Raw genomic sequence first — 72,089 nt, 5'->3', positions numbered from 1 at the left:
AACTACCAGGTTATGGTAGTGGCAAACATGACTGGGTTATGTACTGACCTGGCCACACTCTCTGTACATATGTTCGATGTTCACATGTAGACATTGATGTGTTGCACAGTCAGTATTGGTCTGTGTGTTTCTTCTCCATGTTTTACAGCATTACTTGTAAGGTATATGTTGTCTCCTACATAGCTCCCCTTCTTTAGGCTGCTTGCACTTTGTATACATCTTCTACAGCAACATTGTCTGGTCATATATGGACAGGATGCAACATATGACTTGTGTAAATTGTATATGTACACATCTACTACTGGCTACATGATAGTTACCGTCCCATTGATGGTATTTGTGAGATGTAATGAGTGCCACGCACACATGACATTACACCTGCCACAGCACTTGTGTTGTCTTCAAGTAACCTCCCATGTTGTATTTGGAAGTATCTGTGGGTATCTCTCAGCTGTCCATCCACATCCTCCTTTGAACATGCGTATGCATTTCTTCCAGGATGCCACAACCTAGGTAACTCTTACCATGACTGATGTTGAGGTGTGAAATCATCTGAGTGTTGTTTTTTCATGAGCCAAATGCCATATCTTCTACTTCTACTCCCATTCATTAGTTGTTGCTTGCACATCTGTGTTACCCTACCCATGTGTATTTTGTGTGGTGTATGTCTTGATTGTCCTACATGGTTGGTGTATTGTGTGTGTAATGATTGGTATGGTGGCTTATCTACGAGTAGGCTATTGCCATTTTGCCCGTCCTGGAACCACTCATTGATAGTGGAATGGCGGAATATATAGGCATCATGAACGCTATTTTGCTAGGATGTTAGTGAATTGCTCACGGTGGTCCACAATAGCCTGTACATTGATCGAATGGGTGTGCCTGCGGTTCCTATATAGATGTTCAGTTGCTGCAGGAGGCATCAGTCGGACCATTACAGCCAGCACATGTGGGAACCCAGCAATTTGGTAAACTACTTTCATGTTGTCCTGGAGGTTGCAAATGCTCCTTCTGTGTGTTTTCCCTGAGTGGGTGTGTGTGGGCTTCTTTTTAATGCCTGGTCTGACCAGGCTTAGAATTTTGACACTAATCGTACTTAGCATAATTTTTACGGTCCACTTCCTTGGTGTGCGTTGTTTTTGCGGTGGGTGGTAAATGTGGAGCCAGAAGGCTAACATCATTTTTGGGATGGGAACACCTACCTTGCATCTCATTGTCACAATGAGACGCAAGGTGGGTTGGTGCTTCCTAAAAATGGCGCTAACTTCAATATTTTGACGCTAGATGGGTCTAGCGTCAAAATATAAATATGGAGTTAAGTTAACACTGCTTTAGCATAAAAAAATGACGCTAAGGCGATGCTAACTTTCCATAAATATGGGCTTTAGTATGTTTAAGACTGCAAATGTGCAATGGAAAATGATTATGTGCTTCTTTAACCTGCTGTGTTGTGAGGTGTTGCTCGACTAGGAAGAGTTGTTCTTGGAAGGCAGAGAAGAGTGAAGTACATTTATAAAGATTTCCAAAACTTTACCATGGGTAGACTCCACAGTCTGTGCAGAGATGAGCACATAATAAAATATGCACTATGCCTAGACATCTGGCTGACCAAGGGCACGTTTACACATGCAAACTGCTACCACATGCTTTGTAGTACAAATGCAGTGATCTGACGCTCATGGGATAATGGTGTTGGTGGCCATCATACACTCACTTTAGGTTTGATGTTGGAAGGGTTCTAGAACAATGCCTCTAGGTGCCAATAAAAGAAAAAAGCAGTGTCTGAGGATGAATAAGTCAGCATCTTGTTTCCAGTTGTGCTAACCACTCTGTGGTGGGAGAATTGACTTGGACACTGGAGACGTTGTCATCAAAGTAATAACTCCATTGACTTAAACATATGTCTCTACAAGTAGTCTATGCCCAGTCCTTCTCAGGTGTATTCTCCCTTTCATTTTTCAGATTCCAAAGATTTTATCGTGACTTTCTGCCTTCCACTGCTGTACATCATCTTTCTGGTTTGCTTCTGCCTGGCTTAACACAATGCATGTTCTGGGTAAGTTTGCTTCCTGGGGAGAGCGTTTCTTAGGTAAGTTTGCTTCCTGGGGAGAGCGTTTCAGTAAATCGCATGCCATGGGGTTGTTGTCGCCTGCAGCATCTCTGTAATGCTGCAGGCATGGAAGATTAGAGATTAATCATTTAATACCCATGCCAGATTTCTTCCTTTTGTTAAGGGCTCCTTATACAAGTGTTCAGTTTTTACATTATCCATGGTAAAATGGCAGCTTATCATTTTCTGTTTCTTTCCACAGATGTACTTCTTGTTTTGCACTAGATAAAGGAGAACAAACCAGTTCCAACTTGCATTGCAACTATGCTTGTTTGTCTGTTGCTCATTCTTTGAATTCACTGGTTTTCCTTTTGATTAGCCTGGCTTGGTGGAATTCTTTTTACTAAATTCAGGTTTTTTGTTCCATCATACTTCACTTCATGTCACATTTCTTTACTGCCTGTGACAAATCTAGAGTCTGAGATTGCTTCAAAAAGCAGTAACCCCTTTCTTCACTTCAAAGGTAAGGCTTCAGCTGTCACCTAACAAACCTGCCCTTGACAGTATTCTGCAGCTAGATGACACTGTAGATCCACCCACAAACTAAATTCACACCCAGATGAGGCTCTGCATCAACCCACAGTCCAACTCTGCACCCAGATATGGTTCCTCATCAGCCCATAATCGAAGTCAGCAGACATTGGAGACTCTGCAAACCACCCACAAACAAGCTCTGCACCTAGATGAGGCTCTGTATCATGTACACAGGTCAACTCTACAGAGGAGGGTCTGTATAAACCTCTTTCCCAACTCTCCACCCCAATGAATATCTACATCAACCCAAACCCATGACAATCCAACACTGCGGCTTGCATACAAATTGCACCAGTAGACCAGTCGAGGATCTGCATCAACCAATAATCGAACTCTGTCTCAGGCTCAAGCTCACATTGCAGCTTCAAGGTCAGCTAAAGTTCAGTTTCAAAAAATGTTCCGGAAATGCCTTGAGCTATAGCTCTACATCCAGCCACATGTCAACTGATTCCTTCATATAAGGCCCTTAATCATTTCAGATTTTAACTAATTGTGGTGATACATCAGCCGACAGCTCTGCCCCTGTTTATGATCTTCGGCACCATTCCAACTAATGTTCTGGATCAGCCCGTACTCCTACTCTCACCAACAGAGTATTTGCATTAGTTCTCATTTCTTCCATTTTTCTAGCTAGATCCTGCACCAGTTAATGCCAAGGATGGGGACTCTCTTACAAACTAAATTAAAATGTTGGAGAGGGGATTCTACATTCACATACCTCTATCCCCCATCTGTCACTTTTCTATTCAAAATATGCTTTTTATCAATCATGTAAGAAGAGGTGTCTGCAACAGTCCACAAATCAACTCAGCTTCTGTTGCCTGTTAACTTGTCACAAGGTAAAGTATGGGGAAAAAGAAAGTGTTTTTAACTCCCAAAAATATGAAAAATATTTGTATGTTGGATATTATTATGAATCCATTTATTTATTTCAAAAATAGAAGAAAATACACAAAATGCTACAGAGCTATTACATTAATGCTGAATAAAACATTAATTAACGAAAATATATTAAGTTTAAACTATTTTGAAGTTTAATGGAAAAATAAATTCCCACCTAAAGAAAAAATCATTTGCATTATTAATTATTAACAGTGATTTACAAACTGGATTACAATTAATTTGATCAATTTTAAATAAAACATTGTGTTACTTTTTTTTGTTCAAAATAGGCTATTAATTTTTTTTAAATAATGAAATAATAAATAACTACACTTTTTTATATTTTTAGTATCGATGTATATTTACATTTAGTTAGCTATTTAAACAATTTCATTTAATTTATTATTATTTCCTATGGGGTTTTATTTTAATTCAAGATTTCCAGTATTTTCTATGGGACTGTGTAGTTGGCTATGCATAGTACTAGATTTACTACTGTGATTTCTTTGTATTAAATTACATTTGAAGTTTGAAAAAGTAGTAAACTTATTCAAAAGTCTAAACTTAATAAACAAGCATTTGCAATACAATTGGTCTCGCATTGGCCTGAGTTAGAGATGTTGACATTGTAAATTCATAACTGGACTTTTATTGCCATATAAATTGGTCAACCCTACCTCATAATTTTGTCCGTTCCTGCCACATAATTCCGTATAACTAAAGCAGTTCCATTTACCTTTTTCCTCTCTCTGCAGCCAAAAATGAAAATGTTGCCATTTAGCATCCTAATTTAAATCTGCCATTCTAATTCCAATAGAATACCACTTTCACCACCCCTCCATCAGAATTACTGGCTGTGTAACACAGTTTCTTAAAGAAAAGACACAAGACAGCTATGGAGGAGTAACAAGAGAAATAAACTAGAAGGGCAACCCAAACATATCAAGAGTGTTCATTCACAGTGTAATAAGGATGTTAACTTGGCCTGAATCCTAGTCATAATTAAAATAGGGAGTGATTTATCAAACATATACAATTGTCATGTAAACCCAATAAAAACCTGTATCAGAAATAAACTTTTGGCATTAGAGAGTGCTCAGAATCGCCCCCAGAGGACACCACATTGAAAATAGCAATTGAAGGAAACACTGTCCTGGAACCATATAGTTAACCCTAGAGAGTATAACCACATGAAAAGAAAATGTCAGAAAGTAATGCACTGTAACCATATAGTTAGCCCCTAGAAGGCATACTGCATTACACATTTTAGAGTTAACAGGCCTACTGCAATAAATGTACAAACAAGTCCTTAAAAACACAACCTGCTCCCAACTATTAACCCCTTCCCCGCCTAGGACGTAATGGTTACGTCCATGGCAGCGCCCGTGTGGCGCCATGGACGTAACTATTATGTCCGCAATGCTGCCCTCGGGAGAAGCGCTAGCGCTCCTCCCGAGGGCCGCCCCCCCACCCCCCTAGGTCAGGGCTGACCGGGGAATCCCTTCCCCTTCAACCTCCGACCCCCCCTGTGACGTCAGCGCGCGAGCGCGCGCTGACAATCACACAACCTCCCCCATTGCGCTGGAAGCAGAGCTTCCAGCGTGATCGAAAGAGAAATGCTCAGCATTTCTCTTTCGATCACGTGGGGGAGGCCCGGAGGGGCTTCAAAGGGAAGGAAATGTATTTCCTTCCCTTTGAAGTCTCTCCGAGGGTTTCAAAAGCCGGATTGCTTGCAATCCGGCTTTTGAAACCCCACTAGACACCAGGGATTTTTTTTTTTTAGATGTAATTGACAGAAGGGAGCGACCCCTTGGGCAAGGGTCGCTCCCAGGGGGTCATTTTTTTTTAAGGCCTTTTCTGCCCCCAGGGGGGGCAGAAACCTCTAGACACCAGGGATACCTTTTTTTTATTTTATTTTTTATTTGTTTTCTTTTGTGTTTTAGGTGTGGGATGCGACCCCTTAGGCAAGGGTCGCTCCCATAGGGGGGAAATTATATTTAGGCCATTTCTGCCCCCTTTGGGGGCAGATTGGCTTATTTTTATGAGGCCAATCTGCCCCCAAGGGGGGAAGAAACCACTAGACACCAGGGAGTTTTTTTTGTTTGTTTGTTTTTCACGTAAGGGGAGCGACCCCTTAGGCAAGGGTCGTTCCCATGGGGGGCAAATTTATTTTAGGCCATTTCTGCCCCCCATGGGGGCAGATCAGCCTATTTTTATTAGGCCGATCTGCCCCCACGGGGGGCAGAAACCACTAGGCACCAGGGATTTTTGTTGTTGTTGTGTTTTACAGATGGGGAGCGTCCCCTTAGGCAAGGGTCGCTCCTCTGGAGGGGCAAATTGTATTTAGGCCATTTCTGCCCGCTTTGGGGGCAGATCGGCCGATTTTAGGTCAATCTGCCCCCAAGGGGGGCAGAAACCACTAGGCACCAGGGATCTTTTTTTTGCGCCGTCACGCAAGGGGAGCGACCTTGTAGGCAAGGGTCGCTCCCCGGGGGGGGGGTGAGGGGGGCAAATTTATTTTAGGCCATTTCTGCCCCCCCTGGGGGCAGATCGGCCTATTGGTATTAGGCCGATCTGCCCACAGGGGGGGCAGAAACCTCTAGGCGTCTGTGCAAATAGTTTTTTTGTGGTTTTTTTTTTGTTTGTTTGTTTTTTTAGAGATGGGGAGCGACGCATTAGGCAAGGGTCGCTCCCCTGGGGGGCAAATTGTATTTAGACCATTTCTGCCCCCTTTGGGGGCAGATTGGCCGATTGTAGGTCAATCTGCCCCCAATGGGGGCAGAAACCACTAGGCACCAGGGATCTTTTTTTTGCTCCGTCACGCAAGGGGAGCGACCTTGCAGGCAAGGGTCGCTCCCCGGGGGGGTGGGGGGGCAAATTTATTTTAGGCCATTTCTGCCCCCCTGGGGGCAGATCGGCCTATTGGTATTAGGCCGATCTGCCCCCGGGGGGGGCAGAAACCTTTAGGCGCCAGGGCAATTTTTTTTTTGTGTGGGTTTTGTTTTTGTTTGTTTGTTTTTTTAGAGATGGGGAGCGACGCATTAGGCAAGGGTCGCTCCCCTGGGGGGCAAATTGTATTTAGACCATTTCTGCCCCCCTTGGAGGCAGATTGGCCGATTGTAGGTCAATCTGCCCCCAAGGGGGGCAGAAACCACTAGGCACCAGGGATCTTTTTTTTGCGCCGTCACGCAAGGGGAGCGACCTTGCAGGCAAGGGTCGCTCCCCGGGGGGGTTGGGGGGGCAAATTTATTTTAGGCCATTTCTGCCCCCCCTGGGGGCAGATCGGCCTATTGGTATTAGGCCGATCTGCCCCCGGGGGGGCAGAAACCTCTAGGTGCCAGGGCAAATTGTTTTTTTTGTGTTTTTTTTTTGTTTGTTTGTTTGTTTTTGTAGAGATGGGGAGCGACCCATTAGGCAAGGGTCGCTCCCCTGGGGTGCAAATTGTATTTAGACCATTTCTGCCCCCCTTGGGGGCAGATTGGCCGATTGTAGGTCAATCTGCCCCCAAGGGGGGCAGAAACCACTAGGCACCGGGGATTTTTTTTTTGGCACCAATGTCACGCAAGGGGGGGCGACCCCATAGGCAAGGGTCGCTCCCGGGGGGGCAGGGGGGTTGGGGGGTGGGGGACAAATTTATTTTAGGCCATTTCTGCCCCCCCTGGGCCCGGCTGAGCTAGAGGCCAAAATCCACAGGTAGGCACTGTTTTCTATGAAAAAATGTGATGTGTCCACGTTGTGTTTTGGGCCATTTCCTGTTGCGGGCGCTAGGCCTACCCACACCAGTGAGGTATCATTTTTATCGGGAGACTTGGGGGAACGCTAGGTGGAAGGAAATTTGTGGCTCCTCTCAGATTCCAGAACTTTCTGTCACTGAAATGTGAGGAAAACATGTTTTTTTAGCCAAAATTTGAGGTTTGCAAAGGATTCTGGGTAACAGAACCTGGTCAGAGCCCCACAATTCACCCCATCTTGGATTCCCCTGGGTTTCTAGTTTTCAAAAATGCGCTGGTTTGCTAGGTTTCCCCAGGTGCCGGCTGAGCTAGAGGCCAAAATCCACAGGTAGGCCCTGTTTTCTATGAAAAAATGTGATGTGTCCAGGTTGTGTTTTGGGCTATTTCCTGTCGCGGGCGCTAGGCCTACCCACACAAGTGAGGTATCATTTTTATCGGGAGACTTGGGGGAACGCTGGGTGGAAGGAAATTTGTAGCTCCTCTCAGATTCCAGAACTTTCTGACACAGAAATGTGAGGAACATGTGTTTTTTTAGCCAAATTTTGAGGTTTGCAAAGGATTCTGGGTAACAGAACCTGGTCCGAGCCCCGCAAGTCACCCCTCCTTGGATTCCCCTAGGTCTCTAGTTTTCAGAAATGCACAGGTTCGGTAGGTTTCCCTAGGTGCCGGCTGAGCTAGAGGCCAAAATCTACAGGTAGGCACTTCGCAAAAAACACCTGTGTTTTTTTCCAAAATTTAGGATGTGTCCACGTTGCGCTTTGGGGTGTTTCCTGTCGCCGGCGCTAGGCCTACCCACGCAAGTGAGGTATCATTTTTATCGGGAGACTTGGGGGAACGCTGGGTGGAAGGAAATTTGTAGCTCCTCTCAGATTCCAGAACTTTCTGCCACAGAAATGTGAGGAACATGTGTTTTTTTAGCCAAATTTTGAGGTTTGCAAAGGATTCTGGGTAACAGAACCTGGTCCGAGCCCCGCAAGTCACCCCTCCTTGGATTCCCCTAGGTCTCTAGTTTTCAGAAATGCACAGGTTTGGTAGGTTTCCCTAGGTGCCGGCTGAGCTAGAGGCCAAAATCTACAGGTAGGCACTTCGCAAAAAACACCTGTGTTTTTTTCCAAAATTTAGGATGTGTCCACGTTGCGCTTTGGGGTGTTTCCTGTCGCCGGCGCTAGGCCTACCCACGCAAGTGAGGTATCATTTTTATCGGGAGACTTGGGGGAACGCTGGGTGGAAGGAAATTTGTAGCTCCTCTCAGATTCCAGAACTTTCTGCCACAGAAATGTGAGGAACATGTGTTTTTTTAGCCAAATTTTGAGGTTTGCAAAGGATTCTGGGTAACAGAACCTGGTCCGAGCCCCGCAAGTCACCCCTCCTTGGGTTCCCCTAGGTCTCTAGTTTTCAGAAATGCACAGGTTTGGTAGGTTTCCCTAGGTGCCGGCTGAGCTAGAGGCCAAAATCTACAGGTAGGCACTTCGCAAAAAACACCTCTGTTTTTTTCCAAAATTTAGGATGTGTCCACGTTGCGCTTTGGGGTGTTTCCTGTCGCCGGCACTAGGCCTACCCACACAAGTGAGGTATCATTTTTATCGGGAGACTTGGGGCAACGCTGGGTGGAAGGAAATTTGTGGCTCCTCTCAGATTCCAGAACTTTCAGACACAGAAATGTGAGGAACATGTGTTTTTTTAGCCAAATTTTGAGGTTTGCAAAGGATTCTGGGTAACAGAACCTGGTCCGAGCCCCGCAAGTCACCCCTCCTTGGATTCCCCTAGGTCTCTAGTTTTCAGAAATGCACAGGTTTGGTAGGTTTCCCTAGGTGCCGGCTGAGCTAGAGGCCAAAATCTACAGGTAGGCACTTCGCAAAAAACACCTCTGTTGTCTTCCAAAAATTTGGATGTGTCCACGTTGCGCTTTGGGGCGTTTTCTGTCGCGGGCCCTAGGCCTACCCACACAAGTGAGGTATCATTTTTTATCGGGAGACTTGGGGGAACATAGATTAGCAAAACAAGTGTTATTGCCCCTTGTCTTTCTCTACATTTTTTCCTTCCAAATATAGGAGAGTGTGTAAAAAAGACATCTTTTTCAGAAAAGCCCTGTAATTCACATGCTAGTATGGTCACCCCGGAATTCAGAGATGTGCAAATAACCACTGCTCCTCAACACCTTATCTTGTGCCCTTTTTGGAAATACAAAGGTTTTCTTGATAGCAATTTTTTACTCTTTATATTTCAGCAAATGAATGGCTGTATACCCGTTATAGAATGAAAACGCACGTCAGGGTGCAGCTCATTTATTGGCTCTGGGTTCCTCGGGTTCTTGATGAACCTACAAGCTCTATATATCCCCGCAACCAGAGGAGTCCAGCAGACGTAACGGTATATTGCTTTCGATAATCTGACATTGCAGGGAAAAGTTACAGAGTAAAACGTAGAGAAACATTTATGTTTTTTTCACCTAAATTTCAATATTTTTCTTTTTCAGTTGTTATTTTCTGTAGGAAACCCTTGTAGGATCTACACAAATGACCCCTTGCTGAATTCAGAATTTTGTCTAGGTTTCAGAAATGTTTAGGTTTCTGGGATCCAGCATTGGTTTCATGCCCATTTCTGTCACTGACTGGAAGGAGGCTGAAAGCACAAAAAATTGCAAAATGGGGTATGTCCCAGAAAAAGGCCAAAATTGTGTTGAAAAATTGGGTTTTCTGATTCAAGTCTGCCTGTTCCTGAAAGCTGGGAAGCTGCTGAGTTTAGCACCACAAACCCTTTGTTGATGCCATTTTCAGGGGAAAAACCACAAGCCTTCTTCTGCAGCCACTTTTTCCAATTTTTTTGAAAAAAACTAAATTTTCCCTGTATTTTGGCCAATTTCTTGGCCTCTTTCAGGGGAACCCACAAAGTCTGGGTACCTCCAGAATCCCTAGGATGTTGGAAAAAAAGGACGCAAATTTGGCTTGGTTAGCTTATGTGGACAAAAAGTTATGCGGGCCTAAGCGCGAACTGCCCAAATAGGCAAAAAAAAGGCCTGGCACAGGAGGGGGAAAAAGCCTGGCAGCGAAGTGGTTAAACAAATGTTACATCCATGAGAGTGCCTAAAAACACACTGAATGATGGAAGGGGTTAATATTTTGGAGTCCCAACAAACCTAGTGTGGGGACCCAGAGATGATGTAGAAAGAAAGAGCAAGTTGTTGTGAATGTTTTGAAGGTGGTCCCATTGGCCTGGGGCCAACAGATGCTGAGTTATGAGCAACAATGTTTTTTAAAAGTAATTCCCTTCAAAGCATTATGGGGTGAGTTCCCAGGTCATGAATATTGTACCATGTTGATATGACTGTAATGCTTAGAACAGCCCCTAGAGAACGCCACAATGAAAATAGCATTTGTAAGAACCTTGGTCATCTAACCATATAGTTAGCTCCGAGAAGGCATAACCACATGAAAAGAAAATGGCAGAAAATAATGCAGTGTAGCTATATATTTAGTCCATAGCGGGCATGGTGTCTTACACATTTTCTGAACTAACAAGCCTACAGCAATAATATTACAACAAATATTAAAACACAATTTACTCACAGCTGTAAAATAAAAGTTCCAGCCATGAGAGAACTCAAATAGGCACCGAATGGTTGGAGGGGTTTTTATTTTTAGGGTCCCTACTAACCTAGTGTGGGGGCCCAGATATGATGTAGACAGAAAAATCGTTGTTGTGAACCTTTTGGTTATGGTCCCATTGGCCTAGGACCACCACAGGCTGAGTGATGCGCAAAAATGTTTTCTAAAAGTTATGGCCTGCAAAGAATTATGGGGTGAGTTTCCTTAGTGCAGTGAATATTGTAGTATCGGCTCTCCCGCTGTGTCGGGAGAGCTTCTATGAGGATTTCTGTGTTTTTACTGAAAGCATTTATAAATTGCAAGTGTTTTTGTGAAAGCTATGGAATGTGAAGGGGACAGCCAAAAGAAATTACTCTGAGTAGGTAACAATGTGAACAATGTGACCAGCGCTTCAATACTGCTGATGGATTTTGTGCTGTTCTGCACCATTCTCAGTGTGAGCACCATGGCCTCCATGATGCACAAAGGAGAGAGACAAAAGAAAAAAATAGTTCGCCCATGCAGAAGTATATTGGCAATCGTGCAATAATCCATGTAATAGGGTCAATCTGTAAGGCGGTACCAAAACTGCCCCAAGGCAGGACAAATGTAAAGCGTTTGCCAGTGATATCAAGGGAATTTTGAAAGACAAGCCCACGAACAAGTGAAAATGATGGGCGTGAGATGGGTGTGGTCAAAAGCCCACAGAATACTTACAACAGGTCGAAAACGCTTGTACTCTCAACCTAAAAATGTACATTACTTTTGTGAATCAGATCCATAGTGTTGAAGTATGAATTGCTACTTTGATGGGAACCTACTTTCGCCATGTCCCTTACTGCAGCCGAACATTCTTGCAAGTGTGCGGTTCACAGATGGTGACAGCATAGTTTAGTAGCAAGGGCAGGTTATGATCCAAAGCAGTCATCTCCATCTCCTATACTTTCAATATATTAATGAGGTGAAGTGGAAATGTGTCTAACACCCATGCACTGTCCAGGGAGTCTCACACTGACTGTTCAGACACTGGACCAGCTGTTCCTCAATCTGATTTACAACAAAAGCCAAACATGTCTCTGGTCTATTGGGGTCCACGTCAGCTATGTCATACTAGTGTTAGAAAGCAGTTTGAGAAGGTACGGGGCACCTTCCTGCACAAAAACAATCCAGAGGTTTTTTCCTCTTTCTATGTGTGCTGCAGAATGCAAAGAGTCAAAACGAGGACAAACAAAGATATTTCTTCTCGTTACGCCTCATCTGAGAAAGCGTAGGTTTTTTGGGCATTCCTAGGTTTACTACTTCTGGTAAATGTGGAAATGTGTCAAAATCCATGGATTTTGCATGGGAACATGCACACAACACCCATGGAACACATCCATGGTGCAGAATAAGGGAACGCAGAAATTTGTGCAGCTCTGCTTTACTCGAGATTTATGAAGTCACTCAGGGCCACGCAAGATGGTCTTACGTAGTTTCATGAATCTCATTTATGAGTTCCATCACTCTTGCATCATAGCGTAAGAGCAATGTAAGAGCAACACAATGGGGCTTTTAGATATGCCCCTTAGTCTCTAGGTGCCTCTCACCTTATATGACTATTTTTGCAAACAGCATAAGAGGACCCAGTGGTCCAAGATAACCTGGCCTTGTAAGCAATGTTTACTATTGCTGGCATTCTTGCTCCTGGGATGAAGCTATAGTCAATCCTTAAATACCTCTAAAGTTCCCCGGAGTGCTGGAAATATTGTTCATCTTGCGGAAGAACCTACCTTCAACTGTTAATCAGGACATATCTATTGTAAAGGATCGGAGTCGTGTTGGTTATTGCTAGAGCTATCTAGTTGTGTGTCCATAACATCATTAAAGTTCTCTGCTATAATGTGCACTGAGTCTGGTGCCTCCAAGAACTTCTGACCTATCTTTGTGAGCACCTTATACTGCAGATTTGGAAGGGCACATAGGCCAATCAAAGTGATTTTCTGATGTCCCCAGGTCCCTGTCACAACAGTGTGACACTCATTTGGGTCTTCCGGTTTATCCAAGGTCTTAAAGGAGAGGCTCTTTTTATCATAAGCATCATCATCTTGAGCCTCTTATGAATCCTTCTGATGAAATCAGTTTGTACATCCCTCCCTCACCATATATTTCTTCTACAAGAGGATGATCTCTGGACTAAGTTGCCTGAGGTACTACCCTAATACCCCTCATCGAATATGATCTCCCAGAACATTGATAATACATGTCGGAACCGTGTAACTATCCTTCACCCTTGTTGTGGCTGGCATGTTATTCCTCATTATAGCTTTTGACGAAGGGAATGAGGAAGCCAGCATCTCGCCTGTTTTGAATGCAATTAACTCGTACTACTGAGTCTAGTTGTGTAAGTGCCCCTAAAGATATGTCAATCGTTTTCCAAGCTGTTAACATTCCCCAAAATACCCTCCATTCATCCTTTCAGCTGATGGATGTAGAACTAATCCATTCTGTCTCCGGAAGCACCTACACTCCACCCACCTATATAACTAACCTAAAAAACGTTGTTTTATTACCATCTTTACCTCAGTCCCCTTCATTCTCATATTGTGTCTGTGTCATTCATTTTATCCGTGTGTCTTTATGGGTCTGCAGTCTCTGTTTATCACCTCCTCTGGTTTTCCCCTGGCAAACCACCACCCCCAAGTCCAGCATTTTGTCCTTCATTTCAGACATACGTTCCCACTGTGTCTTTGTGGATTGTTGTCTTCTGCCTCAGGCCACTTGCCTTGATCATTCAATGTCCTCTGATCTGTCTGTGGCACTCGATAGGGCAGATTGGTCCACTCTACTGCCCTCTCCCAGGCCTCCTCCCAGGTTTCAAAAAAGGGAAATCTGGAACCATGGATCACTTTGAGTTTGGATGAGTAAAGAAGCTTATAGCATAGATTCATTGCCTCTAGTTTCTTTTTTACTTTGTCAAATGATTCTCGCTGTTTGAGGACTTTTCTTATGTAATCATGGAAGAACATGATGCAAGTGGAATTGTATGTCATGTTTCTCTTTTCTCTCGCCATCTTCAGTATGCTGTCTCAATCTCAATAGTTGAGTAGCTTCGCTATGCTTGGTCTTGGCGGGGCCCCAAGTAGAGGAGAGTGCATTGCATTAAGGGCTCTGCGAGCTCTCTCCACTACAACACATTGTAATAGCACCCTCATATTAACAGGGTCTTGAGCCATTGTTACAGGAAAAATTCACATTGTGCACCCTCTGTCCCTACCGGGAGTTCCACGACCTGCAGGTTGGATCATCTGGCCTTATCTTCTGTTTCTACTTTTCTGTCCCCCAAGTGTTTATTTGACATCATAAGTTGTGTAACTTTGTTTTTCACAGATCCCACTGCATCTTTAAGTTGAAATTCTCAGCTGTCTGAGGTCCTGCAGGATAAGACTCACGTCTAGGCCTACCTTTTCTATCTTGTTTTGTAAGGCTGCAAGTGTCTCTAATTGCCTGCAGAATGGTGCATGTCGATGAAACAAATTCATTTTGGTTCAGCGAGTCTTGAGTCCCTCCTTCTTGCTCCCATTCTACATCTCATGTTTGAGAAGAATTGTCAAGACTTTCATTTCATGAAGTGACCCACTTGCCCTTCATCATCTTCTCTTGGCTCCTCTGCATGTCCGCTGGACTCCCTGGTCCATTCCTGTGCTATCTTCAGGTGTCTTCCTTCTTCACCTCACCCCTCTCCGTCCATCCCGTGGTGTATCAGGGTGAGGGGTAGGACCTTCCGCACTGCCCCCACTTGTCAGACGGACAGGGCCTGTGTTGGCCATGTCTTTGTCTCCCTCGTGGGATGTGCCACAATTGTCTATCCTTGTCATCCTATGGAGGGGCAGCAGCCTAGGGAAGGAGTAAGCCTCTTTTTCTCCTTTCTGTAGAGGAAATGCTCCACTCCATCTCAGGTTCTTGCCCTCCTTCTAGGCGCCCAGTCCACCAACAGCTTCTGAGTTGTCATGTCTCTCTGCATCAAGAGGGCCCCAGACAGGAGCTCATCTGTATCTCAAGGGAAGGCAGCTCTATTTCCCCCAAGGGACTTCCCCTAAGCCTGGGTTCAACTCAATTGAGGGGCAATAGTGAGGTCAACAACTTTAGACCTGCACAACCCTAAAGGCCGTTGTGCAATCAAACCTTAGGCGGCCCCATCATTCACCCCTCCCACCCCAAGTGCTCACCTTTCATGCTCAAGTGTTCATGGGCCCATGTTGAACACTTCCTGTTGTCCTGGCATGTCATGCCCTGCTCTGCCAAAATCCTTCTTTATTTTACATAGCAGCATGTCAGCACTGTCTTTCCACTGTTGCACTGCCTGTATGTTATTTCATACTAAAGTAGAAGCTGTTGGATCAATGCCTGTAGGTAACATTCAGACTCTCCATGTGATAAGCCCAATGCTACTGTGTGTCTGAACCCTACTCTGATTTTGTTTTTGCCAGTAACCATAGACATGCATTTTCCCCACCTTGCTGGAACTCAGGGCCCATGTTAAAACTTGAAACATACTTTTATGGTCCACACCACCGTTTAAGACTCAGGTGAGACATCTCTAGGAATAATTGCACCCTCCCTACAACTGTACCTAGTAAGCATCCATGCACATCTCTGCCAACACGCCTGCATTCAATTAGCATCCATGGACAGATCCCTAATCAGAGCTCCCCCAATCAGCATCCAAGGACCGCATACTCATTGCAGCTCCACCCAATAAGCATCCATAGAGAGCTCCACCAACACAGCGGCACACAATGACTGCCCTCCTAACACAACCTCACCTACACAGCATTCATGAGAAGGGCAGCCAAAACCAGTGTAGACCACATTAGTGCATTACTAGGTGTTCATGCACACAGCACACTCATCAACCATCGTTTCTCTGGTGTCCTCGTGCCAATTTGACCACCCACTCTTTACAATCCTGTCAGGCCACTGTCTCTCCTGGCCCCCTGGCCCATTGGATTCGGTTTTTTCTTGCATGAGGGTGACCTTCTACGGGGAAGCTCATGATGTATTCAGGCTGCTCTGGTCCATGATGCTCTGGGGCTTCTCGGCTCTTTCTTCGCTTCTCTCGCTCTCTTCTATCCCCACCAAAGTGATTAAGTTTATATGGTAAATCCATTCCTAATTTATCTCTGACGACATCTAGTGTGCTATATTTCTCAGCGGATTGGGAGATACTTCTGCCTCTGCTTGGAATTAACATTTTTATTGCTCTAACTCACCTTTTGCAGCATGTGTACCAAACTTGAATAAAGCAGATTAGATGGGAAAACTGGCAGAGAAACGCCACCGGGTTGCCCAGGGGATTACGTCCTGTTGCAATCTACCGTCATTAACAGCCAAAACCTCTCCATCCGCTCGTGAAACGTTCTTTAATGTAAGTTGCCATTTAATGAACAGACAAGCGGAGTCTAAGGCTAAGGGTTTCGGCCTAGGAAAGAAGTAAAGGCACCCCAGACGCTTCTTCATTGCAAAGCCTCTAGCCCTTGTCTAATTCAATAATCCGCTCAGCCTGCAGATTCTAAGGGTAATTAGTTGGTAAAGCATAATTTTCATCCATTACGGGGGCATGCTTACTGCACAATGGGCTTGCCCCACCTCGAACCCCTTTCTTCTCAGGGCTTTAGCGAGACCGGGGTAGAAATGGAAGAGATCCCTGGCAAAGGTGTTCAAACCTGCCCCACGCTGCTGGAGGCCGTGACAAGAATGAAGCCATGGTTGCAGCCTCTAGGGAGAACGCCAGAGTGGCAGCACGACATGGACAATACAATCCGGGGCTTTGGACGTGAGAAGACTTGGAACGCTTCGGGCTCCTGCCCCCTCCTATTAAAAAGTTTGCAAGAGGAGCGGGGTCAGTGATACATTGCTGACCTGTCACTCATCCTAGCCCTGATTGCTTCCGTAGCAGTATGGTGCAGTATCAGTCTCTCATTCAGGTAGAAACATGAGACTCACAGGGCCTGCCCAGTACATAGGCCCTCATTCTGACCCTGGCGGATTGAATCCGCCAGGGCCGAGGGCAGCGAATGCACCGCCAACAGGCTGGCGGTGCATTCATGGGCATTCTGACCGCGGCGGTAACGCCGCGGTCAGATACGGGAAACCAGCGGTCTCCCGCCGGTTTCCCGCTGCCCATGGGAATCCTCCATGGCGGCGCAGCAAGCTGCGCCGCCATGGGGATTCCGACCCCCTTCCCGCCAGCCTGGTTCTGGCGGTTTACACCGCCAGAACCTGGCTGGCGGGAACGGGTGTCGTGGGGCCCCTGGGGGCCCCTGCAGTGCCCATGCCAATGGCATGGGCACTGCAGGGGCCCCCTAACAGGGCCCCACATTGCTTTTCAGTGTCTACTTAGCAGACACTGAAAAGCGCAACGGGTGCCACAGCACCCGTCGCACACCTTCCACTCCGCCGGCTCCATTCGGAGCCGGCATCCTCGTGGAAGGCGCTTTCCCGCTGGGCCGGCGGGCGATCTTTTGCAGATCGCCCGCCGGCCCAGCGGGAAAGTTGAAATGCCCCCCGCGGTCTTCTGACCGCGGGGCGGTGTTTGGGCGGTTTCCGCCCGGCGGGCGGCGTCCGCCGCCCGTCCGGGTCGGAATGAGGCCCATAATGCTTTTGAGGGTGATAAAATGAGGACCATTAAGCTCGTGTAAAAAAACTCAACTATTGTTTACAGTGATGAGAGAAACTTATCTTTGTGGTGTCCACTATAATAAAAGTCAACCCATTTCCCTGGGTCATAGGGCAGATGGCATATGCAGGGGCATAGATGAGTCAGTGAGATGCAGGGTGTGTGAATCTCAAATTTCCCAAATGAAAAAGCAGGATGCTGCAGAGTGAAGGGGTGAGCTGACCAAGGCTCAGGATGGGGTGTTTCCATGAGGAACAGGGTTAGTACTGATTTGGATTAGGTGGTCCTCTGTCTAGAGTGGCACATTGGGAATAGTTTGTAATACTAGCCAAGCAATTGCAGCTGATTAGAACATTTCCAAGCATTGGTTTCACCAACTTTTGGGTGTTTGATTGGTGGTAGTATGCCTGAAAACGTGAGACAGGCACAGCTTTCCAAGCCTACTACTGCCAATATTTGTGAATTCCAAAAAGTAGTACTCTTCCATACATTCAAGGAGTACTTATATAGGTGCAGAATCACGAATATGTTGGTAACCACGTTACTATATATATTTAAGATGTTGATTCAAAAAATGAAAATGTTAAAACCTCTAAGTGAAATCAGAATGATGCAAAAGAGCAACACAGACATAGCAGACATGACTCTGGGCCCCTAGACCCAACTTCCAAAGAAAGCATTAGAGGGGTGTCATAACCCAAACACCCTTGCTGAAGCTACGCCACTGCCCATCCCTCCTCATCCTGGTAGTTCTCCCTGGGAACTCATGACTACAGTCATGTACAACACAACGGCCTGGAGTCCTTGACCTGGGATCACTTATTTTAAATGTATTTTCACTGCATGCACTCTTCTTCGTCTTTGTTACAAATAGTCTTGATGGTAGAGTTATAAAATCAGTGCATGTGTTCAGGGCTCCATGTTTCTAGTCCTCACCTTCACAAATCATTTTATCAAGTGACTTTCGGCCTCATGTACTAAGTCTGAGTCACAAATAGAGGGAGTGCACACAAATAAATAGAGCAGGCCGAGCCAGAGCCAAATCATGAGTCTGGCATGCTTCTATGAGCCCGTGCAGGACCTGAGCCATACAACATTTGGCATGTATATTGTGTAACAACTTAATACCATCTCTTCTACATTTAAAAAATGTGTTTCTGCAACATGCGGTACATCAGATTATACCACTGGATAGACAGACACTTATTGAAGGTGATGGTTTCAGAAACATTCATAGCTCGCCACCCCCCATCCAACAGCAATGGCATCAATGAATTAGGAGGCATTCAGTAGTAAGGTAGACCCTTAGCGTTGCTTACATTCTTATAATAGAGGTAGCAACTTTACAGTTTATTGAATCAAATATAAAATGTGCTTGTACAGTGCACATTCTGAACTCAAGTGTTTAAAAGTGTGCTCAAATTTGATTATAATTTAAAGAAAGAAGGTTCTGTGAAATACAATATTTGCCTAGGATCACACAATTTGGATAAGCAGAGTAGCCAGTATTGATTCTAGATTGTCAGGTTTCACACTTTGAAATGGAACCACCAGATGGGTATGTGCTCTCTCTCTCTTTCTCTCATGTACATCAAAGATCACTATTTTGTTTTTCATTCTTATCTCACAGCAAGAAAAACCCACACTGAGATAGAAGACCCGACTCAGGGCCCCAGATCCAACTACTGAGCCAAGAATGCAAATTTTTGGGGTGTCAAGCACCAAACACCACCTGGATCTACGACCCTGTGAATATGTAGTTTTGCCTTCCAAAATCCCCTTTTAACAATTGTTTGAGCAAGCATAAAGTGTGGTGAAATAGTACCTTTGTAAAATATCCCAGTGACACTTGATTAAGTCAGAGTTTCACATCATGTTTAGTGGAACAGTGCATAATTCTAAAATAAGACATGTCTCTTGAAATTGTAGCCTTAATTGCCTGAGATTGGTAATCACAAATACATGCCATTCACAAATGGCATTCTCACTGTAACCGTGAACATTAAAGCATTGCTTGAAGGATTTTCGCCATTCCTCTGGGTGAAATATGATATTTTTCTTCCTAATTCTCTTTCCATGCATTGCTCCTTCTTCTTTGTATGTGGACACTTCTCTGACTAGACAATGGCATGTGACACTGTTGTATAGGAGACATGGGATCAATTGAGAGTAAAGGGAGAAGAGAGATAGAGATAGTGGTGAAATGAGCTAAAAGATAGATGAGGTAGGTAGAGCTGTAGGATAAAGAGAGGAAGATCAAGTCATCAGAATCAAAGATACAGATATGCAGCATCAGACAGCGATAAGTAGAAAAAGAGAGATACAGCGATATATGACGTTTTAGAGTGAGAGAGCTAGAGGTAGGAAGAAAGAAATGTAGACGTGAGAAGAATGCAACAAGGGGTTAGTTAGAGAGTGAGTTACAAAGCGGAGGGGCAGAAAGAAATAGAGGTGAGGTTATGAGAAACGTTTAGATCAATGCAGTGTATGGAAGGCTGTACGAGGCAGGGTAGAGAAGTCTACGAGATGGGCTACCTGAGGTCAGGATAGTAATGAGACAGAGAGAAAGGCTGAGGGAGGGGTTAACAAAAAGAGGGAAGAGGAGGGAGAAGAGGTGAAGTAGGGTCCAAGGTGTGAAGTTGAGAAACAAAGGTGAGATCGATAAAGAGGTAGGCAGAGAGAGAGAGAGAGATGAGATGGAGAGAGAGGCAGTGTCAGCGAGGTGAAGAAGAGAAATGTATCACGAAAGTGGGGTAGAGAGAGGTGAGGTAAAGAGAGGTGAGAGAGGGACAGAAAATGGGGTTAGAGAAAATAAAGCAGAGAAAGATGCAGCGAGAAAAGAGGAATCTAGTAAAAGAGTTAAGATGTGGGGCACAGGTAGGACAAGAACGAGAGAAGGTGAGGAAGTGGGGTAGCAAACAAAGAGGTAAATTAAAAGGTCCAATACTGAAAGAGATGTAGAGGTGGAGAAATGAAGTAGAGTGAGCAATGAGGTTGAGTAGTGGTGTAGTAGAGTGCTAAGAGAGAGAAAGTGTGGGGTATTGAGAGATGAGGGAGAAATAGAGAGGAACAGTAAAGAGAAATTAGTTAGTGAGGGGAGATGTGAGGTACAGAAATTAGGTAGAGCAGGATGTGAGGTAGAGTGGTGATTTAGCAGAGGACTGAGAGAGTAAGTAATCCGTAGAGAGATTAGGGTGAGGCAGGCCGGGATAAAAAAAGATGGATTTGTGAGAGAGATTAAGTAAATGGAGGCAATATACAGAGAGATGAGAATGAAGCAGCAGTAAGGTGCACAGAGTCATGATGTAGTAAGAGGGTGGAGGCACAGAGGGCTGGGGAGAGATGTATGAGCAAGGAAAGAGAGTCATAGTAAGGAGAGGTTGTGAGAAAAGTAGAGGGAGGTGGAGTATAGAGAGGTGTATTTAAAAATAAGTGAGGAAGAAATATGTGAGGTTAAAAGAGCTGAGATTGAAAGGAGGAGGTACTGTAACAAACTAGGCAATTAGTTGAAGGGGGCAATAACTCACTTTAAATAATAATTACAGTCCTTGTCAGGGTGACCCACTGAACTCACTAACGTAACACCCAGAGCACAGAGCAGTCAGGCTTAACTTAGAGGCAATATGTGAACTATTTATGCAGAACTCAAACAGTAGGAAAGAGAAAACATAACAAGAAAAATCCTAAACCAATTTAGAAACATGGAGAACGTTTTAATAAATAAAATGTCACCAAAATGCTAACAATGCAATAAGTTGAACAGGAAATATAACATTTTAAAGTTTCAATTAAAAAATAGGGCCAAAAGCACAAAGTGCCAACCATGAGGTTCTGGTCACACTTGACCAGGACAAAGTTAAAAGTTAAGGCTGTCTGCAATGGATCTCCAGCCAGTTACAGCAACCATAGTATACCTTTTAACTTACACATTTTTATAGAAAAAAGTGGTTTTGGATTCAAAGCTAGGCTTGATGAAAGTGGGCTTCTGAAGAGAGGAATCCCAATGTGGTCATTGAAAACATAGGGATAGCTCCAAGTGGGCAAGGTCTGTGTCCAGGAAGGCATCAACATTGATGGGATGCTGCTCAGTGTGGGTCCTGGTGAAGCCCTCAACATTTGGGCTCAGAAGGTTTTTCTGGAAGGCAGGAAAAACCGGTAAATTGAGGCAGAATGGTGTTCTGATGTTGATGCCTGTGGCTTTGACAGCCGTACCAGTCACCATCAGGTCTCCAGGCAGAAAGCTTGCAAATAGTTTCTAAGTCCTACTTATTGCAGTTTGAGGACAGGTGTAGTGCCCTCTAACACCATCTAAGTGTCCGGGACCCGGGGGCACCACCTGAGTGTTAGGATTAGGAGAGGCCCGCAGCAGTGTCCAGGGCAGGTCTACTTGAAATTGCAGTGAAAGGGACCTCTGGAAGCTTGTTATGTCCCTGTAGCTCACACTGGAGGCCAGACAACTGTTCCTTGGGCTCACTTCTGGGGTCCTGGGTTCAACGCAGGCAGGTGCAATCTTTCTTCAGGTTCTTCAGACAGCAGTGCAACCCTTCTTCTGACTCTTCACAGGAGCAGAAGTGTTCTAAAGAGAGGTATGTGAGGTCCTTTGTGCACCACCTAAGCCAGTTCTGATCAGTTGCTTCCCTCCCTCTAGGTGTGGAGCCAGCCTGACGAGACACAAAAGTAAATAAAGCCTAGGTGGGAGCTTCATCTGCCAGTAGCAGGGTAGGGATCCTTTGAAGGGAAGGAAGGGGCTACTCACAGCTCCGAGGTGATCCTGTCCAGTGAGGAGACCCATTGCCTACACCCAGAGTCATTTGTCCACTGTCTGGGAGCAATGCACATCTCACAACTGGGGAGCCATCAGGGGACAGATGGACACTGGTAAGGATCCTTTTGGTTTTAGCAAGGAAAATGACACCTTTCTAAAAGTGTAATTACCAAAATAGAAATATAAAATCCAACGTGACTATGTTGTGAGGATATTTTAGCTATTACACAGGCACGTTATTTTAGCTTAGGCCTGCAGCTTGTGCCCTTTCACTCCATGCATTTTTATTCTTCTATTATTTTAGCAAAAGCTTCATTTTAGTGGAGATGTTTTTATTATTTTATCAGCTTGTCCTTTCACACAGAATTCTGATATTTTCTCTGCACATTTTCATTCTGTGCTTCATTCAAGGCTTGAAGAGATAAGTTACGAGTAGTTGCCAGCACAAAGAGTTCATCATGTCTCCAACTGTCATACACAAAAGTATACATGTTGTCACTTCAGGGCAGTTTTCTCAGAACACCAGATGTTTTACTATAAAACACCTCACTGACCCCTCACAATAGAAGGGAATTCCAACAAGTTGCCATCGTTCACCACACGTCACCTTTGCAGTTTCTGCTGAGACCTGACACACTCTCTCCCCCCATGTGGGAGGATTCGCAGTAGACCAACAGACCTCTTCTTTACCTACAATCATAGGTATGGGGGATGGGGTTCTCCTTGGGGGCCTGATTGGCAGATTAGGGCTTATGCTGCCATACTCTTGTATAGACCCTTATTAGTGCAGGTAGGGACAATCATTGTTGGGACAATATGGTGGGACCTTACTATGTTTCATTTTCCTTGTAACTGCTTTGCTTTTATTGTGTTTTATCAGCCTTATAATCACAATACATGTCTTTTTACATAGAATGCAGTGGATTCAATAAAACGTATTGAACATAGTCCTGCTTCTGTTTTGCCTTTGTATGTGTGACACATGACTGAGAGAAAGGGGTAAGATCTGTTCCACCACGATTTCCCTTAGAACTCCAGATGTCAGGCAAAGGGCTACCACAAGTTACCTTTTACTCTGGGGTACTAGTGAGGTGCTGCTGGCTAGCGGGAAGGGTAAGGACAACATCTATCATACGGAGCAGGATCAGACTTAGGGCCAGATGTAGCAAAGGTTTTTACCCATTTTGTGTCTATGGGAAAAAGTGTTCGCACATATGGCCCTTAGTCCCCTGCGCTCTGTGGTGCTGCTGCCCAAATCTAGCAGTCTTGTTACTATAACAAGAGTCTCTACAACAACTATTAAGTTGGATTTTAAATTACTATTAAAATGAGTCCCTGAAATATTTTCTAGCTTTTCCTAAACTGAATTGAGCGCTTATTAAATGTAATAGTGTAAACCAGTGTTATCCTATGGGAGAGCTGGCTTGGCACAGTGAAAAACGACTTTAGAGGTTTTTCACTGTCATGGCTTGGAAAACAATAAATATATATTTCTTACTTTTAAATATCATAAACTCTGCCCTATGGGCTTCTAAGGCCTACCTCGGGGGCGATTTAAAAAGGAAGGTTTACACCTGGCAAAAGGGTTGTTTTGCAAGGTTTGAATGGCTGTTTTAAAGCTGCCCAGCCAAGCAGCAGTGGCAGGCCTGGAGACATTGCGCAGTGCTACTGTAGTGGGTGGCACATTGAGTGCTGCAGTATAATTTACAGGCTCTGAGTACAGGCAGTACCATATACCAGGGACTTTCCAGTAAGTAAATGTGCCAATCACAGTTATACTGATTTTAATAGTTTTAACAGGAGAGAACATACATTTTACCTTTGGTTAGCAGGGGTAAAATGCACAGAGTTCTAGAGCCAATAAAATAAGGAGTCAATCCTAAATAAATCCTGGATGACCCCATAGAAAGGACATATTTCCAACAGGTACTAAGGGAAACAGAGAGCAAAAGAGAGAGAGAGAAAGGAAGGTAAAGAGAAAGAGGTGAAGAAGAGTTAATTGAAGTAAGGAGAGACAGGCACATTTTAGTGCAAACGTGTTTATATAATGGAAAGGGCTATACGGTCCCATCGCAGAGTGACCACTAAGAGGTAGCCGCTCATTACCATCAGCAATTCAAAATCAAAAATAATAATGGAGGAGGCACCCCAAAAGCCAAATTCTATAACAATTAGAAACACACAGAGTATGTATTTCACAGAGATATGTACGCCATAATTAAATACCAATTAAGCACAATTTAAGGTAGCACAGTTACAAAATGTAACACATCTTGCAGAATTACTGAAAGCATACATTTGACATGTACCTTTCATCATAATTTTTTATTGCTATTGATAAGTGTCCATAGTTAATTCTGAGTTGCATCACTCAAAGATTGCAGGACTGCAGAGGCCGATCAGCGCAAGGGCACTTTGCCAGAGACGGAATTTGTTATGTCTGATGGTTCAAATTAAATGGACACCGAAGGAATTTCATGAAACAGGAAATAAGTCCTAATTAATTAAAAGAAAACAAATTCCTAGATGCCTTGAAAAAGCCCTAAGCCATTTAGGGGAGAAACACCTACTGACTGGTTTTAAATCAATAAAATAGCTGTAAGATTGCATCAGAATAAAGTACTTTTGAAATATTATGAAATATTATGATACTGCAATAGAATCTTTGTTAAATACTCAGAAAATAAAAATACAAATAATATCTTGAAACACCTCTTTTTGGATATATTACACAAAAAATGTCAACATTTAATGCTGCAAACTGTGAATGATGCAACTCAGAACTCATAGCTGTAGTGCATAAGTTTAACATCTGAAGTTGAGAAGAAGCACAGTATTGTGCAAAGGGTTGTGCTATTGGTGCAGGATCCCTAGCCAAGGCTGGAGAGAATTGATAGATAGCTTGTACCCAATAGTAAGTCATGTTTAAACATCATGCATCTAATGCACAAACAAGAACGTACAATTCCCAGATAGCATGTATACCTCAATCAAGGTGCACGGCAGAGGCTTGAAGAGAGGTCCTTGGAGGGAGGCCCATATGGATTGAAATATCATTAGCCCTTTGGACTGCTAATATGACATTGCACTGATCCTCACTATGGCTCTTCATGTCTGCTTTTTCCCCACATATCTCATAGTTGCCAAGTTTTCAGATTGCTTCTGTGTGACATTTGTATGGTTTCAGTTGGCACACACACCATTGACACTGCACCCACACAAGACACAACCACGACACAACCACAACAACCAACACAACTACAGACTCAGCTACACAAACACACACACACAGCTACAACCATCACAACAATGTTCATCACACAACAACACACCTAAATGTGTCACACAACACAACATACACAGCAACATTGGTCTCATATGCAAGTGACACACACAGACACAAACACACCACCCTCTCCAGCTCCCATAACCTCAAATAGCCAATCCACACACATACACACAGATAAAAGTACTGACTCACATACACAACAGATAGCACAAATCTACCAGTATAGGTCCTCTTGCAATGTGCACACATGGACACCATTGTCCAATGAATGATGACACCACAATGATAGTTGTGTATGTGTGCAATATGTGTGTGTGTCAGTGTGTCTCCAGCCATTCGTGACACAATTGTCTGCACGACATATGCATGTCAGAGTGATTTAAAACAATTACTGTGACATGTATATGCCTGCAGTAGCCCCAACCTCCTGTGCAGTGCCACCCCAACATACCCAGGCAATGCGGCATCTCTAACTCAAGTCCGGTGATGAGGGGCTTGTGTTTTCTTTGTGGGTTGTGGCACCAGTGACGGCAGATATTGTCTAGTCCTGTCGAAGACAAAGGTGGAATGGGGAAAGAAGGTGAGTTTTCAACCCTTTTGCCCTCCAATCCGACAACTCCGAAGTGGAGGTTGGACTGCTGCTTTTTAATTGGCGGTAAGGTACATCCAGATCTGCACAAGGGAAGGGTGGTTGGGGACCAACCGGCATCCACTTTTCCCTTTCCAGCGTTGACGGCTGTTCAAATGTGGGTGTTAGACCTGACAGCCTTAGGGTAGTCACCCCTAACTTTTTGCCTGCCTCCCTCCCTCCACTTTTTGGACACTGTTTTTGCTGATTTATAGACTCTGCGCACTTTACCCCTGCTAACCAGGGCTAAAGTACATATGCTCTCTCCCCTAAAACATGGTAACCTGGAATCATACCTGATTGGACTATTAATTTACTTATAAGTCCCTAGTAAGGTGCACTCTATGTGCATAGGGCTGGTAAATTAAATGCTACTAGTGGGCCAGCAGCACTGGCTGTGCCACCCGTTTAAGTAGCCCCTTCTCCTTGTCTCAGGCCTGCCATTGCAAGGCCTGTGTGTGCAGTTTCACTGCCACATCGACTTGGCATTTAAAAGTTCTAGCCAAGCCTAGAACTCCCCTTTTTCTACATATAAGTCACCCTTAATGTGTGCCCTAGGTAACCCATAGGGCAGGGTGCTGTGTAAGTAAAAGGCAGGACAGGTACCTATGTAGTTATATGCCCTGGTAGTCTAAAAACTCCTAAATTCATTTTCACACTACTGTGAGGCCTGCTCCCTTCATAAGCTAACATTGGGGCTGCCCTCATACACTGTTGAAGTGGCAGCTGCTGATCTGAAAGGAGCAGGAAGGTCATATTTAGTATGGCCAGAATTGTAATACAAAATCCTACTGACTGGTGAAGTCGGATTTAATATTACTATTCTAGAAATGCCACTTTTAGAAAGTGAGCATTTCTTTGCACTTAAATCCTTCTGTGCCTTACAATCCACGTCTGGCTGGGCTTGGTTGACAGCTCCTTGTGCATTCACTCAGACACCCCAAACACAGGGTACTCAGCCTCACTTGCATACATCTGCATTTTGAATGGGTCTTCCTGGGCTGGGAGGGTGGAGGGCCTGCCCTCACACAAAGGACTGCCACATCCCCTACTGGGACCCTGGCAGACAGGATTGAACTGAAAGGGGACCTGGTGCACTTCTTAGCCACTCTTTGAAGTCTCCCCCACTTCAAAGGCACAATTGGGTATAAAACAGGGCCTCTGCCCTACCTCATCAGACACTTGCTGGAGAAGAAACCTGAACCAGAAACTACATCCTGCCAAGAAGAACTGCCTGGCTGCTCAAAGGACTCACCTGCCTGCTTTCTACAAAGGACTGCTGCCTTGCTGTTGCCCTGCTGCCTTGCTGAACTCTTGTCTGGCTGTGAAAGTGCTCTCCAAGGGCTTGGATAGAGGTTGCCTCCTGTTCCTTGAAGTCTCAGGACCAAAAAGACTTCTCTCTTTTACTTGGACGCTCCGTGCGCCGACAATTTCGACGCACAGCTTGTTTCGCGGCGAGAAAAACGCCGCACTCCGACGCTGATCGACGCAACGCTCTTGGGACGATCGAAGATCCGACGCACGGCCTCGCAAGGCCAACGACGCCCGACCTCTAGAGGAGAAATCGACGCGACGCCTGCCGTGAGATCGTAATTTCAACGCGCAGCCCCGCAGATCGAAGTCTAGAGGAGAAATCGACGCTACGCCTGCCGTGAGATCGTAATTTCGACGCGCAGCCCCGCAGACCGACGCGCAGCCGGAGAACAAGCAGGAGAATCCACGCACAGACCCGGGACATCTGGTAATCCCCGCGATCCACAGAAAGAGACTGTCCGCGCGCCTTAAAACGACGCCCGACTTCCCCGCGTGGAAAATAACGACGCAAGTCCGTGTGTGCTGGGGAGAAATCGACGCACACACCCTTTTTCCACGCACCTCTTCTCTTGTGACCCTCTGAGGAGATTTTTCCACGCTAAACCAGGTACTTGTGCTTGAAAGAGACTTTGGCCCTCATTCTGACCTTGGCGGGCGGCGGAGGCCGCCCGCCAAAGTCCCGCCGTCAGGTTACCGTTCCGCGGTCGAAAGACCGCGGCGGTAATTCTGACTTTCCCGCTGGGCTGGCGGGCGGTCGCCTTCAGACCGCCAGCCAGCCCAGCGGGAAAGAGGCTTCCACGATGAAGCCGGCTCGGAATCGAGCCGGCGGAGTGGAAGCTGTGCGACGGGTGCAGTTGCACCCGTCGCGTATTTCACTGTCTGCGCAGCAGACAGTGAAATACATGTAGGGGCCCTCTTACGGGGGCCCCTGCAATGCCCATGCCAGTGGCATGGGCACTGCAGGGGCCCCCAGGGGCCCCGCAACCCCCCCTACCGCCATCCGGATCCCGGCGGTCCGACCGCCGGGATCTGGATGGCGGTAGGGGGGGTCGGAATCCCCGCGGCGGTGCAGCAAGCTGCGCCGCCGCGGAGGATTCAATGGGGCGGCGGTACACTGGCGGGACCCCGCCAGTGGTGCCGGTCCGACCGCGGCTTTACCGCCGCGGTCGGAATCCCCATTGGAGCACCGCCGGCCTGTCGGCGGTGCTCCCGCGGTCCTCCGCCCTGGCGGTCAAAGACCGCCAGGGTCAGAATGACCACCTTTGTTTATATTCTAAAGACTTAAGACACTTTGGGCCTGATTCTAACTTTGGAGGACGGTGTTAAACCGTCCCAAAAGTGGCGGATATACCACCTACCGTATTACGAGTCCATTATATCCTATGGAACTCGTAATACGGTAGGTGGTATATCCGCCACTTTTGGGACGGTTTAACACCGTCCTCCAAAGTTAGAATCAGGCCCTTTATATCACTTTTCAGTGATATCTCTACAATTTCCCATTGCAACTTTATTCTTTTTGACCTACAATTATCCTGATAAATATTATATATTTTTCTAAACACTGTGTGGTGTATTTTTGTGGTGCTATATGGTGGTATTGTATGATTTATTGCACAAATACTTTACACATTGCCTTCTAAGTTAAGCCTGACTGCTCGTGCCAAGCTACCAGAGGGTGGGCAAGTATAATCTTGGATTGTGTGTGACTTACCCTGACTAGAGTGAGGGCTTTTGCTTGGACAGGGGGTAACCTGACTGCCAACCAAAAGCTCCATTTCTAACATTGGTGATCAGCGGTGAGGATAGGACTTGTATTTGTGCAGTGACATACAGTAGCTAAGTATTTCACTACCTACCCACAGTTGAAGGTCAACTTGGTTTTTATCTCTTTTTGAAAACCCGATTTTTTTCCTGACAATTTCCAAAAACTAAATCCTCACTCAACATGTCTCTGACTGGGTCTCAGACAGGGGACTTTGACCTAGTCCAGTTGGATGCATATACGGTCAAACAACTAAGAGGATTCTGCAGGGCATTGAGGGTACCCACCCAAGGGGCCTCCAGAAAGGAGGACTTTCAAGTGGCGCTGAGGGCCTGGGCAGAAGCCCATTTAGAGGATGATGAGGAAGAGGAGCCAGAACATGGCCCCTCAGAGGAATTTTCACTATCTGTGGATGGTGTTACCACTGCAATTGTGCCCCCTTCCAGACCAGGGAGCAGTGTCTCTATGCAAAGCATGACCGCAGAGGAAAGGAGAGAGGAAAGGGAGTTCCAATTGCAAATGGCAAAACTGAAAATTGAGGCTCAACAGGAGGAGGGCAGAGAGAGAAGCCAAACAAGCTGAGGCTGAAAGAGCAGCCAAACAGATTGAAGCGGAAAGAACAGCCAAACAGATTCAAGCAGAAGCTGAAAGGGCAGCCAAACAGGTGGAAGCTGAAAGAGCTTTGGCTGAAAAGAAACTATTGTTGGCTCATGAACTGAGTCTCAAGGAGCTGGAGATCAAGGCAAGACAGTCTGAATCCAGCAATAATGGTGGCAGCATACAGACAGGACCTGCTGGAGAAAAGAAGGTTCGTATACCCAAAAATGTGGTGCCCAGTTTTGTGGTGGGAGATGACATAGATAAATGGTTAGCTGCTTATGAAGTTGCACTAAGGGCTCATGAGGTTCCTGAAGGGCAATGGGGGGTAGCTATGTGGGGTTATGTGCCGCCATTGGGGAGGGACACACTTCTCACATTGGATCAACCTGATCAAAACACATACCCACTTCAGAAAGCCACTTTACTTGCCAAGTTTGGGCTGACCCCTGAGGGATACCGTCAGAGGTTCAGGGACAGTACCAAACAAACCACACAAACATGGGTAGATTTCTTTGATTTCTCCAGTAAGGCACTGAATGGATGGGTGCGGGGCAACAAAGTAGCAGATTATAAAGGTTTATATGACTTGATTCTGAGAGAGCATATGCTTAATACTACTTATACAGAGTTGCGCCAGCACCTAGTGGATAGTAAGCTGACTGATCCCAGGAAGCTTGCTGAGGAGGCGGACCTCTGGGTTAGCACCAGAGTGTCCAAGAAGGTACCTGGGGGGGACTCCCACAAAGGTGGTCAGGGTTCCCAACAGAAGAAAGAGGGGGGAGATAAACTTGCAGATAAGGAACTCTCCAAAGGCCCCCAAAAGAATTCCCAGGGAGGGGGTGGCAACCCTTCCTTTTCCAAATTTGGGAAAAAGCCAGGGACATATGACAGGTCAGGGAAATCTAGCCCCAAATGCATGGAGTGTTACCAGTATGGTCACTACAAAGGCGATCCACAGTGCCCCAAGAGGGCACCGTCCACTACCGGACAGGCACCTGGGTTGACTAGTGTAGCGCTCGGGGGGAGATGGACCCAAGTAGCTTTGGGGAGCAGGTAGAGATTTCCCTAGTGTCCCTGGGAGAAGGAGAAATGGTGCCCCAGGCCCAAATGCCCAAAAATACTTCCAAGTACCGGCAGTGGGTCACCATTGATGGGCAGAAGGTGGAGGCTCTGCGTGACACAGGAGCCAGTATGACTACTATCAAGAGTCAGCTGGTGTCAACAGAGCAGATAGTACCTAATACATTCCACCAGGTCAGAGTCGCTGACAATCGCGAGAGTCACCTACCGGTGGCTCTGGTTCCCTTTGAGTGGGGGGGTCTCTGGTACTCTGAAAGTAGCTGTGAGTCCTGCCATGCCTGTAGATTGTCTGTTAGGCAATGATCTTGAGCACACTGCTTGGAAAGAAGTGGAGCTCAGGTCTCACCTGGAGATGTTAGGGTTACCTGAGTGGGTCTGCATGACCACACGGTCCATGGCTGACCGAGAGGGAAGTCAAGGACATTTGGAGCCTGGAACGATGGCCCAGAGAGCTGCCAGGAGGAGGGACCAGGGGCACGGGAAACCGGCCACAGAAGTTCCCACAGTGGCTGACGGGGCTCCTGAGGAGGAGGCTCCCGAGCCAACTGGGGAAGACATTGCCGCCCTAGGTGACTTACCTGAGCTTGCTGGCTGGCAAGTGGAGGGTGGACCCACCAGGGAGGAATTCTGCAAGGCGCAGAAAGAATGTCCCACTCTGGAAGGTTTGAGGAAACAAGCCTCAAACCAGGCAGCAGGCGACGCCTCTGGCGCTCACCACCTATATTGGGAGAATGATCTCCTCTACAGTGAGCCTAAGGTTCCGGCCTTTGGGGCAGCACATATGCTGGTGGTCCCCCAATGTTACAGAACCTTCCTACTGGGTCTGGCTCACGACATTCCCCTGGCAGGACATTTGGGGCAGGACAAGACCTTTAACAGGCTTGTCACCCACTTTTATTGGCCCAAAATGAGGACACACTCAGATAAGTTCTGCAGATATTGTCCTACCTGCCAGGCCAGTGGTAAAGCAGGCAAAAGGGTTAAAACTCCCCTGATTCCACTTCCTGTCGTTGGCACCCCCTTTGAAAGGGTGGGCATCGACATTGTTGGTCCCTTGGACCCCAAAACTGCCTTAGGCAACAGGTTCATCCTGGTTTTGGTGGACCATGCCACCCGTTACCCAGAGGCAATCCCTCTGAGGATCGTTACTGCACCGGTGGTGGCCAGAACCCTGATGGGGATATTTACCCGTGTGGGATTCCCCAAGGAAATAGTGTCTGACAGAGGCACTAACTTCATGTCTGCATACATGAAGTCTCTGTGGGATGCGTGTGGTGTAACTTACAAGTTCACCACCCCTATCACCCCCAGTCTAATGGTCTTGTGGAGAGATTCAACAAGACCCTGAAGGGCATGATTGGTGGCCTCCCTGAGACCATGAGGCGTAAGTGGGACGTCCTCTTACCATGCCTTCTCTTTGCTTACAGAGAGGTCCCCCAGAAGGGGGTAGGGTTCAGTCCCTTTGAGCTTCTCTACAGGTACCCTGTCAGGGGACCCTTAAGCATTGTCCAGGAGGGATTGGAGAAAGCTCCAAAGACACCCCCTCAGGATGTGGTCAGCTATATGTTGGCCCTCTGCAACCAGATGACCCACTTTTGGAAAGAGGCCCAAAGTAACCTTGAGGCCAGTCAAGAGGTAATGAAACACTGGTATGACCAGAAGGCCACCCTGGTAGAGTTTCAACCTGGAGACAAAGTGTGGGTAATGGAGCCAGTAGAGCCCAGAGCTCTCCAGGACCGCTGGTCTGGCCCATTTGAAATAAAGGAGCGGAAAGGGGAGGCCACTTACCTAGTGGACCTCCAAACCCCTAGGAATCCCCTAAGGGTGCTCCATGTGAACCGACTAAAAGCTCATTTTGAGAGGTCGGAGATCAACATGCTTCTGGTCACAGATGAAGGAACGGAAGAGGAGAGTGAACCACTCCCCGACCTCCTCTCTGCCCAAGAAGGTGATGGGTCAGTAAGCGGGGTCATTCTGTCTGACTCGCTGACTCTAAACCAGAAAGGAGACTGCTATGAGCTGTTGGAGCAGTTCTCCCCCCTGTTCTCCCTTACTCCTGGACTGACCCACCTCTGTGTTCATGATATTGACACTGGTGACAGTCTCCCTGTGAAGAACAAAATTTACAGGTTATCGGATAAGGTGAAGGCCAGCATCAAGGAGGAGGTCTCCAAGATTTTGACTCTAGGGGTTATCGAGAAATCCAGTAGTCCCTGGGCCAGCCCAGTGGTGTTGGTCCCTAAGGCTACTGCCCCAGGTGCGAAGCCAGAACTCCGGTTCTGTGTGGACTACCGGGGTCTCAACTCAGTCACACGGACTGATGCTCACCCCATCCCCCGAGCTGATGAGCTCGTGGACAGGCTAGGCGCTGCCAAGTTCCTGAGTACGTTTGATCTTACTTCAGGGTACTGGCAGATCGCCCTGACTGAGGGGGCCAAGGAAAGATCCGCATTCTCAACCCCTGATGGCCATTACCAGTTCCGGGTGATGCCGTTTGGGTTGAAAAATGCCCCCGCTACCTTCCAACGGTTGGTTAACGGGGTCCTAGCTGGCAAGGATGCCTTCTGTGCAGCCTACCTGGATGACATAGCTGTCTACAGTTCCAGCTGGGAGGAACACCTGCTTCACCTCAAGGAGGTGCTTCAGGCCCTGCAACAGGCAGGCCTGACCATCAAGGCCAGTAAGTGCCAGATTGGGCAGGGTTCCGTGGTGTACTTGGGACACCTAGTGGGTGGTGGCAAGGTGCAGCCACTCCAGGCCAAGATTGAAACTATCAAGGCCTGGCAACCACCACGAACGCAGACTGAGGTGAGAGCCTTTCTAGGCCTCACCGGATACTACCGCAGATTTGTCAAGGGCTATGGTACCATTGTAACACCCTTGACAGAACTAACTTCCAAGAAACAACCTAGGTTGGTGAATTGGACAGAGGCTTGTCAGAAAGCCTTTGACGCCCTGAAGGAAGCCATGTGCACGTCCCCCGTACTCATGGCCCCTGACTACTCCCAGGAACTTATCGTGCAGACAAACGATTCAGACCATGGCATAGGGGCAGTCCTAGCACAGCTGAATGAGGAGGGCAGAGATCAACCAGTAGTCTTTATTAGCAGAAGGCTATTACCACGGGAGCAGAGGTGGAGTGCTATTGAGAGAGAAGCTTTTGCTGTGGTCTGGGCACTGAAGAAGCTAAGACCCTACCTGTTTGGGACTCACTTCCGGGTTCAGACAGACCACAGGCCCCTCAGATGGCTCATGCAGATGAGGGGTGAGAATCCAAAACTCTTGAGGTGGTCCATTTCCCTACAGGGGATGGACTTTACGGTGGAACATCGCCCAGGGGTTGACCACGCCAATGCTGATGGTCTCTCCAGGTACTTCCGCCTTAGCGATGAGAGCTCCCAGGAGGTCGGGTAGCTCTCCCCACTTTCAGCTGGGGGGGACACATGTTAGACCTGACAGCCTTAGGGTAGTCACCCCTAACTTTTTGCCTGCCTCCCTCCACTTTTTGAACACTATTTTTGCTGGTTTATAGACTCTGCGCACTTTACCCCTGCTAACCAGGGCTAAAGTGCATATGCTCTCTCCCCTAAAACATGGTAACCTGGAATCATACCTGATTGGACTATTAATTTACTTATAAGTCCCTAGTAAGGTGCACTCTATGTGCATAGGGCTGGTAAATTAAATGCTACTAGTGGGCCAGCAGCACTGGCTGTGCCACCCGCTTAAGTAGCCCCTTCTCCTTGTCTCAGGCCTGCCATTGCAAGGCCTGTGTGTGCAGTTTCACTGCCACATCGACTTGGCATTTAAAAGTTCTTGCCAAGCCTAGAACTCCCCTTTTTCTACATATAAGTCACCCTTAATGTGTGCCCTAGGTAACCCCTAGGGCAGGGTGCTGTGTAAGTAAAAGGCAGGACAGGTACCTATGTAGTTATGTGCCCTGGTAGTGTAAAAACTCCTAAATTCATTTTCACACTACTGTGAGGCTTGCTCCCTTCATAGGCTAACATTGGGGCTGCCCTCATACACTGTTGAAGTGGCAGCTGCTGATCTGAAAGGAGCAGGAAGGTCATATTTAGTATGGCCAGAATTGTAATACAAAATCCTACTGACTGGTGAAGTCGGATTTAATATTACTATTCTAGAAATGTCACTTTTAGAAAGTGAGCATTTCTTTGCACTTAAATCCTTCTGTGCCTTACAATCCACGTCTGGCTGGGCTTGGTTGACAGCTCCTTGTGCATTCACTCAGGCACACCCCAAACACAGGGTACTCAGCCTCACTTGCATACATCTGCATTTTGAATGGGTCTTCCTGGGCTGGGAGGGTGGAGGGCCTGCCCTCACACAAAGGACTGCCACACCCCCTACTGGGACTCTGGCAGACAGGATTGAACTGAAAGGGGACCTGGTGCACTTCTTAGCCACTCTTTGAAGTCTCCCCCACTTCAAAGGCACAATTGGGTATAAAACAGGGCCTCTGCCCTACCTCATCAGACACTTGCTGGAGAAGAAACCTGAACCAGAAACTACATCCTGCCAAGAAGAACTGCCTGGCTGCTCAAAGGACTCACCTGCCTGCTTTCTACAAAGGACTGCTGCCTTGCTGTTGCCCTGCTGCCTTGCTGAACTCTTGTCTGGCTGTGAAAGTGCTCTCCAAGGGCTTGGATAGAGCTTGCCTCCTGTTCCTTGAAGTCTCAGGACCAAAAAGACTTCTCTCTTTTACTTGGACGCTCCGTGCGCCGAAAATTTCGACGCACAGCTTGTTTCGCGGCGAGAAAAACGCCGCACTCCGACGCTGATCGACGCGACGCTCTTGGGACGATCGAAGATCCGACGCACGGCCTCGCAAGGACAACGCCACCCGACCTCTAGAGGAGAAATCGACGCGACGCCTGCCGTGAGATCGTAATTTCAACGCGTAGCCCCGCAGATCGAAGTCTAGAGGAGAAATCGACGCGACGCCTGCCGTGAGATCGTAATTTCGACGCGCAGCCCCGCAGACCGACGCGCAGCCGGAGAACAAGCAGGAAAATCCACGCACAGACCCGGGTCATCTGGTAATCCCCGCGATCCACAGAAAGAGACTGTCCGCGCGCCGGAAATCGACGCCCGACTTCCCCGCGTGGAAAATAACGACGCAAGTCCGTGTGTGCTGGGGAGAAATCGACGCACACACCCTTTTTCCACGCACCTCTTCTCTTGTGGCCCTCTGAGGAGATTTTTCCACGCTAAACCAGGTACTTGTGCTTGAAAGAGACTTTGTTTATATTCTAAAGACTTAAGACACTTTGGCCCTCATTCTGACCTTGGCGGGCGGCGGAGGCCGCCCGCCAAAGTCCCGCCGTCAGGTTACCGTTCCGCGGTCGAAAGACCGCGGCGGTAATTCTGACTTTCCCGCTGGGCTGGCGGGCGGTCGCCTTCAGGCCGCCCGCCAGCCCAGCGAGAAAGAGGCTTCCACGATGAAGCCGGCTCGGAATCGAGCCGGCGGAGTGGAAGCTGTGCGACGGGTGCAGTTGCACCCGTCGCGTATTTCACTGTCTGCACAGCAGACAGTGAAATACATGTAGGGGCCCTCTTACGGGGGCCCCTGCAATGCCCATGCCAGTGGCATGGGCACTGCAGGGGCCCCCAGGGGCCCCGCGACCCCCCCTACCGCCATCCGGATCCCGGCGGTCGGACCGCCGGGATCTGGATGGCGGTAGGGGGGGTCGGAATCCCCTCGGCGGCGCAGCAAGCTGCGCCGCCTTGGAGGATTCAATGGGGCGGCGGTACACTGGCGGGAGCCCGCCAGTGGTGCCGGTCCGACCGCGGCTTTACCGCCGCGGTCGGAATCCCCATTGGAGCACCGCCGGCCTGTCGGCGGTGCTCCCGCGGTCCTCCGCCCTGGCGGTCTTTGACCGCCAGGGTCAGAATGACCGCCTTTATATCACTTTTCAGTGATATCTCTACAATTTACCATTGCAACTTTATTCTTTTTGACCTACAATTATCCTGATAAATATTATATATTTTTCTAAACACTGTGTGGTGTATTTTTGTGGTGCTATATGGTGGTATTATATGATTTATTGCACAAATACTTTACACATTGCCTTCTAAGTTAAGCCTGACTGCTCGTGCCAAGCTACCAGAGGGTGGGCACAGGATAATCTTGGATTGTGTGTGACTTACCCTGACTAGAGTGAGGGCTTTTGCTTGGACAGGGGGTAACCTGACTGCCAACCAAAAACCCCATTTCTAACAGTGGGCTTTCGTCTATGGGATCGCCAACATCTAAATACGGCGGGCAGACCATCACGGTGATAGACAGGTTTTCAGTCGAAAAGTTGATGAAAGGACCATTACCGTCAACATTTAAATTAGGCATTATGTCATATTTTATATCCATAGAAAATATGACATAAAGGGACCTGCAGAACTGTTCAAAGCTACCAGCCAACCAAAAAACATAAAACTATGTATCTATTCCTTACACTTCATCATCGAACACACTACTACATGCTGCATCCCATAACATGATAACCGCACCTTGGTGATCATTACTCATGACATGTAAAAACGTCCCATAAAGGATCAAAACAAAAACAATGTCCTTTCACCACACATCCTACAAGGTATAGCATGCTACTCATGTCGGCAAGCACTTTAGTGCCCCACAGTAGGGTTGTAAGCTCAATATAAATGCTGAAATACAATATAATACAATAAAATACAATACAATACAATACAATACAATGCAATGCCTGGCTCAACCCATCATCCCCTCTCCCCATCGCCAAGGCCATCCCTCCTGGCTTCAAGATCACCCACCGAGGCAGGCATCACAAACCCAGAGGAGATATTGCAATCATCCACAAAAACACCATCGCCTGCACAACCGCAATGAATGAACCCACTGTGTTAATGGAAAACATGCACTTCTGACTACAAATCAGCCACACTACGACCATCGCAGGCAACCTCGCTTATCGGCGGTCAGGACCAAGCATCGCCTTCAGTAACCTCCTTATCGACTTCATCACCCCCATTGCCATCAAAGCCAATGATTTCTTACTGCTCGGCGACCTCAACATTCATCTCAGTCACCCAACAGACCACAATACCCCCGCCCTCCTAGACTGCTTCAACAGCATTCACCTCAACTGACTCACACAGCTTGTCCAAGGCCTGAATCACATTGCACACTTGACCCAGTTTTCAGAACCAGCAACAAAAGCCACCTCACACATGGATGGACCACTCCATCGTACACTTCTACATCAATGCATCCCGCTCCAGCAAACCAATGCCACCCATCAGAATCACTTCAAATGGAACAACGTAGCAGAGGCCCAGATCAAAGAAGCAAGGAAACCTGGTCTTGGGCTAAGACAAGAATCCTGCTCCAACTCTGGCAAAGAGCTTTTCAATATCGTCAGAGAGTTCAACAATCCATCAGCAGCCACCAATCATATAACCCCCTCACTTGAACTATGTGACAACCTCTCTGACTTATTCCTCAACAAAATACTCAAGATCTACACCAACTTCACACCCCAACCTACCATAGAAGACATCATGCAACCTCCCAACTCACCAGAATTGATCACCATCTAATGAATTGGCCCACTCACAACAGAAGTCACAGCCTGAATTACGCTGACCATTCTTTTAGGGTCCCCCACAGACCTTTTTCCCTCATCACCTGGGAAGAACACTGAATAGCACCAACCTCACCGCCATCATCAGCTTCTCCATACTTAAAGAAACCTTCCCAGATTGCTGGAAATTCGCAGAAGTACCAACTCTCCTGAAGTAACCCTTGACAAACCTGAAAGAACTCAGCAAATACAGACCTATCTTGTGCCTTTTTTTCCCCATCCAAAGTCTTGGAGAAAGAGATCAACAGACAACTCTCTGCCCATATAGAGCAGCACCACCTCCAGGACTCCACGTAGGTGGGGTTCTGCAACAGCCACAGCAGGAACTTCCCTCCTGGCAGTAACAGATGACATCCGGTCCATTATAGTCAGAGGTGAAACCACCTCTCTCATCCTGCTCGGCTCGACCTCTTGGCAGCCTTTGACACTGTTTCTCATTGCACCCTCATTGCTACACTCCAGGATTCAAGAATTCAAGGGCCAGCCCTGAGATGAATTGCTGCCTTCCTCTCCAACAGAACTCAATGAGTCAGAGTCCCCCATACACCACCGAACACAAGAGGCTCATCCATGGAATACCCAAGGGTTCTTCCCTCAGCCCAACCCTGTCCAACGTGTACATAGCGCCCCTCGCCCACTCCATAAGAGCCCACAGCATCAAATACTCTGATGGCTCGTGTTGGACCTGGCTCTTTTACAGGGTCATTCCCCAGACTTTTTGCTTTTTGCCTCCTTATTTTTCTGACCTTTGTTGGCTGATGTTTTGACTCTGAGCACTTTTTCACTGCTAACCAGTGCTAAAGTGCATGTGCTCTCTCTTACAAATTTGGTATGATTGGATTATACCTGATTGCCATATTTAATTTACCTATAAGTCCCTTGTAAAGTGGTATCCCTATACCCAGGGCTTGTAAATTAAATGCTACTAGTGGGCCTGCAGCGCTGCTTGCGCCACCCACTGAAGTAGCCTGTCCAACCTATCTAAGGCCTGCTAGCGCAGAGCCTGTGTGCGCAGTTTCCTGCCACAGGGACCTGGCATCTAAATTTACTTGCCAGGCCCAGAACTCCCCTTTTACTACATATAAGTCACCCCTAAGGTACGCCCTAGCTAGCCCTTTTGGGCAGGGTGCCATGTAGGTAGAAGGAAGGACATGTGCCATGTTGCGTGGCCTGTCCTGGTAGTGACAAACAGCCTAACTTGGTGTCTCACTGCTGTGAGTGCTGCCTCCTCATAGGATTGCATTGGAAATGCCCTGCCTTATGTGTAAGGGGTATTGTCTGATTTATGAGGGGTAGCGTAGGCATGTTTGGTATGGTTGTGACAGTGGTAAGAAATGCTGCTTACTGGTGTAGGTGTATTTTTTATTACTATCACAGAAATGCCACTTCTAGAAAGTGCACATTTATCTGTGCTTATGACTTTGGTGTTTTGCAGCTTGTCTCCAATCAACGTCTGGGCAGACTGACAGTTGGGGCTTTGTGCATACTTCTCAGACAGCCTGAACACAAGGAGGGTGGAGGTGACACAGAGGTGCATCTACATATTGTAAAGCCTTCCTGGGCTGAGAGAAGTGAGAGGCGGGGCACACCTGCATTTGTAAAGACTGTGCCCTGGCCTCACACAATAGGGTCGTTAACCCCCCACTGATGTTTGGAGCCTGTGCTGAAAGGATAGAGGGGGCACTCCCAGAACCAGCTGTAACTGGCTGGAACCTCCTCTCCCTACCATTGAAAAACACTGTAAGAACTGACTATAAGTAGAGGGGAATTTTCCCCCCAATTTGAACACTCTTGGAACTTGAAACTGGACACAGAACGCTGATGAATGGACTTACCAGGAAAACACCTTGGACTGCTGCTGCTGTGCTGACCTGTGACCAGCCTGGTCACTAGAAGGACTGTCACCATCTGCAACCCTTGTGCTGGGCTGTAGGTAGGCCCACCAGCCTCTGCTCCCTTATCTCCTGGTTGCTCCCAGGGGCAGGGTGCTGTGCCCCTGATCCCTGTAAGGGTCCCTGTAAGACTGGACTAAGCGCTGGAAAAAGCCCTCTCTTGGTACTGCAGACAAGGGATCACCGCCGCAGCCCAGGCTTTTAACTTTGCCCCCAGCGACCTGAAAAGTGCTTTCCTTCTGACCAAGGACACCGCCGTAGCCCGGGTCGCAAAAATCACCGTAGCACTTTGAAACGCGCTTTATTTTTGCCCCCGAATCACCGCCGCAGTCCGGGTTACTGGACTATAATTAGCGCGAGGTTCACGCTAAGCTAAGTGCCCCCGAGGCACAAAGATACATCAATTGGAGCCGGCGCGCTCCTAGCGGCGACCCCGGGGCACGGTCTGCTCCCAGGAGCGCCCCTGGGGCACCAGCCGCCTCCTCTTTACCTAGAAGCGTCCTGGCGGCCGGGAACCGCTTCCAAACACTCGCGCACCGCTTTGGGTACCTCCTTGGGCCCCCGGAGGGGTCCGAGCTCCCCAGAAACAACCTGCAGAATGTGGAGAAGGTGCGGGGAGCGCCCCTTCTCCGGTATCTGCCCAAGGAGCAGGACGCTCCTATATTTTGGCAGCTTTTCTCAAACGCCGGCATGGGGAAGGGAGACCTCGCCGGAGGTCCCTTCCCGTTTTTTCCTCCTGCAATCGTTGCTGGGCCACGCTGGGACAGGGTGTGAGGAGGCCAAGGCAGGCCCCCACCACGAGGAAAGCCCCCGTTTTGCGCTCAGGAGTGCCGGGGCCCCCCGTGGTCGTCATCAGGCATGGGAAGTACCTCTTCTACCCAAGAACCAGGTACTCTTAAGGAAAGCTAGGCTCCAGGAGCCTAATACAGACTTGTAGATGCTTACTATTCCCTATCTGGTTACTGTTTCTGCATATATGTGCTTATGTTCCTTTTATGGGCATGTCTAGCTGATATGTAATTGTTAGAAATTGGGTTTTTGGTTGGCAGTCAGGTTACCCTCTGTCCAAGCAAGAACCCTCACTCTAGTCAGGGTAAGTCACACACAATCCAAAATTATCCTGTGCCCACCCTCTGGTAGCTTGGCACGAGCAGTCAGGCTTAACTTAGAAGGCAATGTGTAAAGTATTTGTGCAATAAATCATACAATAACATAATATAGCACCACAAAAATACACCACACAGTGTTTAGAAAAATATATAATATTCATCTGGGTATTAGCAGGTCAAAACAATCAAAGATGCAATATGAATTTGTAAAGATATCACTAAAAAGTTATATGAAGTGTCTTAAGTCTTTAAAAAGCAAACAAAGTCTCTTTCAAGCACAAAGTACCTGGTTTGGAGTGGAAAATCTCCGCAAAGGGCCGCAGAAGAAGAGATACGTGGAAAAATGGTGTGTGCGTCGATTTCTCCTCTGCACACACGGACTTGCGTCGTTATTTTTCACGCGGGGAAGTCGTGCATCGTTTTCTGGCGTGCGGACAGTCTCTTTCTGTGGATCGAGGGATTACCAGATGTCCCGGGGTCTGTGCGTGGATTTTTCGGCTTGTTTTCCGGCTGCGCGTCGTTCCGCGAGGCTGTGCGTCGAAGTTTCGTTCTCACAGCAGGCGTCGCGTCGATTTCCCCTCTGGAAGTCGGGCGGAGTTGTCCTTGCGAGGCCGTGTGTCGAAGTTCCGGTCGCCCCGAAGGCGTCGCGTCAATCAGCGTTGGTGTGCGGCGATTTTCTCGCGGCGGAGCAAGCTGTGCGTCGAAATTTTCATCGCACAAAGAGTCCAAATGAAAAAGAGAAGTCTTTTTGGTCCTGAGACTTCAGGGAACAGGAGGCAAGCTATATCCAAGCCCTTGGAGAGCACTTTTACAGTCAGACAAGAGTTCAGCAAGGCAGCAGGCCAACAGCAAGGCAGCAGTCCTTTGTAGAAAGCAGACAGATGAGTTCTTTGAGCAGCCAGGCAGTTCTTCTTGGCAGGATGTAGTTTCTGGTTCAGGTTTCTTCTCCAGCAAGTGTCTGATGAGGTAGGGCAGAGGCCCTGTTTTATACTAAATTGTGCCTTTGAAGTGGGGGTGACTTCAAAGAGTGGCTAAGAAATGCACCAGGTCCCCTTTCAGTTCAATCCTGTCTGCCAGGGTCCCAGTAAGGGGTGTGGCAGTCCTTTGTGTGAGAGCAGACCCTCCACCCTCCCAGCCCAGGAAGATCCATTCAAAATGCAGATGTATGCAAGTGAGGCTGAGTACCCTGTGTTTGGGGTGTGTCTGAGTGAATGCACAAGGAGCTGTCAACTAAACCTAGCCAGATGTGGATTGAAAGGCACAGAAAGATTTAAGTGCAAAGAAATGCTCACTTTCTAAAAGTGGCATTTCTAGAATAGTAATATTAAATCCGACTTCACCAGTCAGCAGGATTTTGTATTACCATTCTGGCCATACTAAATATGACCTTCCTGCTCCTTTCAGATCAGCAGCTGCCACTTCAACAATGTATGAGGGCAGCTCCAATGTTAGCCTATGAAGGGAGCAGGCCTCACAGTAGTGTAAAAACAAATTTAGGAGTTTTACACTACCAGGACATATACACTACACAGGTACATGTCCTGCCTTTTACCCACACCGCACCCTGCTCTAGGGGTTACCTAGGGCACACATTAGGGGTGACTTATATATAGAAAAAGGGGAGTTGTAGGCTTGGCAAGTACTTTTAAATGCCAAGTCGAAGTGGCAGTGAAACTGCACACACAGGCCTGGCAATGGCAGGCCTGAGACAAGGTTAAGGGGCTACTGAAGTGGGTGGCACAACCAGTGCTGCAGGCCCACTAGTAGCATTTAATATACAGGCCCTAGGCACATATAGTGCACTCTACTAGGGACTTACAAGTAAATTAAATAGCCAATCATGGATAAACCAATCAATAGTACAATTTACACAGAGAGCATATGCACTTTAGCACTGGTTAGCAGTGGTAAAGTGCCCAGAGTTCAAAGGCCAACAACAACAGGTCAGAAAAAATAGGAGGAAGGAGGCAAAAAGTTTCGGGATGACCCTGTCAAAAAGCCAGGTCCAACGTTACCCCCTACCAGCCTAAAGCCAGGGGAGAACAATCACTATCCTGATGTACTTCCCTGTTTGAGGCGACAGAACAAGGACACAGGCCCACAACAGCAGGGGCATGCTCCAGTTCTTCGCCTTCCTGACTTCAATTGAATCCCTCAGTCCTTACTCTCAGGGCCCACTAGGCCAACCCATGGGGAACCTTTCTCCTTACCTGCGGATACCATCTGTGCAGCACCTAACCTTACTTTGCTCACAGATGTATCCCAGGAGCAGGATAGTACCACCAGGACCAACACAGTGGTGTTGCCTACTCTACCCCTGGGGTGTGACACTTGTCCCCCCCCCAGGGGTAACTCTGAACACCCGGACAGCAAGCCACAGTGGTTACTGACAGCTGTCAGGGATGAGAGCCAGGCCCCAGGCCTCTCAAAGCTCTCCCACCACTGTGGCTGTGGAGAGTGGGGGGAGGTAGCCCCAGATGCTGGGCACCCTTTAACCACTCTCCCTTCCACCAGGTCAGGGATGACGGCCTGAACCTGGTCCTCCTCTCTGGGGCTCTGTACCCTCCCTCCTGGAGCGGTGCCCCCAGAGTCCAACATGGTCAAGGTGCTTATAGAAGTCGCCCTGTACCATTCCTCCACCAGCGCAGGGCTGTTAACCTGCAACTGGCCCTCCAACCTGGGGTCTGTACCTTCAGGTTGGACCAGGGCCCGGGGTGAGGCTTCCCTCCCCCTGCCCTCCCTTCTGGGGTCCAGCACTCTCCAACTAGGAGTGGCCTCCTCAGAAGACAACATGGTAGGGGCACTGTTATCAGTAGCCCCTCCCTCCAGGTCCGGGGGGACACCCTGAACCTGGTCTTCCAGCCCAGGGTCTGTACCCTCAGACTGGATCACTGCCTGGCAACCCAGGACTTTCTGGGGGGCACGCCTACCCCCCACCAGGTCAGAGTTTAACCTCTGAACCTGGCCATCCAACTCAGAGTCACCACCCTGAGGTTGAACAATTGCCTGGCGCGCCAGGACTTCCTGGGGGGCACACTGACCCCCCACCAGGTCAGAGTTTAACTTCTGAACCTGGTCATCCAACCCAGAGTCACCACCCTGAGGTTGAACAATTGCCTGGCACGCCAGGACTTCCTGGGGGGCACACTGACCCCCCACCAGGTCAGAGTTTAACCTTTGAACCTGGTCATCCAACCCAGAGTCACCACCCTGAGGTTGGACAATTGCCTGGCACACCAGGACTTTCTGGGAGCCACACCTACCCCCCACCAGGTCATAGTTTAACCCCTGAACCTGGCCATCCAACCCAGAGTCACCACCCTGAGGTTGAACCATTGCCTGGCATGCCAGGACCTCCTTGGGGGCACACTCACCCCCCACAAGGGACACACCGTCCCCAAGGGCCACACAAGAGTCTGGTTGGCGCAGGTCTCCCGACCTCTGCCCATCCGGCAGAGTCTGGATCTCCCCCAAACCAGAAACGGTTTTATCTGGGTCATTCCTGGCGGGCTCTGCTTTCAGAGCTGACCCCTGACTCTCCAGGACCTCCACTGGGGTACGCAACCCCCTCTCAACCCTCTGTCTGGACTTCTGCACCCCCTCACTAGGAGTGGTACTGCCAGACACCAGAACTGGTGGGATGCTGGCTACAGTCACCCCCCCCAAGTTCTTCTGACACTGTGGGGCCTCCCTCAACAGGTGGCCCTATGGTACAGGCTAGGCTTCCTTCCTGGCATTCCCTCATGGAACCCTCTAGGACCTGGGACCTACCTGGGACACTACAATCCTCTCCCACCTCACTTGGTTGGGAAACACCTAGACACTCCCTTCAGGAGCACACACAAATGCCTCTTCAGACTCTCTGGTATTCACCCAGAAGTCTGCCTCCATTGTAAGCTCCCCGGGGTCAGAGAACTCACACTCCACCTGGTGTTGGCATAGCTCTGGAAAATAAGGACCAGACATATGCTCTCCAGCAATTACATCACTCTGCCCTTCACATGTATTAACCACAGTACCCTTCACCCAACCAGCCAGTGACTCAACCTTGAAAAAGAACTCTACATCACCCTCCTGAGACTGGCGAGACAGTATCTGACTGTCCCTGACACTCAACCCATACTCTTCTGGGATGTCTCCACACTCTATATCCCGGACGTCCACCAGGGGGTAACCCTTTTCCCTGTCACTCTCTTCTAGAGCCAGTAAAGTGTCCCTCCCCCCAGTAGGAATATGACTCCCTGTGCCAGTTCCCCAATCCTTCTCAGGGACCCTGTGCATAACGGGAACTACCTCATACCCTTGAACCGCCTGGGGTGTGTCAACTCCCTTCTTCAAGTTGGGCACCACATCTCTGGGCTTGTGCCCTTCTTCAGCAGTACTGGATGCAAGATTTTTGCTGCCACCATCTGAACTGGACTCAGCCCTTCCAGACTCCAGTTTCAGCTCTTCACAGCTCAGCTCTTGAGCTGCAATCCTTTCTTTTTCCAGGGCTAAGGCGCTTGCTGCCTCAGCTCTTTCAAGAAAGTCATCTAGCTCCTCCAGCGACCGCTCTCGAGCTAGGAGATATTCATCTCTCACTGGTTCTCTTTCCTCATCTGAGTAGTCTTCCTCCTCATCTGAGCAGTCCTCCTCCTCATCTGAGGAGTACTTAGTCATTTGTTTTTTTGCTGCCTCTTCCTCTGCCCATCTTTCTTCCCACCAGGTTATGTAGATATCTAGCAGTTCCATCTTAGTGGATCTCCTTGATATAGGAAGTCCCCATTTTCTGCAAAGCCTCCTTAGGTCAGCCTTAGTGAGGGATTCAGTAGGCACAACGTTTGACACACTGTAGATACCCATTCTCAATCTGATAAGGTATCACAGGCAAAAACCTAAATCCAAAGTCCAAAATATCAATAATATATCCAGGAGGACATCAGGGAACCAAAAGCAAAAAGATGAAAAATCAAGTTGACCTTCAACTGTGGGTAGGTAGTGAAATACTTAGCTACTGTATGTCACTGCACAAACACAAGTCCTATCCTCACCGCTGATCACCAATGTTAGAAATTGGGTTTTTGGTTGGCAGTCAGGTTACCCTCTGTCCAAGCAAGAACCCTCGCTCTAGTCAGGGTAAGTCACACACAATCCAAAATTATCCTGTGCCCACCCTCTGGTAGCTTGGCACGAGCAGTCAGGCTTAACTTAGAAGGCAATGTGTAAAGTATTTGTGCAATAAATCATACAATAACATAATATAGCACCACAAAAATAAACCACAAAAATACACCACAAAGTGTTTAGAAAAATATATAATATTTATCTGGGTATTAGCAGGTCAAAACGATCAAAGATGCAATATGAATTTGTAAAGATATCACTAAAAAGTTATATGAAGTGTCTTAAGTCTTTAAAAAGCAAACAAAGTCTCTTTCAAGCACAAAGTACCTAGTTTGGAGGGGAAAATCTCTGCAAAGGGCCGCAGAAGAAGAGATACGTGGAAAAATGGTGTGTGTGTCGATTTCTCCTCTGCACACACGGACTTGCGTCGATATTTTTCACGCGGGGAAGTCGTGCATCGTTTTCCGGCGCGCGGACAGTCTCTTTCTGTGGGTCGCGGGATTACCAGATGTCCTGGGGTCTGTGCGTGGATTCTTCGGCTTGTTTTCCGGCTGGGTGTCGTTCCACGAGGCTGTGTGTCGAAGTTTCGTTCTCACGGCAGGTGTCGCGTCGATTTCCCCTCTGGAAGTCAGGCGGCGTTGTCCTTGTGAGGCCGTGTGTCAAAGTTCCGGTCACCCCGAAGGCGTCGCGTCGATCAGCGTCGGTGTGCGGTGATTTTCTTGCCGCGGAGCAAGCTGTGCGTCGAAATTTTCGACGCACGAAGAGTCCAAATGAAAAAGAGAAGTCTTTTTGGTCCTGAGACTTCAGGGAACAGGAGGCAAGCTCTATCCAAGCCCTTGGCGAACACTTTTACAGCCAGACAAGAGTTCAGCAAGACAGCAGGCCAACAGCAAGGCAGCAGTCCTTTGGAGAAAGCAGACAGGTGAGTCCTTTGAGCAGCCAGGCAGTTCTTCTTGGCAGGATGTAGTTTCTGGTTCAGGTTTCTTCTCCAGCAAGTGTCTGATGAGGTAGGGCAGAGGCCCTGTTTTCTACTAAATTGTGCCTTTGAAGTGGGGGTGACTTCAAAGAGTGGCTAAGAAATGCACCAGGTCCCCTTTCAGTTCAATCCTGTCTGCCAGGGTCCCAGTAGGGGGTGTGGCAGTCCTTTTGTGTGAGAGCAGGCCCTCCACCCTCCCAGCCCAGGAAGACCCATTCAAAATGCAGATGTATGCAAGTGAGGCTGAGTACCCTGTGTTTGGGGTGTGTCTGAGTGAATGCACAAGGAGCTGTCAACTAAACCTAGCCAGACGTGGATTGAAAGGCACAGAAAGATTTAAGTGCAAAGAAATGCTCACTTTCTAAAAGTGGCATTTCTAGAATAGTAATATTAAATCCGACTTCACCAGTCAGCAGGATTTTGTATTACCATTCTGGCCATACTAAATATGACCTTCCTGCTCCTTTCAGATTAGCAGCTGCCACTTCAACAATGTATGAGGGCAGCTCCAATGTTAGCCTATGAAGGGAGCAGGCCTCACAGTAGTGTAAAAACGAATTCAGGAGTTTTACACTACCAGGACATATAAACTACACAGGTATATGTCCTGCCTTTTACCCACACCGCACCCTGCTCTAGGGGTTACCTAGGGCACACATTAGGGGTGACTTATATGTAGAAAAAGGGGAGTTGTAGGCTTGGCAAGTACTTTTAAATGCCAAGTCGAAGTGGCAGTGAAACTGCACACACAGGCCTGGCAATGGCAGGCCTGAGACAAGGTTAAGGGGCTACTGAAGTGGGTGGCGCAACCAGTGCTGCAGGCCCACTAGTAGCATTTAATCTACAGGCCCTAAGCACATATAGTGCACTCTACTAGGGACTTACAAGTAAATTCAATAGCCAATCATGGACAAACCAATCAACAGTACAATTTACACAGAGAGCATATACACTTTAGCACTGGTTAGCAGTGGTAAAGTGCCCAGAGTTCAAAAGCCAACAACAACAGGTCAGAAAAAATAGGAGGAAGGAGGCAAAAAGTTTGGGGATGACCCTGTCAAAAAGCCAGGTCCAACAGTGTTTATATGACTTGTGGTATATTCTCTAAAGTTCCTTTTATGGGTATTTAGAAATTGTTCATGACAAGTGCATATACCTTTTTCTATAATTCCTGACTACTGCTTATGTTGCAGAATCTGAGTACTTACGTGTTCTAATATGACACTGCATATTCCTGCAGAGTATTAGTAACTTGTGTAACATTCTGACAACTGCTAAAGTAGCAGGGTATTATTCACGTGTAATGTTGGTCTAATTATGTTTTGTGCAATACAGATTATTTTTACATAGCTCAGTGTTGTGTTTACTTTGTGGTGTACATTTTTCGTCACGTGTGTTGTGTGTTGTGCAAACGCTTTACACGTTGCCTCCAGGTTAAGCCTGACTGCTCGTGCCAAGCTACCAAGGGGTGAGCAGGGGTTATCTTGGACGTGTAACTCCCTAGCCCTGACTAGAGTGGGTAAGTTCTGCCTGGCTGAGGTGCATACCCTAGCCAACCAGAAACCCCATTTCTAACAGCTCATAACTCATCCTCTCCCTTACCAATACGAATAACACCACCAGGACTAACTACTCCTCCTGCATGACCAACGTGGTCAAATGGATGAGAGAGAACTGCCTTAAACTCAACACAGGCAAATGGAGAGCCTGATCTTTGGAAACAAGAGCTCCCGATGGGGCTCTGCCTGGTGGCCATTTGAACTAGGTCCCTCGCCAACCCCCACAGCCCATGCCAGAAACCTCAGCATTATCCTAGATGACAAATTCACAATACAGAAATAGGTCAGTGCTGTGACTGCATCCAGCTGTCCCATTTTTATAATGCTTCTCAAGGTTTTCAAATGGCTCCCCACACCACAAGCCACACAATCAGCCAGGTTCTCATAACCAGCAGACTCGACTACAGCAACATGCTCTGTGTCAGCATCTCCAACCAGCTCACACAAACACTACAGACCATCCAAAACACTGCCACCAGACTATTCCTAGAAGTCCCCAGAAGTGCTCACACCACTTCCTACCTCACTGAGCTACACTGGCTACCCATCCTGAAAAGTCACCACTTCAAGCTGCTCATCCAAGCCTACAAAGCCCTCTACCGCACCTGAGCACCATACCTCAAAGATATACATCAACTCTACCAACCCTCCAGGCAGCTACACTTTACCTCTTTCACCCTCGCACAGGCCCCCTGCATCTGCAGAAGAAAGTCAGGAGCGCACACCATCTCCTTCATTGCCACCAAGAACTGTAGTGAACTTCCTCGACACATCAGGACAGCTCGTTCACTTCTCAACTTCTACAAGAAACTGAAGACCTGGCTGTTCAACTAGGAGGTCTGCCTGGCCTGCATTCCTGCTCCTGTGCCTGGATACCTTCACGGGTGATAAGCTCACAATCTGACAAAAGCATATACACTTAGAGAATGCAATACAAAGTAAAAGTTGAACTTAATCAGAACTAAATTGCTTACATGGCTAACCTGGTTCATGCATTGACACATTTATCCGACTCACAACCTCAGCTGCAGTCTTAGTTCATGGATCAGGTTGTTGCCATGTGACTGCTCAGTCAGACCCAGAGTCTCAGTCTGGGCGTCTAGGCAGGGCAATCAGTGCCTCCAAGTTGCAGAGCCTGATGGCTTCCTGGCGCAGAGTACTTGCCTGGGAATTTGTGCCAGTAGTAGCATGTATCTTCAACAGTTGCTCTGGAGAGATGCATGCTGAGCTATCTGTCGGCCTCTTGAGAGCGACTATGATGTGACTTCCAGGAAGTGCCAGACACGCCAACTGTAAGAGGGCCCAGAAAATGTTTCCAGTCACCCCTTCTCTGGTCCTGGCTCACACCGCCTTGGGCATTGAAGAAGGATTAAACAAATTAGCTATTCTGAAATCAAAGCACTTTGGGTAATTTTCAGAGGAGCTATATATGCGTGACAATGCATTTGAGTGCAGGAATGTGTGGACAAGCACTATAATGTGTTATAATAATCCCTGACACGTGGTATTTGTCAGGGCTGTTGTTTTATGCTGATTCTCCTGCAAACTTTCTCTCAAGGATGTTCACGTCCTCCACAGCAGGCACCTTTCAGTAAGGTTCGGGTATTCCCAAACACTGTTCAGTTTTTTATGCGTGAATGCCACATCATTATGCTGACGTGTCAGTGTGAGTGTGCAATCTATTTCTTTATTCAAAGTTTCGGGAAGATTGCAGAGCTTCACTCAATTACAACAAGAAGTAGCAAAGAGGGTGACAACGTTTCCATCTGTCGCCTTTATAAAGTTCTTTTTATAAAGTGTTTAAGTTACATTGTAACAAAGCAACTGCCTGAAATGTCGGAAGTTGATTTCTTATTGTCGCAATCACCATATATAATAATGTGCGTGTCACAACCGAAAGGGTTGAACCATAACTCCATAATATTCACACGAGTTATTTTTTTTAAATCTAAAATTTTCATTGCAAGCATATGGTGGCCACATTTAGTTGGTGGCGTGTTTTCTTCAAATAAAAAAGTAACCATTGCACCAGCAATCCCAGACCAGGCCTTTTCACTTTGCCAATGCTTATTATTGGCGATATCATTACTGCTATTACGTTACTGCAATATTAAATGGAAATAACGTGCATTGTTATTACTAAGTTTATCATTATCATTATCATTACTAATCGTGCGACGTGCGCTCGTCTGGTTTAGAGCTGAGAGGCCTTCTTTTCAATGCGAATAATATTATTGTTATAATCACGGCTTCCTCTCGTCCTTGCTGTGGAGATGCGAGAAGTTCTTTTCAAGAAAAGGCTCGAGAACGCTGCGTGCTCTGCATAGGCAAGTACCTGGGACTTGAAGAGCGCGCGAGCAGTGTATTCTTTCAGTTCATAATTGCCTGTGCCAAGGTCACGGGGGCTGCGGTTTTCTCTCAGCAGCGGACTGAGACAAACGGAGAGGGGCGCGTGCTGCATCTGCAGCCCGGCCTTGAGATCCGGCAGCTGCCGCGTGAGCAGCACAGGCCGGGTCAGCTCGTCTCGAGGCGCAGGCACTGCTGTGGCTTGAGTGTTTTGTAGTGGCGCAGAGAGATAGGAGAGGCAGATGTCCATCCTTTCGGAGCATGGTGCAGTCCGCCGTAGGCCACAACCCACGTGAAAAATACTGCTTTAATGTGGCAGGACAGAGCTCGCATGTATTGGGTGGCCTGCTGCTCTGAAGATACGGAGCATCTACTGTCAAATTATTGTCAAATTAGTACATGAAAACCCTAACCCGAACCCCTCCACTAAAGCGCCAACAGCTTGAGCCATGGGCGTCCACAGAAATGCTTTCAATGGGGCATAATTTTAATCGACTAGTGCAGGTAGCGTAACACGGGGGGTGGAGAAATCTTGCTTTGTGAAAGACTCCCTCCCAACACTCTCTAAAATGCAAAAACTATTGCACTCTCGCAGGTTCTTTTTTCAACCCTGATTTCTCCCTTTGACTCTGTTTATTCTCTCCAACTTCCACAAGCTACGAAAAGTTCCTTACACTTGATAAGAGGTCTCCATTTTCCAATTAATCACTACCGTCGATTCCAGTGTATTGATGCTCCCAGTGCTTAATTGGCAAAAATAGTAAGTCCGGTGCCCAAAGTGTTTCTCACCGCACAGTGGGAGTTGACAAATGTTTGGATTGCCAGCAATCAAGGCTGCACAGCCTTTATTCCACATCATGCCTTGTTCATCTTCTGCCAGTCATACCCTGCCTCTTTATTTCACTCCCGCAGGCTCCTTTTCAACCCTGCTTTCTCTCTTTGTCTCTGTATTTTTTCTCTTATTTTTGCTTTCTACTTTCCTCCGTTTCTGTTTCTCTCTTTTCCTCTGCATATAAGTCTGATGAGAAAAAATAAATACCAGTTCCCAAAAATGAGTGCTGGTGGACCCCACATGCAACCACAAGCTCAAATTAGGCACTCATTACTCCGTCTTCCTCCTGTCCATCTTACCAACGTCACCCAGGAACATGTAAAATAAGGTAGAGTTGTATGTGTAAAGCACACGTTCATATGGCATTAAAATACCCGCAATAATCACTATCACCACTTCACTGATCACCTCCCATACAACAAGGTGCTCCAACTCATCAACTGTCACATTTCCTCTTTTCTCCACCCTCAGATTTATCTATGACCCCATACATGGCAAATTTCCAAACCCCCTGGCTGTCCTATACCACAGCCTGGATTTAGAGGCCCGACATTCCCCAACTCACAAAGTAACCTCATTTCCTTTCAACTTCCTGAAAATAAATCTTCTTCAAAATTGCTGAAGCTTTCAAATCTATTGGGTCGAAACCTAGGGGAAGATTTATAATTATTTCATGCATCGCAGAAAGGCACCAAGGGCAGAGTAACTCAGGGCAGCGAATTGCTCTGCCTTGCGTTACTCAAGATTTATCAAGCTACTCAGGGCAAATCTAGCTTAGGTTTTATTTCCCCCTTGCGCCCCCTTGCGTGGCATAAGGGCAATGCCACAACCACGATAAACATGCCCCCTAGAGTGTAACACAGCAAGTGAAATGTACTGTAAGCTGATTGGATCCCATTAGAAGTTTAGGACTTGAAATTGTCTGGCGAGCTGCATTTGCACCACCAGCCCAGGGCTGGATATACACTGCAACTTTCAGTATCAGCGAGATTCACCTTGTGCTTCAAGGAGCTCTGCACACCCATGGACAGAGGATCAGATGCAGAATTATTGGATGTTTTCCTTTGCGTGTAATAACCATAGCCCATGTCTCAGCACAAGACTTTGCTGATCTGCTGCTGAAGGAGTCTGGGAGGTGGACTGCTCTGCATTAAAAAGGACTGACTTCTCCTACCTGCTCCCAAACTCCAGCATTCTAGCACTATGCCATGCAGACGATTTAGAGCCTGAGCCTTCTGCGATTGAGAGCCTGCAACTACTGCACAAGCTGCTCTGCATTGTCACCATGAACAGACACAAAACCTGTGTGCTTCTCGCTGCGTCCGCAGGAGAGTCGGACTATGTGGCACTGATGTCCTTGTGAAGCCACCATGCCTGTGCCCTACACTACTACGCCTCTTTCTCCATGTGCTGCTGAGGTCTGAGTGACATCGAAGGGCCAGATTTATGGGAATTTAGTGAAGGGCAGCACAGCAAGTCACTTTGCTATGCTGCACTACGTCGAAGTGAAAGGGCAGGAATGCACCCTATTTATGCGATTGCGTGCATTCCTGTCCTTTCCCCCTGCGCTGGCACCGTTTTGGCAGCCTAGCGCCAATACAGGCACCCTTGCACCATGGTGCAAGGGTGCATGTGTTGTTGGCAGGATTGTTTTCGTGCAGGAAGGGGCACCTTCCTACACAGAAACAATCCACAGAGGTGTTTTCCTCTTTCTATGTGTGCTGCAGAATGCAGCACACATGGAAAGAGGAAAAAAAGAGAAGCAATAAAAAAAATTCTCCTCGTTACTACTGCCCTAGAGAGGCATAAGGTTTTGACACATTCCCAGGTTTACAGGTCCTTGTAAATCTGTGAATGTGTCAAAACCCATGGGAGTTGTGTGAGAAATCCCACCGTAACCCCAGGGAACGCTTCCCTGGGGCAGAGTAAGGCAACACAGAGACTCGCTGCCTTGCCTTACTCCATATCTATGAGGCCATTCGACGTCACGCAAAGATATGGTTGCGAGGTTTGCACTGCCGCCACAGCACTAAAAGTGAAGCAGCGGTGGTGCAAGCTTCTAAAAAATATGCCCCAAAGTGCCTGCACCCTGCACTGTTGTGCACCCTGTTCTTTCATTAATGCGAAGTCCTTTTGCAGCACGTGCTCTGCATCGGCCGGCAAATTTTTATTTTGTACCTTTGATGCCTCTGCGGCATGAGGGCCGCACTCCTGCAAACCTGCTGTGAGCATTTCTGAACTGCGTGACTGCTGCTGACGGGGACAGACCAGGCAGTGCAGACATCTAAGCAGCTCCTTTGTAACCAGCCATGCAGACAGCTGAAGAGAACAGCGTCAGACATCGAACTGTGCCAGTCAGAATGCTGCCAGCGCGCGCTGCCCTAGGCTAGTCCTCTGATAAGAGCGAATACGCATAGTTACACAGAAGTTGCAAAGTAACTACGATAAGAAGAAATGTTAATCCATGATATGCATTGTAACTTCTTAAAATTACTGGGCATATTACTTTATGGCCAAGCCCTTTAGCGTTTTTAAATAAAACAATAACCTTGCATGGACACTGTATGTAGTATGAGTCATACATGTGCTGTCTGAACTAAATGTCCGACTTCATACTCCAAAACTAAGCTAGGGCTGTTGAACTACACTACCACTGAGAGTCGAAGCCTAAAGAGCAGATACGTTGCATTTCAGCGACCTCCTAGTAGAATCTGTTTCCTCTGTTTACAAGGAAAACGTCGGTGGTGTGCTAAATATAAGTAATTTGATTTTGCGTAATTATGCAAAAACATTACTCAGAATTACTCATACTGAAAAACCGACATTTTGCTTTGTATTGTAGCAGGAAATATGCCCTCGCAGCCATTACAGACATATCAACCCAGTTCTTCTCCTGGGCCTACTGGGTTTCATTCGTGTCCTGATCTATAGTTTCTGCTCCACCTTCTGTATCCAGCAGCCCCCCTTCCTTTCCCAGGCCTACTGACCCACTTACAACCAATGGCGCTAGTGAACGAATCACGTACCTTCTTACCTCACCATGTTAAACTTAAAGGTGAACCAGATCCTAAGAATTCATCGGCCTGGCAGCCACAGCTAGCCTTTCTGCACTGTGAACCACAGGAGTCTAGCTCATGTCAATGGGTTCTTTTCCACTTTGCCTGGATCCACTTGCACTCCGAAGCCCACCAACTCTCTGCCTCGCCTGTTTGCACTGAAACCAACACCATCTCAAAATGTACCCAGTGAAGAGTTGGGGCATGAAAAGTATTTCCCTTCCGATTTTATTTGTGTATCATATGGATTGCACCTGAGATTATGGCATGTCCTATAGAGAGGTGCCCCCCCTGCCTAGGTTGGCTGGTTTAGGCGTGGAAGATAAGCTCTTCTCCATGTGAATGGGTAGCGTGTTCTATGTCAGTCCATGTACACAACCTTTTTGGAAGTATCTTATGGCCGCAGGTCATTCATGCAGCGCAAGTTCTTTAGGAACTAAGAGATCCATACAGTAACCTGTGAGAGACAGGGAAGTCATTCCTGCCAGTGAGGCAGGCCTTACCATACAGGGAGTCATGGTGAGCTGGTGCAACCTTCTTTGCAGGGACTCTATAACAACTGAGTATACAATTTTGGAACTGACTGCTTCTGGGATCGCTCCGAGGATGTAAGTAAATCATGCCTCCAGCATCTGTGGAAGAGTGTTTCCGATATGAGGGTAGAGAAGCAAGATGGTCCTATGGGATCCCAAAGGCGCCCTTCTTCATTTCAAACTACTACTCTGCAGATGGAGTGAACTTCTGGGCACAAAGTCCCAGCTTTCTCCATAATGTTTGGTTTCACCCCATCGAAATAGGGTAGCTTAAGACCCTTGAACCCAAGTTCAAAGTATAAATGTCCATATTCCGTGGGATGGCTGTAGGTAACTCCAGCTTGGAAATAATGGTTTAGGATGTGTTTAATGGTGTGCTATGGTTCATAATTAGCTCATACTTAGATTTAAAATGAAAGGTACCTGGTGGTGCATGCAGAAGAGGGCCTGTTCAGTCCGGGCTGTTTTGGTGGGAAATTGGAACTCTAGTATTTTTCGTCCAAGCATGAAATGTACAAAAACAGTTCATGACTTCAACTTGAATCGTGGGTTTCAGCCATGATCTTCTTACCCTGTGAACATGGTTTTCCTGAAATTAAGGGTTAGTCCCAAAGAGGGGGATTCCATTGCACATGGTTGATTGATCAATCCCATGTAGTCTGGTGGAAGGAGGTAAATGTCAATCCAGGGGCCACCCATTGAGCTGAATAGGGTGACTTAGGAGTTTGAGGATAAGGACCCCTTCCTGAGACCTCCTGGATAGCCCACAGACTCCTCCAGGTACCACCGACCTACCAGCCTCGGGACGGATGAGCATCCTAAATGTAAAAGGTATCAACAATTACTTCACTTACCATTAGTGAAGACTCAAGAGTGTGCAGTTGGGCTACCAGGCAAATTGATGAGGGTGTTATGGAAAAGGACAGTATGGATGGGATGATCACTCATTAAGTGCTCTCATAGGAGGGAACTTGCTAGTCACGACTGGGGGAGTTGGACTGCCAGACTTCTTCAATCATAGTTGGCGCATGGATGTACTTGAGCTCTCCCTGTATAAGTGGCTGCAGCGATGATGAGATAATGAGATTTTACTTCAACGATCATGAGTACAGTCTGAACAAGAGACTCAAAATCATGCTGGTGTTGCCACTACAACCTATTCCTTCCTCCCGAAGGAAGATAAGTTGAACTTTTGCTTGAAGTGAGAAATGTTTAGATTTAAAAAGGAATTTATTCTGTTTTTATTTAATTTTTATGCTGTAGTAAGCAAATAGAAACGCACTAATATCTTTGGAGAGGTGAAACCCTTGCCCAAATTGGATGACATAATGGCCTGAAGTGTGCATGATAGGTAATGCGCCAATGAGATGTGAGTGGGTCCCCCCTAGGCTTCCCTGCACAAGCCCATTAAAATAGGTACATGTTAATCCTGTGGCACTAGCTTTATAGAACGGATGCTATCCCTGAAATAGGAAAAGAAGGGAAACTTGTGCAGTAACCTATGAGAGATAGGGAGTGTCCATTTCTCCTTTGGCATAGGCATTATTCCATTAGGAGGGATGATGAATTGTCTTTTAAGTCCTCTATAGTTCTCTGTAAAAGCGAACAATAAAATCTTAGAACCAGTTCTCTCAAGGTCGACTTCATTGTATAACTAGTTCTAGGATGAGGAGTAGAGGGTAATTTTGATCTTAATTAAAATAAAACATGTTAAATTTTGAATAAGCTGGCGCTGACTAATGTTCATGTGTTTACAGAAGCTGTGGTAGAGAATTTTTCTACTGATCTCTGCAAGACTTAACTGCGGACTGCTTAGAGAAGCTGCCTGGAGGAACTCGGTCCTCACAGACTCCTTGCCTACCATCCGCTCACATACTTTCCTCACCTCTTATACAGGCTTCATCCTCCCATCTTTCCTTCAAAGAAATAACGACTGTCTCAGCAGCCCATCAAGCTTGTTCTCCTTGGAAAGAAGGCCTTCCAGACACTCAACTCGACTAGTCATTTAGCTGCCTTGCGGGATCCTTTCCCGTCTTCTGCCCTTGCCTGTCACTGCAAGAAACGCTGCCTGTTATTTCAGGGCTCCAGATTCTCACAGCCACCCTTGGAGTACCCTACACATGGTGAACATCCAGCTCCCAAACAAGTTTCCTGACCTCTGAGCAACTTCTCATTCCTCATAGCGCTCCTAACACTTGTATACTACAGAATTCAATTCCCGCCTCAACATCAGTGATTCTTAACGCATCCCATAGTCTTATCTGTTATGACCCTGGCAGCCCTCCCTCAGCCCTCCCTCAACTTGTGCTCTTCTGGCCAAACCTCTCATGCGAATTCTCATATATTGTACTACTTATGTTTGCAACAGACACATCTTTTGGGACTCTTCCGTATTTAAAAAATGCTTATTTATAGTCAAACCCTTTTATTGACTTGTGTTCAACACTCAGACCTCTTCTGTCTGTTACTCCACAGTGTCAGAGGTCTTCACATCTCTCTCTGTCTAGTTAGCATCCACTGTAACCAGCCCCAGGCCCACATTACATGCTTTCTTTTACCCACTGTCATTTTCTTTCCAGTGAAATCTCCCTCTACACCAAGACCCTTTCCACTGCTTTCAATTAGGATAGTTTTACCTTTACAAGAATGTTCTATTTTCAGAGAGCCACCGATTCTACAGAACTAGTCATAGCTTTCAACATCCTGGACTTGAAGCAAGTCCAATATGGGAGTAATAAGAGAACAGTATTTCTCTTATACATGCCTATAAATATCATTTCTGTGCTTTTTTACGTTATCCAAGTGTAGAAAATGAGTGGCATATATTTACCTTCCAAAAGAGTGTTACCATAGTGATATCTTGAATGCTCCACCAGTGTTTGATTCAGCACCAAAACCCATGTCTTTCTCAGTGACCGGAAGGAATGGTTAATGTTCTTGTTGCTTTCCAAAACTGCGAGTCTAGCCTGTGGTTTGCTCATAGGAACTCACCCAGCTCATTAGACCTGTACCCTCCTTGTTACTTGACCAAACTACTTGAACTATCAGAGAAACCCAAAATATGTTACCCATATTTAAAAATGTCAGTCAAATGGCATTCAAGCTAGAGCTGACCAAGCAACCTAAGGCTCTATGTTGATCCAGTGCTACTGTGACTGCTTTATCCACTGACCTCCCTACCCTGGCATCAACCCAGCCTTGCCTTAAACATTTCCGGATGCCCTATTTGTAGTGTTTATTCATTCGGTTTCATGCCCTTTATTGTTGTCTGATGATTTCAACTCTGCTTAATTCAGTGGTGGGCATTGTATCTTTAAAATATTGAGATTAATCCCTCACCGCTCAGTTACATACACCATTTCTATTGGCCTTATAAGTGCTTGGAGCCTTGTTGAATACAAATATCAGTTATTGTCTTGTGGGGGACACTGGGGGGCAGTGGTGCTGATCATTAACACTCTCATGGACCTCTTACCCTCTAGCCCTCATGAAAGACCTTGGTTTACTCATCGTTCTTCCTAGTTCTAGCAATAGCATTTCAGCCATTGGCTTACCCACTACAATCTGAGGTGTCACATTCATGCAGATCCTCACAATGCTAAATCTTCAAATACTCTACCATATCACCCCTTTTAATTCCATATATTGTACCAAATATTCTAACCATAGAGGTGCTTGGACTGAGTTCTTATGCTGTGCTTAACTTCGACTGGCCGTAGAATAAAATGTTCCACCCTCATTCCCCTTGACCCATCCATACACATCCAGTCTGTCGACACCATCTCAAGTGTCACTTTGCCCATCCGTCGTCCGTGCTGCCCTGCTAAGCATACCCTCCATGTTCATGCTTTGGTGGGAGTTTTCTTGCTCTTTGGTGCTTCCTGAATGTCGCTGTTTGTCATGTTTTGGGGAAGGGGAATCCTCTCTCTCCTCTTTGTATAGGAGAAGAAGTGATGAAGAAGATAAGAAATGCATTTAGAACCCTTTCTTTCACTGAGGAACTTCATCAAAAACTATTCCTCCCTCGTTCCCTTGTTTTAATGTAGTTGTTCAGATGTTCATAATTTATGAGCAAGGTAATCCCCTCCCAACTAGTTTAATTTTTCTCCTCCTGTTGCAGCATCATTCCTGTTCCACTCAATTCCCCACTCTCAACACCCTCCAAGCATTCAATCTTTATTGTTTTCTTTCTTGGACCCCATTTCCCCCAAAAACACAGCCACCTACTCCCTCAATAACCCCCTGTATTGATAGCCTGACCTACCATGCATTTAATTCCTAACCACCTTGCAAACCAGTCCAACAGCATTCCCTTCTACACCCGCTACAACTTCCTTTCCAGTTCCACCACCACTAGCCAAGGTGCTGCCAAGAATGTCAACACATCCCTTTCAGTCCTACGTCTACAGCTTGACCCTACCCAATAGACACTACTAAGTCTAATACCAACGTGACCTGAAAATGAGACCATAGACACACTCTTCACTTCCTGGATCACTCAGCATCTCAGTAACTACAGTGCAGTTTGTAGTGAGAATGACATGAAGGCCGCACCTCCTTGCAGCTCTCACAGACATCTTCTGGCCCTGCCTCCAGTTGGCATCATATCCGGCCAAGAGGATGCAAAGAGGAAGAGACGTTAATGGGAGGGTAGATTATGTTGTCACGCTCACCCTAGGATGGTAGTTTATGTTGTCACGTTCACCCCACCACTTTCACTATGTGACTCTCAAAAACTCTCTAAAAACGTAAGTACATGAACCTATCAGGGTGATCTAAAAAGAAATGATATCCATATTAATATCAGTTTTTGGTGATATCAGCTTTCCTTTTTGTAGTAGGGACAGACAGGCAAGGAATTGGGAAGAATTACCCGGTACACGGACATGACATGGGAAGAGATAACTTTATATAAACGATCGGTGAAAACCTGTCGCATAGAATTATAGGCCTTCAGCGTTTCTCTTCTCTCGAACTTTTTAAAATACTCTTTTTTGGAATAACGACAGCGCTGTGAAGTCATATATATTCCTTCAATTAAAGTTGACAGCTGAGTAGATATTCGTTGAAAATTGCCACTCTGGATAACCTCGGAACTTTTTTCCCAGGAATAAAATCAACCCTGTCAAAAGTGTCATTCAAAACGTTTGTGTAATTATTACAGATGTCTTAGACGCACTTTATTCCTTCTGAGGTGTTCAGCTGATCCCAGTATGCAGTACGAGAAGACTGAAGAACTTGTCAGAGGTCTAATGCTGGCTAAAATGTACCCTTTCTTAGATGAACCTCAATAAAAGATTTATGTTTGACTGAGAGAAAATACTGCAAATTTAATTTAGATATTACCACTAATAGCTAACTGTCTGGTCCCAAATTCTCTCAAAAGAAGACTTTTAAAGAACTCACCTTTTAAAATATTACTTTTTAAACGTCTTAATATTAGGAGGCTCAAGTATACCTTCCACCAAAGGTGTTAAGACAGTACAGGCCAAACCTCTATACGCCTCTCATTTCTTGTGTTATGATCGTATACCTACATTTCGGAAACATTAAATTAACAACGAATTAGTCAATAATTCTAAATATATCTAAAGAAATCCAACTTCATCAAGAGAGCTTCTTACTATAAACCATGAGAGCCGGATTATTCATAGAGAAAACATTGTTCATGCAAATAAAAATGATCTACAGTCATGTTACATCAAGCACACAAAAGGGGAGGAATGCTTTCAATAAATCTAATTACTGGTAATCACTCAGTGTATCATTCCAACCCATTGTTCTTTTGCATACCATGGTATTTCAGTTTGGACCACTCTATATGCAATCATTCTTGACCCTGCTCCACTAGCCCAAACTGCCAGGCCAGGTCCTCCCTGAACTGGAACGCAAGCAATCCAAGACAAGTATCACCCTGATTGGGGCTCATCAGTCAGGTTTACCCTGGTTCCAGTGGCATAGTGAGAACAGAACCTTCATCTAGGCATACCTTTGCCACTTAGGGTGGTACATTGAAAAGAAAAAAGGTGACTGGGGGAACACTTGCAATAAGTCTAACGACTAGCAATCACTCTGGTAGAATTCCAATTTATCATTCTTTTGCCTAACATGCCACCTCAGGTTGGACCCAGCCATATGCAAATCAGTCTTGACCCTGCTCCAATAGGAAGAGTCCAGCCCGTATTACTTGACCAAGTCATTCCTGAAATGGACCACAAGCAAACCATCATGGGCCAAGCACACTGTGCCATAGGTCTAAAGTTGCACCCTACCGATGAGCCTCAAGTAAGGCAAAACTGGAGGGGTGTGGCCACACAAGATGTAGAACACTTAGGGGGTCATTACAACCCTGGCGGTCTTCAACCACCAGGGCTGTTTTGGAGGAAGCACCGCCAACAGGCTGGCGGTGCTATCAGGGGCATTACGACCACGGCAGAAGAGCCGCGGTCACACCGCCGGGACCGGCGGTTTCCCGGTTTCCCGCCACATTGTTCCCGGCGGTTGCTCCCGCCAGCCTTTTCATGGCGGTAAGAACCGCCATGAAAAGGCTAGCGGAAAGGGGAGTCGTTGGGCCCGTGGGGGCCCCGGCACTGCCCATGCCACAGGCATGGGCAGTGCATGGGCACCCTGCCACGGCCCCATGGAACTTTTCACTGTCTGCTATGCAGACAGTGAAAAGTGCGACGAGTGCAACTGCACCCGTCGCACAGCCGCAACACCGCCGGCTCCATTTGGAGCCGGCTCCCGTGTTGCGGCCAAGATCCCCGCTGGGCCGGAGGGCGGAAACCAGGTTCTCATAATAGACCCCGCGGGAGTGAGGCTGCATTGGCGGCCGCCCGGCGGTTCAACCTTGGGGGGCGGCAGTTGCCGCCCACCAAGGTTGTAATGAGGGCCTTAATCTCCGCTGGTCCAAGTCGAAATCCTAAATCTTTTGAGCGAGAGCAGTCCCATTACCTGTCTGGACCTCACAAGTTGAGGCAAAGTGCCTGCCTTCCTTTACAGTAGCTACTGGACTCTGCGGTTTTCTGGCAGGGTTGTGCTGGTTGCCACGAGGCTAGTGGTGGAGTGCCCTGCTGATCATTTTGAGTGTGGTGTCTGGGGAATAGGCCCACTCTGTGACTGCCGTTGGATAGCCCCTGCAATGGGTGCCCTGCTCTGGAGGTGTGGATTAGGACGGGAGGCGCTGGAGCTGCGCAACCTGGAATAGCTGGTTACTGGCCACCTCAGGGGAAACTAGCAGCAGTGAGTGAACTGACAGCCCTTACAGCGTGGGGACAGCTGGCAGTCAGAGGGCCTCCTCACCTGGGGCCCAGAACTGGTCTCCTTGAAGTGTGATGTGTGGATGACAGTGACACCTTCTGGGAGTGCCTCAAGTTGTTGCTTGTGAAACTTCCTGCTTTGGTGACACTGTGACAGGCATGGCCTGGGGAAGTTCCCTGAGGCAACAAGAGCAGACACAAGGTGGGTTGCGCCCACAGATGATAAGTGCTAGATGGGTCTATTTCCGGGGCTGGTGATGAGTTGACAGAGGCAGTGTTGGGAGGCTCATACACCCCTGGGTGCTTGGGCCATCACTGAGGGCCCTCTGGATGCCAGTGTGTGAACTGCCAACATGGGGAGGGGCTGCTGTCTGGCAGTGGCAGGTGCACATTGTGGAGGTGCGCCAGATGACTCTGCCCCCTGAATGCTTATGGGGGCCTGGCAGAGTTTTCTTGGGCTGCTGCATTCTCCTGGCTGGTGCTAGGGGCCTTTGACTTCCTAAAACCCAATTGAGGGTTGTGACCTGGTAACTTTTCAATCATTGGACCCTACGAGTGTAGCGGGGAGCTGTGGAATGGCATAGGTCTGAAACTGGGGAGTACGGCTGTACCTGGGCAGCTAAGGATTTGTCACGGTTTGTCTCCAAGAGGAAGAATAAAATGCCAAAAGGGCTCCAAGGGAATGTAGTTGTGTAGTATACTACATTGAAGGCCTTCTGTAAAGAAATGGCTCCCTGTTGCAGTTAACCCCCACTTTTTGCCTGATACTGATGCTGACTTGACTGATGGGGAGAAAATGACTAAGTCGACATGGCACTCCCCTCAGGGTGCCATGCCAACCTCCCACTGCCTGTGGCATAGGTAAGTCACCCCTCTAGTAGGCCTTACAGCCCTAAGGCAGGGTGCACTATACCACAGGTGAGGGCATAGGTGCATGAGCACTATGCCCCTACAGTGTCTAAGCAAAACCTTAAACATTGTAAGTGCAGGGTAGCCATAAGAGTATATGGGCTGGGAGTCTGTCAAAAACGAACTCCACAACTCCATAATGGTTACACTGAATACTGGGAAGTTTGGTATCAAACTTCTCAGAATAATAAACCCACACTGATGTCAGTGTTGGATTTATTAAAAAATGCACACAGAGTGCATCTTAGAGATGCACCCTGTATTTTACCCAATTGTTCAGTGCAGGACTGACTGGTCTGTGCCAGCCTGCTGCTGAGAGACGAGTTTCTGACCCCATGCGGTGAGAGCCTTTGTGCTCTCTGAGGACAGAAACAAAGCCTGCTCTGGGTGGAGGTGCTTCACACCTCCCCCCTGCAGGAACTGTAACACCTAGCAGTGAGCTTCAAAGGCTCAAGCTTTGTGTTACAATGCCCCAGGGCACTCCAGCTAGTGGAGATGCCCGCCCCCTGGACACAGCCCCCACTTTTGGCGGCAAGTCCAGGAGAGATAATGAGAAAAACAAGGAGGAGTCAATGGCCAGTCAGGACAGCCCCTAAGGTGTCCTGAGCTGAGGTGACTCTGACTTTTAGAAATCCTCCATCTTGCAGATGGAGGATTCCCCCAATAGGAATAGGGATGTGACCCCCTCCCCTCAGGGAGGGGGCACAAAGAGGGTGTAGCCACCCTAAAGGACAGTAGCCATTGGCTACTGCCCTCCCAGACCTAAACACACCCCTAAATTCAGTATTTAGGGGCTTCCCTGAACCTAAGAATTTAGATTCCTGCAACTTACCGAAGAAGAAGACTGCTGAGCTGAAAACCCCTGCAGAAGAAGAAAGAAGACACCAACTGCTTTGGCCCCAGTCCTACCGTCCTGTCTCCTGCCTTCTAAAGAAACCTGCTCCAGCGACACTTTCTCAAGGACCAGCGACCTCTGAATCCTCAGAGGACTGCCCTGCTTCAAGAGGAACAAGAAACTCCAGAGGACCTGCTCCAAAAAGACTGCAACTTTGTTACAGAGGAGCAGATTTAAAGACCCCTGCAATCCCCGCAAGAAGCGTGAGACTTGCAACACTGCACCCGGCGACCCCGACTCGACTGGTGGAGAACTAACACCTCAGGGAGGACCCTCCGGCGACTCCGAGACTGTGAGTAACCAAAGTTGTCCCCCCTGAGCCCCCACAGCGACGCCTGCAGAGGGAATCCCCAGGCTCCCCCTGACCGCGACTGCCTGACTCTAAAATCCCGACGGCTGGAAAAGACCCTTCCCCCTCAGCCCCCAGCACCTGAAGGATCGGAACTTCAGTGCCGGAGTGACCCCCAGGAGGCCCTCTCCCTTGCCCAGGTGGTGGCTACCCCGAGGAGCCCCCCCCCTTGCCTGCCTGCATCGCTGAAGAGACCCCTTGGTCTCCCATTGATTTACATTGCGAACCCGACGCTTGTTTGCACACTGCACCCGGCCGCCCCCGCGCTGCTGAGGGTGTACTTTCTGTGCTGACTTGTGTCCCCCCCGGTGCCCTACAAAACCCCCCTGGTCTGCCCTCCGAAGACGCGGGTACTTACCTGCTGGCAGACTGGAACCGGGGCACCCCCTTCTCTCCATTGAAGCCTATGCGTTTTGGGCACCACTTTGAACTCTGCACCTGACCGGCCCTGAGCTGCTGGTGTGGTGACTTTGGGGTTGCTCTGAACCCCCAACGGTGGGCTACCTTGGACCCCAATCTTAACCCCGTAGGTGGTTTACTTACCTGCAAAAACTAACATTACTTTACCTCCCCCAGGAACTGTGAAAAATGCACTGTGTCCACTTTTAAAACAGCTAAATGTGTTTTATGTAAAAAGTATATATGCTACTGTAATTATTCAAAGTTCCTAAAGTACTTTACCTGCAATACCTTTCAAATGAGATATTACATGTAGAATTTGAACCTGTGGTTCTTAAAATAAACTAAGAAAATATATTTTTCTATAACAAAAACCTATTGGCCTGGAATTGTCTCTGAGTGTGTGTTCCTCATTTATTGCCTGTGTGTATGTACAACAAATGCTTAACACTACTCCTTTGATAAGCCTACTGCTCGACCACACTACCACAAAATAGAGCATTAGTATTATCTCTTTTTGCCACTATCTTACCTCTAAGGGGAACCCTTGGACTCTGTGCATACTATTCCTTACTTTGAAATAGTACATACAGAGCCAACTTCCTACACCTTCAAACAGCAGAAAATGCGTCACACAGAGTCACAGATTGAGCAACAGCAGGACGCACCACAAGAATAGCCCTCTAGAATAGAGTTGCTCCAGGCCAAACAGGGAAGTCGTGTGGCTCTGAAGGGGAGATCGAGGCAGTCTCCCTCAATATTAACCTTCTGTGGGCGGACCTGCGGAAGGTTGTGGAAAGAGTGCAAACAGTTGAGGGTACAACCAAGGAGCTGCAGAAGGAGATAAAAACTTTCAAGGGACAGGGCCTCCCTGGAGGACCATGCAGAGTTCTCTGAGAGTTGATCCAGGAGGAATAACCTTCGATTCCTGGGGTTTCCTGAACAGGTGGGAGGAGCAGAAGCACTCTTGGAGGACTGGATTCAGTGGTAGCTTCATCCAGCGGATCTGTTGCCCATGTTTGCAGTGATGAGGGCCCACAGGGCACTAGTGGTGACGCCCATCCCTGGGGCCCAGCCCAGAGCATGGATAGCACATATCCTAAACTATAAGGACAGAGACAATATCCTTAAGGCAGCGCAACGTGCCTTGGAGAAGAAATTTGAGAATCACACCATTAGTATTTACCTCAACTATACTCAGACAGTTCCAGCCCAAAGAAAATCACATAGGGTAGTTGAGCAGAGACTTTGGGGGTCATTCTGACCCCGGCGGTCTCAGACCGCCGGGGCCAGGGTCGGCGGGAGCACCGCCGACAGACCGGCGGTGCCCCGCAGGGCATTCTGACCGCGGCGCTTTGGCCGCGGTCAGTGCAGGAAAACCGGCGGTCTCCCGCCGGTTTTCCGCTGCCCGTCAGAATCCTCCAAGGTGGCGCAGCATGCTGCGCCGCCTTGGGGATTCTGACACCCACTACCGCCATCCTGTTCCTGGCGGTTCGCCCGCCAGGAACAGGATGGCGGTAGGGGGTGTCGCGGGGCCCCTGGGGGCCCCTGCAGTGCCCATGCCAATGGCATGGGCACTGCAGGGGCCCCCGTAAGAGGGCCCCGCTTGTATTTCACTGTCTGCATAGCAGACAGTGAAATATGCGACGGGTGCAGTAGCACCCGTCGCACCTTCCCACTCCGCCGGCTCGATTACGAGCCGGCTTCATGGTGGGAAGGTTGTTTTCCCCTGGGCTGGCGGGCGGCCTTTTGAAGGCCGCCCGCCAGCCCAGGGGAAAACTCAAAATACCCGCCGCGGTCTTCCGACCGCGGTACGGTATTTTGGCGGCTCCCGCCGGGCGCGCGGTGACCGCGCCCGGCGGGAGTCAGAATGACCCCCTTTGTGTGTTGGGGCCGCAATATGTGCTTCTGTCACCTATGTGCCTCATGGTCCTAAGCCGTGGCAGAGTCACTTTTTTGACAGCCCGGAGGAAGGCTGCTTCTGGCTGGATGCAGGAGACAAGATGGAAGTGGACGGGCCTGGTGTGTCTGGGTCACACTCTGCTGGTGCTGCCTGGAGTGTGGTCCATAAGCGGAGAAGGAGAACTGGCAGATGTCTATGGATCTCCTCCTGCTAGCCTTGCCGGATCACAATCAGGGTGGATGGTGCAATAGTAGGGGCAGGTGACTGCTCATTGGACCAATCAGAGGTGCCGCTTCTGGCATTGCCCTCCTCCCGGAGTGGTGAGGTAGTCTTGTCGGAGTCGATGAGGGTCCTAGGGGCCCTATAGAGACAGTCTTGGGCGAGGCAAATTGCCCTTGGATGAATGTGCACACAAGAATGGGGCGCATTGTAGCCTGATTATTTCTGAATAGTATGTCCTGCTACAGTTGGGTGCTGCCCGCTATAGACAACTGGGCAGGCTCTGCTTATGCGGTAGACTGGGCCCCTGGATGCTCCCCGGAAGTGAGAGAGCATACTTTAGACACTACATTGCCCCTCGGGGAAAGCGGCGGGCCTGACCTCCTGGGAAGTTTTGGTCTTTGCTGGACCTCTGGCGGTTGACGTGCTGCCTGCATTTGCAGGTTCTAGGAACAAAACTTTATTTCCCATGAATCCAAGTTCTATATAGTGTAGTGGATCTAGTAGTTAGTGTTCTAGGAGGGAATGGATATTATGGAGCTCTCCTGTCTCGCAGGGGAGTTCATGATACACCTGGTCGAGCTGTCAGTTGAGGAGATGTGTTTTCTCGATGGGAGGGTGTTTAAGGGAGGGACGGATTGTCCAGCCCTGGGGTCTGAGTAGGGCTGTTAAAATGGGACAGCATTTTGCAACTAATGTGGCAGGTGGGGAGGCCTTGGTGGTGGGATGGGGAGACTATCAAAATTCATGCATATTCGACATGAAGTGCACACTTATGGCCTGGAAAGTTCGGTCATGAATGGCTGACCCAAGCTCTACAGAATATATTAATATCTTAAGTGATATATAACATTCAGGTCGCTATGCTAAAGGAAACAAATCTACTGGATATGGAGGTGACCAAAGTGCAAAAGAAAAGGCGAGGGTCACTGTATGCCTCCACATATCTGACCTATACCGCGGGCACATTAACATGGATTGCTTCTTGGGTCCCTTTTGTGGCAATGTAAGTGGTTAAGGAACCTGTAGGCCTCTATTTGTTGGTGGCAGCAAGGGTGTTGGATGAGGTTGAGACTTGTTTGGTTAACACAAATACGCCAAACCAAGATGACAGGACTTTTTACACTGAATTGATGAGACTTATGGCTCCATATCTGCAGGCAAGACTTATCCGGGCAGGGGATGTTAATTGTGCGTTGGACTAGAGGGTGGATCGCCAGAACCCCAGACTGAGCCCCAAGACAGATATGGTGACGGCACTTCAGAATGGGATAGAAGATTTACACCTTTTTGATGTTTAGAGGCTTCACCATCTGGGGGACGAGATTTATTCATATTACTCACTTGTACATGGGGGCCTAGCACGTTAGACTATCTGCTGGGCCATAAGGAGGATGTGGAACTGTTTAACAACTTTGAGTACCTAAATTGTTATCTATCAGATCATTCTTCACTGCTGGTCACTATCCTGCCTTGGAGGTCCATGCCCAGGATCCCGTTGTGAACTCTGCTGACTGAGACCCAAACGGATGAGGCATTTGCAGCGCATATTCGGGACTTCACTTCCTATTTTTTTGGCAAAAGCTTGAGGATTACTGCAAGTAGGGCTGAGGAATGTGAAGCTTACAAAGTAACGCTGAGCAAAGAATGCTCCGCAAATGTGTTTGGGGTGCTGCAAGAGCTAAAACAGGAGCTGAAGCCCCTATAGGATGAGCAGGAGGACCTGGATATGAAAGCTGATCTGGAGCCAGCAGATAGACCACAGCAAACAGCCCTTAAACAAAGGATGAGAGAGGTCTGGAATAAACTGAAAAAATATGTTTATCCAGCATACCGGCAATGGTTATTCCATGAGCAAGACAACGCAGGGAGGATGCTGGTGTGTCTGCTTTGGCGGGAACATCCACAGCCACATATCCTTCACCTACGAGGAGATGTGGCAGCAGACATCATAGACCACAACAAGAATATGTGATGGATCAACTAGGTCCTAAACAACTACTTGCCTAAACCACTACTGCTACACAACTAAAAAGTCTCTACAACGAAGTACTGAACAACTATTAGAATTTCTATATTTCAATTCTAATATATATAATAAATTTGTCTTATAAATATAAATATATATATATAGATGATCCAATAATAAATTAACTGAGAAATCTGGACCTACAAATTGATCAAATATCTGATTTAAAAACTATGTTTGACTTATATCACAATTTATCAGATAAAGATTATACAGAAATGGAAGTACTTCAGGAATTAAATGTGGATACTAATAAACATAAATTCTGCCCGGTTTTATCACCTGGTAATAAAATGGATACATTTTCGGAACTTGTATTAGGCGATATAGAGAAATTACAAAAGACAAGACATCATGGATCACAAGAGAATTTAACAAAAAATGAGCGGTTGGCAATAAAAAATGTGATGAATAACAATAACATAATAATCAAGCCAGCAGATAAGGGTGGAAATATTGTCATATTAAATACACAAAGTTACATCTTGGAAGCATATAGACAATTAAAGGATGAGTCAAGCTGCAAGAAACTCAGCTATAATCCAATAAATCGGATGATTCACCACCTACACTCTAAGTTGGATGACTGGCATCAACAGCAGTTGCTTAATTTGGATGAATATAAGTATCTAAAGAAGGACAATCCAACTTTACCTACAATCTATTTCTTACCCAAAATTCATAAATCGTTAATTAATCCACCAGGCAGAACAATTATTTCTGCATGTGACTCACTCTATGAAAGAGTATCTGATTATGTAGACTTTTATTTGGCACCTATTGTAATGACATTGAGTTCATATATAAAGGATTCAGGAGATTTACTAAAAATGTTGACGAATGTAAATTGGAGTGATGAATATTTGTTGGTCACTATTGATGTAGTCTCTTTGTATACATCTATTAATCATGACATTGGTTTAAAGGCATGTGAATACTTTTTAAGTCAAAGAAACATTGCTGAATTGGAACATTCAAAAATGTTACTGTCCATGATACATATGTGTTTGAAAAATAACATCTTTATATTCAATCATGAGATTTATCAGCAAAGATGTGGGACAGCAATGTGGATTTCCCTTTCTCCGAATTATGCCAACCTAGTAATGGGCTGGTGGGAGAGAGAAATAGCATGGGGAAAAACAAATGACATGTATTTGGACAAAATTGCCTTATGGGTAGGTTTTATAGATGATCTGTTCAGCATTTGGCATGGCTAGCAGGAGGAATTTAAGACATATTTTTCAAACTTAAATAAAAAGGATATAGGATTACAATTCACATGTAATATGAGCAAAACTTTGATTGATTTTTTTGGATATTACAATTTATGTTGGGAATGATAAATTAGAAACAACAGTTTTACGTAAGGAAGCAGCAACAAATAGCATATTACATGGGGAAGTTTTCATCCCAAACCTTTAATAAAGAGCATTCCATATGGTGAACTAGTAAGAATGCGGAGAAATTGTTCCAGTGAGAAGGAAGTACAACTAAAATATAAGGAATCCATAACAAAGTTCAGAAACAGAGGGTATAACCACAAAATGTTGTTGAAGAATTTAGAAAGAATGAAAAACGTTAATCGGGATGAGCTGTTATTTTCACAGCAATCCAAAAAAGAGAAGTTATTTGATGAAAACAGGGTAAGGATGATAATGACCTACAGTAAAGAAAGTGGACTGATAAGGAATATATTATGTAAACATTGGCATGAGATATGCAGGGATCCAGATTTAGGCTCCAAGATAGGCTTAAGACCAATGATTACATATCGGAAGGCCCCGTCAGTTAAAAATTATATAGTGAAAAGCCATTTATCCTTGAAATGTCAACAATCTTGGTTAGCAGAGCAACAACAGGGTTTTATCAAATGCAATAATTGCAAAGCTTGTAAAATTGACAAGTCAATCAAATTGGTGAAAATGCCTAATGGCACTGACATGCATATTAAGCATAGAATAACCTGCAATACTAAATTCACTGTATATGTAATAGAATGCCATTGTGGCGCTAAATATGTGGGTAGCACAATTTGTATGCTTAAAAAGAGAATTTTAGAGCATATCAGAGCCATTAAACATAATGATTTATCTTATTCTGTTACCAAACACCTAACAATACATGGAAACCATGATTGG

Source organism: Pleurodeles waltl, chromosome 3_2 (assembly GCF_031143425.1).
Source record: "Pleurodeles waltl isolate 20211129_DDA chromosome 3_2, aPleWal1.hap1.20221129, whole genome shotgun sequence".
NCBI lineage: Eukaryota > Metazoa > Chordata > Amphibia > Caudata > Salamandridae > Pleurodeles > Pleurodeles waltl.
The sequence above is the reverse complement of the archived record's forward strand: the minus strand, read 5'-3'. Positions refer to the sequence as shown.